The 72,089-nt window shown below is 39.2% G+C and overlaps 2 protein-coding genes across 2 annotated transcripts in view; both read left to right on the forward strand.

Annotated features, from left to right (window-relative positions):
- Positions 1–7,997: 7,997 nt before the first annotated feature.
- LOC100586227 (bromodomain testis-specific protein) lies at positions 7,998–49,133 on the forward strand (the record flags this gene model as incomplete). Its single annotated transcript, XM_030809137.1, has 15 exons — positions 7,998–8,170; positions 8,775–9,125; positions 9,893–10,021; positions 11,276–11,464; positions 12,672–12,844; positions 12,918–13,207; positions 13,297–13,410; positions 13,659–13,790; positions 24,955–25,016; positions 26,032–26,082; positions 28,155–28,326; positions 36,544–36,644; positions 38,889–39,094; positions 39,596–39,776; positions 48,911–49,133. Coding segments are annotated over 15 exons (2,393 nt in total), but the record flags the coding sequence as incomplete, so codon positions are not given.
- A 14,252-nt stretch (positions 49,134–63,385) lies between these two features.
- The window catches only part of LOC115834385 (epoxide hydrolase 4-like), a gene marked incomplete at its 3' end in the record, with an annotated part of 13,209 nt that continues 4,505 nt past the window's right edge, over positions 63,386–72,089 (forward strand). The window contains exons 1-2 of the mRNA XM_030809136.1: positions 63,386–63,616; positions 65,811–65,896. Coding sequence (XP_030664996.1) covers positions 63,386–63,616; positions 65,811–65,896 — 317 coding nt within the window. The remainder of the gene's footprint in view (positions 63,617–65,810; positions 65,897–72,089) is intronic.

Consider the following 72,089-nt stretch of genomic DNA (forward strand, 5'->3'; position numbering starts at 1 on the left):
TTATGGCCTCGGAGCCAGCTTTCTTGTAGCATAATGCCATTCACATAGTAGGGATTCAGAAAATCATAGCTGTTACTGCTGTTTTCACTGGATCTTGTATCTATGCTGTACTGATAAGAATGCCCAAATTGCTAGTGCTGTCTGTATTTAAAAAAAAGTTCCATAGCTGAGAATGAAATGTTAGTATTGGGTTGGAAGATTGTCTTTTTTTTCCTAACTTTTTCTTCACTCACAAACATCTTTAGAGGAAATCATCTTTTGTTTTTTTGAGACGGAGTCTCGCTCTGTCGCCCAGGCTGGAGTGCGAATCTCGGCTCACTGCAAACTCCGCCTCCCGGGTTCACGCCATTCTCCTGCCTCAGCCTCTCTGAGTAGCTGGGACTACAGGCGCCCGCCACGCCCGGCTAATTTTTTTGTATTTTTAGTAGAGACGGGGTTTCATCGTGGTCTCGATCTCCTGACCTCGTGATCTGCCCGCCTCGGACTCCCAAAGTGCTGGGATTACAAGCGTGAGCCACTGCGCCCGGCCGGAAATCATCTTTACAACTAATAATCATATTATTTAAATATGGTGTTTCAAAAATCTTAAATCTTAAGTATTCAAATAGATTTATTGTAGAGGTTAACCAAGAATGTAGTAAATGTTGGTTTATCTTTGGATCACTTAAGCAGTGTAGTCTTTAAGTTCTTAGTCATTCCATGTTAGTTTCCTCATTTATAATATCAGGAAAATATTTATTTATTTATTTATTTATTTGAGATGGAGTCTTCACTCTGTCACCCAGGCTGGAGTGCAGTGGTGCAATCTCGGCTCACTTCAAGCTCTGCCTCCCAGATTCAAGCCATTCTCCTGCTTCAGCCTCCAGAGTAGCTAGGACTACAGGTGCCCACCACCATGCCCCGCTAATTTTTTGTATTTTTTTTTAGTAGAGTCCGGGTTTCACCATGTTAGCCAGAATGGTCTCAATCTCCCTGAGGTCGTGATCCGGCCTGCCTCGGCCTCCCAAAGTGCTGGGATTACAGGCGTGAGCCACCGTTACCTGGCCCTAAAAATATTTATCTTTCGTGATTGTAAATGTTTATAAAGTATATAGTTAAGTGCCTGAGATGTAGGAGGCTTGTAATAGGTTCATGGCAGGGTTGATTTTTTTTTTGAAGGTTTTATTGGTACTAATATATGCTTTTTTTGCTAATAGATCCTTAAGGTGGGTCATAACTTACAGCGCTTTAACCAAATCTATGAGATATTCAGATATTCACTGCATTATTTAAGTCCTTATTCTTATTTTAGAAAGGTTGATCTAATGTGTGACAATGTGAGACCTAGGCTTCTACAAGAAGATTATATAAGCCCTTGTGAGGTAGATAATACATAGATCAATATGGTATTTAAATTCTAAAACCAACGTGCTAATTGTTGCTGATTAAATTATTACCCTTAGCAAGATAAAAATTATTATTTTTTCCATTTAATGTTTGCAAGAAAGTAAAAATTATTGATCTTTTATCTGAGGGAAACATGCTCTTAACAGTTACCTGAGCATCTGAAACAAGTAGCTACAACTTAACTTTCAAGTGTTTAAGTTTTTTTTTGTTTTTTTTTTTTTTGAGACAGAGTTTCACTCTTGTTGCCCAGGCTGGAGTGCAATGGCATGATCTCTGCTCACTGCAACCTCTGCCTTCCAGGTTCAAGTGATTCTCCTGCCTCAGCCTCCTGAGTAGCTGGGATTACAGGCGTGTGCCACCATGCCCAGCTAATTTTTGTATTTTTTAGTGGAGATGGGGTTTCACCATGTTGGTCAGGCTGGTCTCGAACTCCTGACCTCAGGTGATCCACCCGCCTTGGCCTCCCAAAGTGCTGTGATTACAGGCATGAGCCACTGCACCTGGCCTACATTTAAGTTTTTTGTTAGAAATAAAACTTGAAAAAAATTACAAGACAGTGCATTATGGAAAAAAATTAAGACTGCATTATGACATGTGTCAGATGAAATTACAAGTAATATATGCTGTGTTTCAAAGAATGAGAAATTTTATTTCGAGACAGGGTCTCATTCTGTCACCCTGGCTGGAGTGCAGTGGCACTCCACGATCAGTTCACTGCAGCCTCGAGCGCCTGGGTTTAACGGTCCTCCCACTTTAGCCTCCCAAGTAGCCAATATTAAAGACATGTGCCACCACACCCCCCAGCTAATTTTTTTGTTTCTTACAGAGGTGGGGTCTCATTTTGTTGCCCAGGCTCATCTTGAACTCCTGGCTTCAAATGATCCTCATGCCTTGGCCTTCCAAAGTGCTAGGATTACAGGCGTGAGCCACCATGCATGGCCAAGAGTGAGAAATTGATATGTGATGTGTGCTAGTACATTTTGTATCGCTATAAAGAAATACCTGGCTGGGTGTTGTGTCTCATGACTGTAATGCCAGCACATTGGAAAGTCAAGATGGGAGGATTACATAAGCCCAGGAATTCAAGACCAGCCTGAGCAGGATAGGAGGACCCTTTATAGAAAAATTTGAAACTTTGCCAGGTATAGTGGCATGCACCTGTAGTCCCAGCTCCTCAAGAGCCTGAGGTGAGAGGATTGCTTGAGCCCAGTAGGTTGAAGGTGCAGTGAGCCATGATCACACCACTGCAACAGAGTGACAGAGGCAGACCCTTTCTCAAAAAAAAAAAAAAAAAAAAGAAAAGAAATAAATACATGAGGCTGGGTAATTTACAAAGAAAAGAGGTTTATTTGGCTCATGGTTTTGCAGGCTGTAGAAGTATGGCACCAGCATCTGCTTAGCTTCTGGGCCTCAGGAAGCTTTCAATCATGGTCAAAGGCAAAGAGAGAGCTGTTGTATCACATGGCGAGGTGGGGGTAGGGAGGAGGTGCTCTTTTAAGCAACCAGATCTTGTGTGAACTCATAGAGTGAGCACTCCTTCATTATGTCGAGGACAGCACCAAGAGATTTATGAGGGATCCACCCTCATGACCCAAACACCTCCCACACCAAGACCCACCACCAACATTGGAGGTCACATTTCAACATAAGATTTGAAGAGAACAAAACATCCAAACCATATCACGCTGGAAAAGTTGGGAAAGGCTTTAGAGGTGATATAAGTTATGTTTGACCTCAAAGGATAGGTGGGATTTGGCTTCAGAGTGAATGTCTAAGTTTAAAAAACTTTTGACAGAAGCATTCCACTACCAGAGTCATGTCTTTGTTAGTCACAGTGGTAGGAAAATTGTCATATGATGGTAGCTAGTTTAAAATAATGTGGTTACGTACATGTTGATAATTTATGGCAAAGAAAACTTGGTGTTAAACTGATAATGTTGATTGAGCAAATACTTGAGTGCTGATTATGTTCCACAACACTGTTCTGTGCTCTTGAGATATTATCAGTGAATAAAACAAAAACTTTGCCATCTTGGAATTTATATTCTAGTAGGAAGTGAGAGACAAACATGACAGATTCCGTGGAGGCATCATTGAGAAGTGAAGATTTGAAAGAAGAACATTCCAGCTAGAGGAATCAGCTAGAGCAAAGGCCTATAACAGATCCTTTCCTCCTCCATCACTTTGAGCCAGTGCCTTCATTTGTGAACGGATCTTGCCATCTCAACCATTTTATTCCTTTGGTTATCTCCCTTTTTTCTTGGATAATTAATCTCTCCTCCTCTATGGGGTTAGTCTCATTACCCTATAAACTTGCTCTAGTATCTCATCTTTAAAATACTCCTTTATCCATATCCTTCCAGCTATTGTTCCTTTTTTTTTCTTTCTTTCTTCCTATATACTCATGTAGTCTCCTTAGCACAAGTTCTAGCTTTAGTTCACCACCAAAAACGTTTTGTCAGTCAGGGTCACTTGTAGTCTTCATGCTGCAAAATTTAAGTAGTGTTTTTCTATTCTCATTTTATTTGACTTCTGTCAGTATTTACCTTAGGAGACTACTGTGTCTTTCTTAAAATGCTTTTATTTCTTCGTGCACACACTAATCATGTGGACTTACTTCCCATTCTATAGTTCTCTTGACCTGGCTGGCTACTTCTTACCTTTATAGTGACATCTTGATTGTCAGCTTTAGAGAGGGAGGCCTTCCTTGGCTACCCTCTCCATAATAGTTCTCTACCTTAATTTAGTCAGTAACCTGTATATTTCCTTCCTAACACTTAGCATCACTTGTACTCAGTTTGATTACTAATTTTTTGTCTGTTTCTTACACTAGACAGTAAGCTCCAAGAGCAGATACTATGTCTGTCTTGTTTATTTTTGTGCCCTAGCACCGAAAATGGTGCCCAACACATAATAGGCATGCAGTAAATATTTACTGTGTTTCTCTCATGTACCAAGTACCGCATTAGGCACAAGGGATTTAGGCGTGACCAAAACAAAGTCCCCTTACCCTCACAGAGCTTTTTATTCTTGTGAGGGATAGAGACAAAATTAAATAATTGTAACAGTTCCTCACTATGCATATCTAATTAGCTCCTGAGTTCAAAGAGCAACAGTTGGAATATCAAAGGATGTGAGATTATCTGAATGTATTTGATTGCTAAGTTTCAGAGAGTAGTGACAACTCAGATATTGAGGAATATCACCCCTATCTTAAAATACATTCAAATTTACTTAGTTCCTGAGTTTGTTTTGCAAGAATTGAAGAGCCAGAAATAGCTATATGTTGTATATCAAATGTGATAATGGCATGGAAAAAATAAAGCAGAATAAGAGCTAGACAGTTGGTGAGTGGGGATAGGTAGAGCGAAAATGTTATTTTATATACGGTGGTTGAGAAGGTGACATTTGAGTAAATGCCTGAAGAAAATGTTGGAATGAGGTATAAGGATATCTTCTTTTAGGCAAAACAAATAGTCTGCTTCTGCTTACCAAATTTGAGCAACAGTGAGGTAAGGGCAGAGGGAAGTAATAAGAAGTGAGGTTTGAAGTGAGGTAGCATGATGCCTCCAGCTTTGTTCTTTTGGCTTAGGATTGACTTGGCAATGCGGGCTCTTTTTGGTTCCATATGAACTTTAAAGTAGTTTTTTCCAATTCTGTGAAGAAAGTCATTGGTAGCTTGATGGGGATGGCATTGAATCTATAAATTACCTTGGGCAGTATGGCCATTTTCACGATATTGATTCTTCCTATCTATGACCATGGAATGTTCTTCCATTTGTTTGCGTCCTCTTTTATTTCGTTGAGCAGTGGTTTGTAGTTCTCCTTGAAGAGGTCCTTCACATCCCTTGTAAGTTGGATTCCTAGGTATTTTATTCTCTTTGAAACAATTGTGAATGGGAGTTCACTCATGATTTGGCTGTTTGTCTGTTATTGGTGTGTAAGAATGCTTGTGATTTTCGCACATTGATTTTGTATCCTGAGACTTTGCTGAAGTTGCTTATCAGCCTAAGGAGATTTTGGGCTGAGATGATGGGGTTTTCTAGATATACAATCATGTCATCTGCAAACAGGGACAATTTGACTTCCTCTTTTCCTAATTGAATACCCTTTATTTCCTTCTCCTGCCTGATTGCCCTGGCCAGAACTTCCAACACTATATTTAATAGGGGTGGTGAGAGAGGGCATCCCTGTCTTGTGCCAGTTTTCAAAGGGAAAAGTTTTCAAACTATACTACAAGGCTACAGTAACCAAAACAGCATGGTACTGGTACCAAAACAGATATAGACCAGTGGAACAGAACAGAGCCCTCAGAAATAATACTACACATCTACAACTATCTGATCTTTGACAAACCTGACAAAAACAAGAAATGGAGAAAGGATTCCCTATTTAACAAATGGTGCTGGGAAAACTGGCTAGCCATATGTAGAAAGCTGAAATGGATCCCTTCCTTACACCTTATACAAAAATTAATTCAAGATGGATTAAAGACTTAAATATTAGACCTAAAACCATAAAAACCCTAGAAGAACACCTAGGCAATACCATTCAGGACACAGGCATAGGCAAGGACTTCATGTCTAAAACACCAAAAGCAATGGCAACAGAAGCCAAAATTGACAAATGGGATCTAATTACACTAAAGAGCTTCTGCACAGCAATAGAAACTACCATCAAAGTGAACAGGCAACCTACAGAATGGGAGAAAATATTTGCAACCTACTCATCTGACAAAGGGCTAATATCCAGAATCTACAAAGAACTCAAACAGATTTACAAGAAAAAACAAACAACCCCATCAAAAAGTGGGCGAAGGATCTGGAGAGACACTTCTCAAAAGAAGACATTTATGCAGTCAACAGACACATGAAAAAATGCTCATCGTCACTGGCCATCAGAGAAATGCAAATCAAAATCACAATGAGATATCATCTCACACCAGGTAGAATGGCCATCATTAAAAAGTCAGGAAACAACAGGTGCTGGAGAGGATGTGGAGAAATAGGAACACTTTTACACTGTTGGTGGGACTGTAAACTAGTTCAACCATTGTGGAAGTCAGTGTGGCAATTCCTCAGGGGTCTAGAACTAGAAATACCATTTGACCCAGCCATTCCCATTACTGGGTATATACCCAAAGGATTATAAATCATGCTGCTATAAAGACACATGCACACGTATGTTTATTGCGGCACTACTCACGATAGCAAAGACTTGGCACCAATCCAAATGTCCAACAATGATAGACTGGATTAAGAAAATGTGGCACATACACCATGGAATACTATGCAGCCATAAAAAATGATGAGTTCATGTCCTTTGTAGGGACATGGATGAAGCTGGAAACCATCATTCTTAGCAAACTATCCCAAGGACAGAAATCCAAACACTGCATGTTCTCACTCATAGGTGGGAATTGAACAATGAGAACACATGGACACAGGAAGGGGAACATCACACACCGGGGCCTGTCGTGGGGTAGGGGGAGTGGGGAGGGATAGCATTAGGAGATACGCCTAATGTAAATGATGAGTTAATGGGTGCAGCACACCAACATGGCACATGTATACACGTGTAACAAGCCTGCACGTTGTGCACATGTACCCTAGAACTTAAAAGTATAATAAAATTAAAAAAATAAGAAATGACGTTGGAAGGAGGGAAGAAGTACGGAGAAGAGGACAAGCAGATCGTACACATGCTATGAGCAGTTTGGATTTTACTTAGCGAGATTACAAGCCGTCACTGATTTGAGTTTTAAAAGATCACTTTGGTAGCTGTTTTGAGGATAGACTATAGAGTACCAAAGCAGAAGAAAGACCTGCCTGGATGTTATTGCACTAATTGAGTTGTGCACTGATGATGCCTTGGGCCAGAGTGAATGCCACTTGTGAGAAGTGTTTGGAGTCTAGATAGGAAGATAATGCTAACAGGGTTTGCTGGTGGGTTGGATATGGAGTTTGAGAGACAGTGGAGTCAAAGATGACTTCAAGGTTTTTGTTGTGAACAATTAGAAGAATCGAGTTGCCTTGATGGAAGATTGAACTTTTGAAATAACAGATTTCAGAGTGATATGATCCAAATGTCTTACATCATAACATTCTGTGAGAACAGGGCAGAAGAACGTGACAATTGTTTCTTTGGCAGAATTTTCTGAAGAATATATTGATAAGAGAATCATATTTACATCTTTTGTTCTGTGATGGACTGTGTGTAACAATTATGAAGTCCTTGGATATTTATGCAGAGCATTCTGAAGACCTCACATACTATTGTGTGGTTGGTCTCCAGAGTATCTGAAATTTTTGCTCATGGTCATAGCTACCTGAAGCTAACCCCGCAGCTCTATTATTAGTCTTGGTTTAAGCCAGGTACCCTTTTGAATAAAACTGATAAACCTACCATTAATAACAAATGTTGAAGTCTCCATTATTATATCTAAATTGGTCTAACCTGTCTAATCCTGTGTGTGTAGATTTCAAAATGAAATAAGTATCCTTTGCTTATATTGCTAAAAAGCTGAACTAAATGAAATAGAAAATAAGACAGAAAGTGGTATTTTATACTTTATTCATTCATATATGTGATTCTGGCTCATACTTTTCCAGGCACTCAACAGAACATAGCTGTTTCTTCTGCTAAAGAAAAATCATTGCCCAGCACAACAGAAAAAGTATTTAAGCAGCAAGCAATTCCTTCTGTATTTCCTAAGACATCTATTTCTCCCTTGAACGTGGCACAGGGAGCTTCAGTCAACTCCAGTTCACAAACTGCGGCCCAAGTAAGTTTGTTGTAGTTTTTAAATCATTGCTTTTTAACATTGGATTTTTTTTATGTTAATAGGAAAATTAGTCTTCAGCATCTAGCAATTTTTCTTTTTTAATTCATTTAGCATCTAGCAATCTGAAATAATACTGTTTCCGCCTCTCTATGCATTTTATGAATACAGACCTAAGAGGCTAGCCAAATTTTAGATATTTCTTAGGTAGAATTTGTACTGTTTGGGTATCTTGATAGTAATAATATCAGAAGTTGTTCTCTACATAATTTTCTTTTAAAAATCATATATTCTTGCTGATTTTCAGGTATTCAGAAACTTTTTTTGGTATAACTATGACGTTGATTTTTTACTTTTCATTCATCTTAAGGTTTGCACAAGACATTCTTTGGTATGTGGGAAGATAATATTAGAACTATTTAGTTTGCCTACAAAAGGAAATTAACCTTTAGCAATATTTAATGCATGGATTGACAACAATATGTAAATTATCTATATAAAGACTTGGTGCCAATAATCTTTCCCTTTTTTTCTTTTAACTGATAAGGAACTATTGCTCTGAATATCATCTTAAATATGTTTTTGTTGTTGAATTGTTCTGTTTTAGGTTACAAAGGGTGTGAAGAGGAAAGCAGATACAACAACTCCTGCAACTTCAGCAGTTAAAGCAAGTAGTGAATTTTCTCCAATATTCACAGAAAAATCAGTGACATTGCCACCTATAAAAGAAAATATGCCAACAAATGTTTTGCCAGATTCTCAGCAACAATATAATGTTGTGAAGAGTGTTAAAGTAACTGAACAATTAAGGCACTGTAGTGAGATTCTTAAAGAAATGCTTGCAAAGAAACATTTTTCATATGCATGGCCCTTTTATAATCCTGTTGACGTTAATGCTTTGGGACTCCATAACTACTATGACATAGTCAAAAATCCAATGGATCTTGGAACTATTAAGGTAAATGTTGCCTTAAAAGGAAGAACTTCTTTTTCTTGATTATAAAAGTAATTCATCATTGCAAAGAAATCTTAAAATCTAGAAAAAGATGAAGGAAAGTAAGATCATCCGAGTCATACTACCTGGAGTGAGTCTCTGGAAAATTTAAAAATATATCTTTTTGTTTTCCGCCACTTGAATGTGTTCATGGTTCTAGGCCGGGCACAGTGGCTCATGCCTGTAATCTTAGCACTTTGGGAGGCCAAGGTGGGCGGATCACTTGAGGCCAGGAGTTTGAGACCAGCCTGGCCATGGCAAAACCTCATCTCTACTGAAATATAAAAAAGCTGGGAATGGTGGTGCATGCCTATGGTCCCAGCTACTCCAGAGGCTGAGTCACAAGAATCACTTGAACCTGGGAGGAGGAGAGGTTGCAGTAAGCAGAAATCATGCACTGCACTCCAGGCTGGGTGACAGAGGGAAACTGTCTCAAAAAAAAGATTATATGAAAACACTCTGCTTCTCTGCTTTTGTGATTTTGTTTCAGTTCTCTTTACTTGGAATGTCCTCCTTCCTTATCTCTACTTGTCAAAATTCACTGGATTTTTTTTCAAAGTCTAAAAAATATGAAACAAATGTAGCAAAATTTTATCATTTGTCAAATCTGGATGGTGGGTAATTGTTTTCTGTATATTTGAATTATTTTGTAATATGAACATTTAATATAGGTGCTCAAATAATTATTGAATTGAACTATTTGTGAATCCTGTAGTTTTTCTTTAATTTAGGAGAAAATGGATAACCAAGAATATGAGGATGCATACAAATTTGCGGCAGATGTTAGATTAATGTTCATGAATTGCTACAAGTACAATCCTCCAGATCACGAAGTTGTGACAATGGCAAGAATGCTTCAGGTGAGCCGTTACTTGTGCTCTGAAAGTGTTTTTCCTCTGAACATAGGTGAAACGTTTTTTAGAACCATAACTTAAGAGATAAAGAATAATAACTCCTACACCTCTAAGTATTAAATGGCAAAAACCACAATTACTTTTGCACCAACAAAACAGTTTATGAATTATACTTTTAAAACTGAGAGGGTTGTGTGTTCTGTTTTGTTTTTTTTTTTTTTTTTAGTTCTTGCATCCTTTAGTAGCGAATCTTTTAATGAAGCTGCCCTGCATACAAAGGAAACTGGGGAAATATTAGTGAAGAGGGGATGTAGATATATTATATATAGGGTTGACTAGAGCCCATGTCCCACTGAGGGGACAGTCTAAATGGCTGGAGGTATTAGAATGATCTACCAACTACAGGGCCCTTGAAAGAAGATCCCCTGTGCCAGCCGGGCACGGTTGCTCATGCCTGTACTCCCAGCACTTGGGAGACTGAGGGGGTGGATCACGAGGTCAGGAGATCGAGACCATCCTGGCTAACGTGGTGAAACCCCATCTCTACTAAAAAATACAAAAAAATTAGCCAGGCATGGTGGCGCCTGTAGTCCCAGCTGCTGGGGAGACTGAGGCAGGAGAATGGCGTGAACCCGGGAGGCAGAGCTTGCAGTGAGCCAAAATCGCGCCACCGCACTCCAGCCTGGGCGACAGAGCGAGACTCCATCTCAAAAAAAAAAAAAAAGAAAAAGGAACTTCTATGTTACTTGAGAGGTCTATCTCGCCTGAAAAAAATGGAGAAAAGTTGTTAAGTTTGGCAGGCAGAGAAGCATGAGTCTTTTTTTTTTTTTGATATGGAGTTTCGTTCTTGTTGCCCGGGCTGGAGTATAGTGGTGCAATCTTGGCTCACTGCAACCTCCGCCTCCCGGGTTCAAGCGATTCTCCTGCCTCAGCCTCCCAAGTAGCTGGGATTACAGGCATGCGCCACCACACCTGACTAATTTTGTATTTTTAGCAGACACGGAGTTTCTCCATGTTGGTCAGGCTGGTCTTGATCTCCCCATCTCAGGTGATCCACCCCCCTCAGCCTCCCAAAGTGCTAAGATTACAGGCGTGAGCCTTAATACGTTTGAGTCTTAATACGTTTCTTCTGATATATCTTAAAGGAAAAAACAATTCTGGTCAAAATATGACACTGAAATGTACTTTTTATTAAAAGCTATGATTGCTGGATTAAATAAAAAATACAGAAAACCATAACAAACTAATTTTTCATTATAGGATGTTTTCGAAACGCATTTTTCAAAGATCCCAGTTGAACCTGTTGAGAGTACGCCTTTATGTTACATCAAAACAGATATCACAGAAACCACTGGTAGAGAGAACACCAATGAAGCCTCCTCTGAAGGGAACTCTTCTGATGATTCTGAAGATGAACGAGTTAAGCGTCTTACAAAGCTTCAGGAGCAGGTAGTTGATTGTATTGATACAAATTTTGATAATCTATGAGCTACTAATCTATCAGAAAATTTTTTCTGCAGATTTAAAGCTGGTATAGTTAGATCGCTTCATAACTGTGGCTTTATTTACTTATTGGCAAATTTGTAATGTTTAATAGTTTTTCCTAATCAAATATTTATTGTCATGAAAATCTGTTATTTTTAAAAATTATGTTATCTATTCCTAATCATGAGTGGTTGATTCTCATTGAAATGATTTATGAAATAACCAGAGATATTTTATAGATGAAGTCTTATTTAACATTAACTACTTTTTATGATAAAATGTTAAACTGTTCTGGAGCTCAAGTCTGAAAAATCAATGATTAAAAACTTAAGACCAACCAGGCACCGTGGCTCATGCCTGTAACCCCAACACTTTGGGAGGCCAAGGTGGGAGGATTGCTTGAGCCCAGGAGTTCGAGACCAGCTTGGGCAACACAGTGAGACCACGTCTCTACAAAAAAATAAAAAAGGCCGGGCGCGGTGGCTCACGCTTGTAATCCCAGCACTTTGGGAGGCCGAGGCGGGCGGATCACGAGGTCAGGAGATCGAGACCACGGTGAAACCCCGTCTCTACTAAAAATATAAAAAAATCAGCCGGGCGTGGTGGCGGGCGCCTGTAGTCCCAGCTACTCAGAGAGGCTGAGGCAGGAGAATGGCGTGAACCCGGGAGGCGGAGCTTGCAGTGAGCCGAGATCGCGCCACTGCACTCCAGCCTGGGCGGCAGAGCGAGACTCCGCCTCAAAAAAAAAAAAAAATAAATAAATAAATAAATAAATAAATAAATAAAAATAAAAAAAATGAGGCAGGAGGATCACTTGAGCTTAGGAGGTTCAGGCTGCAGTTAGCCAGGATCACACCACTGCAGTCCCACCTGGGTGACAGAGCAAGACCCTGGCTCAAAAAACAAAAAACTTAAGACCACCTGGAAATGTTATTTATTCTTGATCTGTTGGTAGATGAATATTTAAGTTTATGGGTAGAGCACATGATAGTTTTTGTAATTTAATATATGCCTTTTAAAAATTCAGTGCATTTGTGAAATTAAATAAAAACTTGAAGAAAATGTAATAAGAAATGAATTTCACAAAAGACACTCTTGACTTTGGAGTGGCTTGATTTTTTTCTAGTTTATTTAGAGACATGAATGTTTACAGATTTTTTTCTTTTATCAGCTTAAAGCTGTACATCAACAGCTCCAGGTTTTGTCCCAAGTACCCTTCCGTAAGCTAAATAAAAAGAAAGAGAAGTCTGAAAAGGAAAAGAAGAAAGAAAAGGTTAATAACAGCAATGAAAATCCAAGAAAAATGTGTGAGCAAATGAGACTAAAGGAAAAGTCCAAGAGAAAGTAAGTATCTTTTATTATGATAGCTTATTAAGACAATAACGACAAGTTGGACTAAATTTAGTTTTTGTTACAGTCAGCCAAAGAAAAGGAAACGACAGTTCATTGGTCTAAAATCTGAAGATGAAGATAACGCTAAACCTATGAACTATGATGAGAAAAGGCAGTTAAGTTTGAATATAAACAAACTCCCTGGAGATAAACTTGGGCGAGTAGTTCACATAATACAATCAAGAGAGCCTTCTCTGAGCAGTTCCAATCCTGATGAGATAGAGATAGACTTTGAAACACTGAAAGCATCAACACTAAGAGAATTAGAAAAATACGTTTCGGCATGTCTAAGAAAGAGACCATTAAAACCTCCTGGTATGTATTTCTGCATATTAATAGACATCGGTTTTGTATTTATGTTGGTTTTTGGTTATACTCACTTTCTTCCCTCCTAAATCACACAGCTAAGAAAATAATGATGTCCAAAGAAGAACTTCACTCACAGAAAAAACAGCAGTTGGAAAAGCGGTTACTGGATGTTAATAATCAGTTAAATTCTAGGAAATGTCAAACAAAATGTAGGTGGCAGTTTTTGTATGTATGTATGTATGTATGTATGTATGTATGTATGTATGTAGAGACAGGGTCTTGTGATGTTGCCCAGGCTGGCCTTGAACTCCTGGCCTCATGTGATCCTCCACCTTGGCCTCTCAAAGTGCTGAAATTACAGGCATGAGTGACCATGCCCAGCCTAGGTGGCAGTTTTTAAATGTTCCTGCAACTATTTAATTCTTCTGGCATTTTAATATGTTTCTCTGTTTTGTAGCTGATAAAACGCAACCATCCAAAGCTGTTGGAAGTGTTTCCCGACTGAGTGAGAGCAGCAGCAGCAGCTCATCAGAGTCTGAAAGTAGCAGCAGTGACTTAAGCTCTTCAGACAGCAGTGATTCTGAATCAGGTTAGCTGTCCCCTTAAATGTACCTCTGTTGATGGGAGCATTTTTTTTCCTGTAATATTGATTTATATTTTGAAGAAATATTTGCTACTTACCCAGAATCCATGGTTTGTATATCATGCTAATTATTTAATTGCATGTTGACAATCTTAGTATTTTCCCTAAAAGAGATACTGTGTAAGATGAAACTTCGTATTATATGTATATGACATGTAGGTTTGTAATGCTGAAAAAAAGTTTACTCAAGGAGGGATAGTCTCAATAAATAATTTCAAATCTTAATATCAAAATATATCAGATAATAAAATAATGACCTTTACTTGTTTTATAAAATAAAAGATTATTTGAGAGCACCTTTCACTTTACTCTCCATGATCTATCAGATCACTCTAATGTTGCAAGGGTTGCCATGTTGTGGTACTATGTTCTGAATTGAATAATCCTTTTGAGTTAAGAAACCAGTCATCCTAGAAGCTGTAAATCAGATTTTTTTTTTCTACTTCTTTGGTTTCTTCACTGTAGAATATTTTCTTCCATCTATAGAAAAATGTACTTTAAATTCAGATTCTCAGCTATGCTGAAGTGCCATATTATCTTGTATAGTTTAGCAGTTGTATCAAGCTTAGGTCATTTATGGTTTTTTTGTGCTTTTCTATTAATGATTACATAGTTGATAAGTAATCACTACCCCAAGAATACTGACTTGGCAGTGGTGTTCCATCTTTAGTGACCAAAAGGCAAATTCAGAATTTGGACACTGTTATCCCTAAATTTTCTTTATTTTAAATGAGGTGTTTCTTGTGAGATTCAGTTCTCTTTTTAAAGAAACATCTCACACAGAATATTGTGACATCAGGAATTCTTAGCATTATTAAATGCATCCCTCTTTTTTTCAGTGTGGTAGTATGGTCTGCTGACTTGCAATACATTCTATTTAACCCTTAGTTCTGTTTAGTTTGCATTTATATGGTGCTGATTGCTGTATTTTGTTTTTACATTTCTAAAGTATATAGTGATAAACATTTTTTGGAGAATAAACAGAATTTTTACTTTGGGATTTGTCATACTAGAAAATTTTAAAATGTAGGGCTCTGATTATATAGTATTTATTTGACTTCTAAGCATAGAACAATACTGGAAAAACTTAAGTTGCATTTAGTATTTTCAATTGTAATTAGCATTTGTAACTTCATCTAATAAAGCATTTGTGGTCTAATAAGTTAGAGCACTTTGTCTTTTATTTGTAGGATGAAACTCTTACTGTTCCTGTTAGTTTGAATTATCTAATTATAATAAATGCTTCAAGTATTAGAGGTAAAGGACAATATAATACAGAGTTTTCAATAAAGTACCTTAATTTTAATATGAAGATACAGTATTATTATATGTTGCTTGGAGGAAAGAATGTTTATCATTAACTTGTGTTCTTAAAATAGTGCAATATATATTCTCTGTTTTTCTAACATTCTATCAGAATAATTCAGCCTCAGAATTCAAACCTTTTTTTTTTTTTTTTTTTTTTTTGGAGACGGAGTCTCCCTCTGTCGCCCAGGCTGGAGTGCAGTGGCACGATCTCGGCTCACTGCAAGCTCCACCTCCTGGCTTCACGCCATTCTCCTGCCTTAACCTCCCAAGTAGCTCGGACTACAGGCACGCCCAGCTAATTTTTTGTATTTTTAGTAGAGACGGGGTTTCACCATGTTAGCCAGGATGGTCTCGATCTCCTGACCTTGTGATCCACCCACCTCGGCCTCCCAAAGTGCTGGGATTCCAGGCATTAGCCACCGCGCCTGGCCTAGAATTCAAATCTTAAAATATTGCTGTGTTGAATTTTTATTTTATGGCTGACATTTTTGTTTACTGTCATCTTTTTCAATTAAGAGGAGTTTTAAAATATATAATGTTGAAATCAAAGTAGCAAGTTTTTGTTTTTTTGGTTTTTTTTGAGACAGATTCTCACTCTGTCGCCCAGGCTGGAGTGCAGTGATGTGATCATGGCTTACTGCAACCTCTGCCTCCTGGGTTCAAGCGATCCTCCCACTGCAGTCTCCCAAGTAGCTGGGATTACAAGTGTATGCCACCACACCCAGATAATTTTTGTATTTTTAGTAGAGATGGGGTTTCACCATGTTGTCCAGGCTGGTCTTGAACTCCTGACCTCAAGTGATTCTCCCTCCTTGGTCTCCCAAAGTGCTGGAATTACAGGCGTGAGCCACTGTGCCCAGTCTAAAGTACCAAGTTTTTATATTTGAACCTACATTATGGATAGTGTACAATTTGTGACACAAAGTCAATTTGTCTTCTAATCTGATAGAGTGTGAGTTGTTTATTTTTGAAATTTTAATTGTTTTGTGAACAAACTGCTTTACTGGAAAAACACTTTATATATGTTATAAATTGCAAATGCAAAGACAAATGGGAAAAAATTATATCTTTGCTTAATACTAAATGAAGTAATTGGACCTTTTGTCCTAATTTTTTTTGCCTTTCTCCACATCTTCTAATGTTCTAAATATCAATTTCAGTTGCAGCTGTTATTTTAAAGGCTCTTAATTTCTAGCGTATAAACTAAGAACATTTTTTACTTCCCTGGGAACAACAACACACACACAAAAAAAGCCCTGAAAATTGTGAAAAATAAGCAAGTCAAATCATATCATTAGCAATATCTACTATAAAAATAATTAAAGCACCTACTATTCTTAATTATACCAGTAACATTCTCAAGTAACAGATGGCAAATTCTATGTCAAAGTTTCAAGCATGGGCAGAATGAGGCTATTTACTAAGAAAATTTAATTTATGAAAATTAGGCACATCAGCAAAAGCTTTATCTGCTACATCAGTAAAAATTGACTGGAAATATAAATATGAAAAAATACAAATATGAAAAAATAAAAATAAATTTCTTTTTTTTTTTGAGACAGGGTCTGGCTCTGTTGCCCAGGCTACAGTGCAGTAGCATGATCATGGCTCACTCCTCTGCCTCTTGGGCTCAAGCCATCCTCCTGCCTCAGCCTGCCAAGTAGCTGGGCCTACAGGTGTGTGCCACCACGCTGGGCTAATTTTTGTACTTTTTTTTTGACAAAAAGGTATAGGGTTTCAACATGTTTCCGAGGTTGGTCTTGAACTCCTGAGCTCAAGTGATCCACTCACCTCGGCCTCCCAAAGTGCTGGGATTACAGGCGTGAGCCACCGCGCCTGGCCGGCTTTGATTATTTATTGTAGACAAAAGATATGAATGTAATTGTATTTCTTCAAAATTTTAATAGAGGAAACTTTTCTGAAAGCTTCTGTGAAAAATTATCTTCTAATAGATATTAATCTTTAGTAATTTCTTCTTTTTTTTTTTTTTTTTTGAGATGGAGTCTCACTCTTTCACCCGGGCTGGAGTGCAGTGGTGCAGTCTTGGCTCACTGCAACCTCTGCCTCCCAGGTTCAAGCGGTTTTCGTGCGTCAGCCTCCCAAGTAGTGGAAATTACAGGTACCCGCCACCATGCCTAGCTAATTTTTTTTTTTTGGAGACAGTCTTGCTCTTGTACCCAGGCTGGAATGCAGTGGCGCAATCTCGGCTCACTGCAAGCTCTGCCTCCTGGGTTTACGACATTCTCCTGCCTCAGCATCCCGAGTAGCTGGGACTACAGGCGCCTGCCACCATGCCCGGCTAATTTTTTGTATTTTTAGTAGAGACGGGGTTTTACCGTGTTAGTCAGGATGGTCTCGATCTCCTGACCTGGTGATCCGCCCGCCTCGGCCTCCCAAAGTGCTGGGATTACAGGCATGAGCCACTGCGCCTGGCAATTTTTTGTATTTTTAGTAGAAATGGGGTTTCATCATGTTGGCTAGGCTGGTCTCAAACTCCTGACCTCAGGTGATCTGAGCACCTGGCCTCCCAAAGTGCTGGGATTACAGTAGTGAGTCATCGTGCCTGGTCTTTAGTAATTTTTTCTTAATGTAATTTTCATTTAGTATCTGTCTTCCTGGATTTTCTTATAGCAATTTGGCTACATGCAATTTTTCAAAGCAAGTCAGTCTTTTATAATGTTTGTGTCAGAGATAGAGCTTTAATTACTTTTTTTTTTTTTTTTGTCTTTTTGAGAGGGAGTCTGCTCTGTTGCCCAGGCTGGAGTTCAGTGGAGCCCTCTCGGGTCACTGCAAGCTCTGCCTCCTGGGTTCATGCTATTCTCCTGCCTCAGCCTCCCTAGCAGCTGGGACTACAGACGCCTGCCACCACGCCCGGCTAATTTTTTCTATTTTTAGTAGACACAGGGTTTCACCGTGTTAGCCAGGATGGTCTTGATCTCCTGACCTCATGATCCGTGCGCCTCGGCCTCTCAAAGTGCTGGGATTACAGGCATGAGCCACCATGCCTGGCACTTTTTCTAAAGTCTTTTTTTTTTTCTTTTTCTTTTTTTTCTGAGACTGAATCTTGCCTTGTCGCCCAGGCTGGAGTGCAGTGGCGCAAACTCGGCTCACTGCAAGCTCCACCTCCTGAGTTCACGCCATTCTCCTGTCCCAGCCTCCCAAGTAGCTGGGACTACAGGTGCCCGCCACCATGCCCGGCTAATTTTTTGTATTTTTTAGTAGAGACGGGGTTTCACCATGTTAGCCAGGATGGTCTCCATCTCCTGACCTCATGATCCGCCCGCCTCGGCCTCCCAAAGTGCTGGGATTACAGGCATGAGCCACCGTGCCCGGCCTAAAGTTTTAAATATTATTGACTTCTTATAGTTATACTGTGTTATGAGTTGGTCTCTCTTTACTACAATATCGTTATTCTGTTTAGGTGTGGCAAATGTTTTAAGGTTTAATATCTGAAAAATCTTTGAGTGTTGTAAGTAGTATTGAAGCTATTTATTATTCCACATTACTTAAGTGGTTATCTTTCATCATCCCCAAACTTCAGTTTATGCACTTTTAAAAATATAGACTTAGGTCTGCTTTGAGAGCTTGTTTGGAGGGTCTAGCAGGGGAGCACAGCTACTCGTATACCCTTGACCGATGAACAGTCCTCCTCTATCAGAGAAGGTTCTCTTCTACCAAGTGCACAGCTTCGGGAGGGATGTACATGGAGTGGTGAGGGAGAAAAGATCAGCCAAATCAACCCTTTTATCAATGGGGTGACAGGTGTTGCAGCCAGGTCACCCTCACTTCCTTAATTCTGCTTTGTTAAGTAGGATTGATCACATGGGTGGAACATTAATTTCCAAGGAAAGTTTTATTTAAAAATCTAGCAAATTCACTTAATTCTCATTTTAAACAAGATATTAAATCAGTTTCAAGATAGTTGTAATGAAATCCCAAATCCTTTTTTCTTTTTTTTTTGAGACAGAGTCTCACTCTGTTGCCCAGGCTGGAGTGCAGTGGCGCGATCTCGGCTTACTGCAAGCTCCGCCTCCCGGGTTCACGCCGTTTTCCTGCCTCAGCCTCCCGAGTAGCTGGGACTACAGGTGCCCGCCACCACGCCCCTCTAATTTTTTGTATTTTTAGTAGAGATGGGGTTTCACCATGTTAGCCAGGATGATCTTGATCTCCTGATCTCTTGATCCACCCACCTTGGCCTCCCAAAGTGCTGGGATTACAGGCGTGAGCCACCGCGCCCATCCCAAATCCTTGAAAAATGAAAATGAGAGCTCTATGGACTGGAAGCAGCATGTCATTGCAAATTTTAATGTGATTTGATTTTATTTATCTTTTTGACTGGTGTCAGCATATGCAGATAAGTCAAGAACATTTATTAAACATCAGTATAAATATAAAATATTTTAAAATGATTTTTCATAACTAAAATCATTAAATGTCAGATCAAAGATGTAGCCAAGCCTTGAAAATGAAATCAATTCTAATGCATGTATCTTATGTTGACTAGGCTGTGCTAGTATGCACACATAAGCTATTGAGAGTTTTCTAATGCTCAACAACCTTGGGGTTACCTTGAGTGATTTATAGGGAGGAATATAACTAATAGCTTTAATCCTGTGACTAATAATGATACTGAGAAAAAAAATCAAAAGGAACAGCTTATCAATAGGAGTGCTTTTAATTAAAACCTTATAGGAAATAACTCCAGGAACTGTCTAAATATAAGCTCAGATACTTGATTAGTGTGAAATAGAATTTTTTCAATGTACTTAATTTCAATTTTTACAGAGTTAAACACAAAGAAACTAAATGGTTATGACATCAATTCACTGTTTTTCTTTAGCTGTTTAAGACTTAAAGTGAATTTGTCACTTCATCCTTTGGACTTTTTGCATTTTATCTGATTTAGTGTAATGTTCAGAGAATGAAATTTATAAGTTCTTTAAATAACATTTGTTTCTTTTTTTAAAAAGCTTTCTTAGTTATGGGTGACATCAAACAGGAATAAATAAATTTGTAATTTTAGTACTACCACCTAGGTCTTCTATAGACATGACAAGGATAGGATTTTTTTCATGCAAGGTTTGGAAACCGACAAACTTTGTTCAAGCCTAGATTTTAACTTTTTAGAGGAGGATGATTTAGTAAGTGCAGGAGGTATACAAGGAAAGTCTCTAAATAATCTTTGCCATTCAAACTAGAAAGCTAAAGGTAAATGACTAGAGTTTATTAAATTATTTTAGACTTTCATAAATTTCTCTCATTTTTTTTTTTTTTTTGGAGACAGAGTCTCACTGTTGCCAAGGCTGGAGGGCAGTGGCTCGATCTCAGCTAACTGCAACCTCTGCCTCCTAGGTTCAAGCCTTCCAAGTAGCTGGGCAACAGACATGCACCACCAAGCCTGGCTAATTTTTGTATTTTTAGTAGAGACTGGGTTTCACCATGTTGGCCAGGCTGGTCTTGAACTCCTGGCTTCAAGCGATCTGCCTGCCTCGGCCTCCCAAAGTGCTGGGATTACAGGCATGAGCCACCACACCTGGCCTACCAATCACTTTTCTATAATCTGTCCTCTATAACAAAAGTGTGATTTCTTTTTCTAATTTAAAAGTGTTTGGTAATTATTTCTGCTATATACATTCTGTTTTGTTTTTTTTTTTTTTTTGAGATGGAATCTCACTTAGTTGCCCAGGCTGGAGTGCAGTGGTGCGATCTCGGCTCACTGCAACCTACGCTTCCTGGGTTCAAGCAATTCTCCTGCCTCAGCCTCCTGAGTAGCTGGAGCTACAGGTGCACACCACCATCCCCGGCTAATTTTTTTGATATTTTCTAGTAGAGATGGGGTTTCACCATATTGGCCAGGCTGGTCTCAAACACCTGACCTCATGGTCTGCCCGCCTCAGCCTGCCTCAGCCTCCCAAAGTGCTGGGATTACAGGCGTGAGCCACTGCGCCTGGCCTTGTTTTTTTTTTTTTTTTTTTTTTTTTTAATCAGACTATGTTCCTATTCTACTCTTCAAGTTTTTTAGTTCAAATTGGCTTGCTGATAATATTTAGTATCTCTGGAACATTATCTCAGTGCTTTGATTGGTGATAGGTATTAAGTAAACTCTATAATCAAATCTCTATGATTACAGATCTTTTTTTAGTTCTATAGTTTTTTTTTTTTTTTTGAGACTGAGTCTCGCTCTTTCACCCAGGCTGGAGTGCAATGGCACAATCTCCACTCACTGCAGCCTCTGCCTCCCGGCTTCAAGCAGTTCTTCTGCCTCAGCCTCCCGAGTAGCTGGGATTACAGGCACCTGCCACCACGCCCAGCTAATTTTTGTGTTTTTAGTAGAGATGAAGTTTCACAATGTTGACAGGCTGGTCTGCAATTCCTGACCTGGTGATCCTCCTGCCTCAGCCTCCCAAAGTGCTGGAATCACAGGTGTGAGCCACTGTGCCCGGCCTATGGTTAACTTTTTTTGACAGTTTAAAATGAAAACTTTGGTAATAAAGTTTTATATTGAGTTTTTAGGGGAGATGTGAAATTAAAACATTTATAATTAGAATATATGCCACAGTATGCATTTGTTTAATAGTACATATATTATCCACTTTGATCCTCTTAAGGTAGGTGTATACATGCTGTCATACTTCCCTAGAGAAATTAGTTGGCAATGTGTAAGTTGTCATTATTGTTATCGATTTTATTTATTTATTTTTATTTATTTATTTATTTATTTTGAGACAGCATCTTGCTCTGTCGTCCAGGCTGGAGTGCTGTGGCACCATCTCGGTTCACTGAAACCACTGCCTCCCAGGTTCAAGCGATTTTTGTGCCTCAGCCTCCCAAGTAGCTGGGATTACAGGTTTGCACCACCACGCCCAGCTAATTTTTGTATTTTTGGTAGGGGGGTGGTTTTCACCAGGCTGGCCAGGGTGGTCTCAAACTCCTGCCCTCAGGTGATCAGCCTGCCTTGGCTTCCCAAAGTGCTGGGATTACAGGTGTGAGCTACCACTCCCGGCCTTGTTATCGATTTTAATTGATGTTTGCTAGCACTGATAGAGCTTCTTCACTAATTGAAATATGGTTGTAAGTTTGGTAGTGAAAATATGTATGTTTGTCTTTTAATTTCAAAGGCCAGGAACTTATGAATAAGCATATATGTGTAGTTTTAGTTTATTATGCTCTTAAAAAATCAGTTATATAAGATTAGAATGAGAAGCAAAATGCTGAGAATTTTATGAGGCATATAGTAGGTGTTTTTATTTTTTAATTAAAATTCCTTGATGCCTTTTGCTAATATCTTTAGATTTTGAGGTGCTAAGTTTTTGGGACTTCTAACTCCTGACCTCAAGTGATCCACCGGCCTCAGCCTCTCAAAGTGCTGGGATTACAGGCGTGAGCCACCGCACCGGCCTTGAGGTGCTAAGTTTTATAATAATTTTGAGCTTAGTTTTATATATTAGAAAACTAAAGTGATGCCCTTGAATTTTTTTTTTAGTAGAACCCAATCTGGTATATTTGTGCTAAAGAGTTTATATTGTAGGATAATGTAGTTTTAGGTGCATAGTTGAATAATTTAGATGTATAGATATACATATATGATCATATTAATGAAGTCTTTTTGGTTTTTGTAGTTTTTTTGTTCAAAGCTGAAACCATAATTTCTCCTTTATGATTACGATTATTTTTAGAAAGGGTTTGGCTCTGTCACCCAGGCTGGAGTGCAGTGGTGCAATCTCGGCTCACTGCAACCTCTGCCTTTTGGGTTCAAGCGATTCTCTGCCTCAGCCTCCCAAATAGCTGGGACTACAGGTGCACACCACCACACCTGGCTAATTTTTGTATTTTTTTTTTTTTTTTTTTTTTTTTTTTTTTTGAGATGGAGTCTTGCTCTTTCACCCAGGCTGGAGTGCAGTGGCGTGATCTCGGCTTACTGCAGGCTCCGCCCCCCGGGGTTCACACCATTCTCCTGCCTCAGCCTCCCGAGTAGCTGGGACTACAGGCGCCTGCCACCTCACCCGGCTAATTTTTTGTATTTTTAGTAGAGACGGGGTTTCACCGTGTTAGCCAGGATGGTCTCAATCTCCTGACCTCGTGATCCGCCCGCCTCGGCCTCCCAAAGTGCTGGGATTACAGGCGTGAGCCACCGCGCCTGGCCATAATTTTTGTATTTTTACTAGAGATGGGGTTTCAACTTGTTGGCCAGGCTGGTCTTGAACTCCTGACCTCAAGTGATCTAACTGCCTCAGCCTCCCAAAGTGCTGGGATTACAGGCATGAGCCACCATGCCCTGCCTAATATGTCCTTTAAATGCGAAAGCTACCTGGATGTATATTCTCAATCTTCTCAGTCTGTCTCCTTCTCTTCCCCCTATGCCTAGCCTGCAACACTTAAGTAATACTTAGCTGAGTGACATTAAGAAGGTTTATGTCATTTTAAATACTTGAATTATTTAAATTAAAGGATGTCATTGAGTGGCATTTAGCCATTTTAACAATGTCCAGCATCAAACATTTTAGGAAAGGAAAGAACAGTAACACATCCAGTGGAAACTGATGGCTTTTCAGAAGGCAGAAGGTAATTATTAAAATTAGAATGTTTTAAGTTTGAATAATGTTTGGTGTTGACCATCCGTGGTGTCCTGGAGCATGAAACAAATAACACTCCAGGTGGTCATGAAAGCTGGCTTGTAGAGACTGATCAAGGCAGTTACTACCAGTTTGGTGCTTTACCTTACTGACCCAGGATTGTGACTGGGGAGGATAGCATCAGAAACAATTGTAGGATAAAGAAAGAGAAACCCACTAGCACCCTGTTGGAGAGATCTCTTTTTATGTCTGCTTCTACTGCCAGTGTCAGCTCTACAGTATTTCTAAAGGCAGAGGAGATACTATGAAACCCATTTCTTGCTGTATAGCTGAGGCTGCCAAATAGCTTAGAAGTATTTAATCAGATAGAATCTTTATTATAGAGTTTAGCAAGCACAGCAGACCTTTCCACAGAACTAAAATAGCTTTACTTTTAATAAAAGACTGTATCCTCTCAGATAAATGACATCCCCTTCTCTTATAGTAAATTATTTTTTAAAATTAAGCCTCTTAGGGCTATATTTATGGCTACTTGATAAAAGGTGATTTTAGCATAATGGGTGCTGCTTGTTTGAAACCTTATCTCTGTTGCAACATATTCCTTTTTAAACTGTCAATTATTCAAGCTCTTTACTGTGATGTAACATACTGCACTTTTTGGCCTAAACAATGTAAATTAAAATTTGTGAGTGGATATTTACTCCACTATAGGAAGATAAAGTAATCTTGAAAGCAGGTATCCCTTTAGAAATTTTAGCTGATTCAAAGAGGGTGAAAACCTGTGACTCTAAGGATTTCTTGATATGAGAGGTTGGTAATAAAGGCATTTTTTTGAAATCACCCGTGTATTTCTTTCTTTTTTTGAGACGGAGTCTCGCTCTCTTGCCCAGCCTGGAGTGCAGTGGCGTGATCTTGGCTCACTGCAACCTCCGCTTCCCAGGTTCAAGTGATTCTCCTGCCTCAGCCTCCCGAGTAGCTGGGACTAAAGGCATGTGCCACCACACCCTGCTAATTTTTTGTATTTTTAGTAGCGATGGGGTTTCACTGTGTTAGCCCAGATGGTCTCCATCTCCTGACCTCGTGATCCACCGCCTCAGCCTCCCAAAGTGCTGGGATTACAGGTGTGAGCCACTGCGCCCAGCCCCCACTGTTTTCTAATATGGAAAAATTATAACTTGGTATTTTTTAAGCTAATAAATATTAAAATATTTATGTGTATATATTTGCAGAAATGTTCCCTAAGTTTATAGAAGTAAAACCAAATGATTCTCCTTCTAAAGAGAATGTAAAGGTAAGTGAATTCTTTATTTGTATCTCTGAATTTGAAAAGTATGTATAACTCATGGGTGTAGTAGTAGCTTTCTTTAAAATTGTTTTTAATTTTATTTACACGAAGAAAGTTGTCACTGTTTTTAGCTTATCAACTAAATGTTCAGTGATTTCTTCCTGAAGAAGACCGAATAGGGAAGCTATTTGGCTTCATTTTTCAATAGGATATAACTGTTATATAAGCCAAATGGATAAGCAGAACAAATTCTAGAAGCTTCAGCTTATCCCTGAGAGTCTGAATACAGAGGGATGGCCTTGGTATCCTGAATGAGTGTACAGAACTGTGCGTACAGTGAAGTGAAATTTCTCAAAAGATGGTAGGAGAATGGTAGTTAAGGTTTCTACAGATAAAGCTTATAATTGCCAGCTAACCATTTTGGCACATCTATGTTTGACTAGTAGTTGATGTGCTTTGAAAAGAACAGAAGTGGCCGGGCATGGTGGCTCACACCTGTAATCCCAGCACTTTGGGAGGCCGAAGCGGGCAGATCACCAGGTCAGGAGATCGAGACCATCCTGGCTAACACGGTGAAACCCTGTCTCTACTAAAAATACAAAAAATTAGCCGGGCGTGGCGGCATGCGCCTGTAATCCCAGCTACTTAGGAGGCTGAGGCAGGAGGATGGGGTGAACCCGGGAGGCAGAGCTTACAGTGAGCCGAGATCGTGCCACTGCACTCCAGCCTGGGCGACAGAGCAAGACTCTGTCTCAAAAAAAAAAAAAAAAAAAAGAAAAAAAAAAAAAAAGAACAGAAGTGATTTTTTTACTAGCTCAAGTTGTCATCCTCATATACATTTTTTTTCCCTTCGTACCCCTTCCAAACATAGAATTATTTATGTAACAACATCTACCTAGGTTAGGGAAACACAATAACAAATAATACTGTCTTAAAAGAGCTCTAATTTGTGAAAAAGGAATATAATCACATGATTAAGAGGTAATATGATTAATGCTATAATCTATATAATTATTTTTAGAAAATGAAGAATGAATGTATACTGCCTGAAGGAAGAACAGGCGTCACACAGGTAATGCTTAAAATGGGTTTTAAAGAACAGGGGAAGAAATGGTTTACTTATAGATTAGGGGCTTATTTTTTAAAATAAGTAATAGCATGAAGAGAGGCAAAAAAAAAAAAAAAAACCACAGCAAGTATATTCAAAGAAATATGGAAGCTGAGGGTATTTATTAGATGGTTTGGAGTATATAATGGGGCTTTGGACACGTAAGTGAAATTATATATATATTTATTTATTTTTTATTTATTTATTTTTTTTTTGAGACAGAGTCTTGCTCTATCACCCAGGCTGGAGTGCAGTGGCGCAATCTCGGCTCACTGCAGGCTCCGCCCCCTGGGGTTCACGCTATTCTCCTGCCTCAGCCTCCCGCTTAGCTGGGACTACAGGCGCCCGCCACCTCGCCCGGCTAATTTTTTGTATTTTTAGTAAAGACGGGGTTTCACCGTGTTAGCCAAGATGGTCTCGATCTCCTGACCTCGTGATCCACCCGCCTCGGCCTCCCAAAGTGCTGGGATTACAGGCGTGAGCCACTGCCTCCGGCCTATTTATTTATTTTGTTGTTGTTGTTGAGACAGAGTCTCGCTCCATCACCCAGGCTGGAGTGCAGTGGCAAAATCTTCCCTCACTACAACCTCCGCCTTTCGGGTTCAAGCTATTCTCATGCCTCAGTCTCTGGAGTAGCTGTGACCACAGGCACATACCACCACGCCCAGCTAATTTTTGTATTTTTAGTAGAAACGGGGTTTCACCATGTTAGCCAAGCTGGTCTCGAACTCCAGACTTCAGGTGACCCACTCACCTCAGCCTCCCAAAGTGCTGGGATTACAGGCGTGAGCCACCATGCCTGGCCTTCCCGTTCCTTTTGAATAGGAAGAAGTTATAGATGGTCTGTCTTGCCAAAGGTGTATTAGTGGAATAAAAAATAAATGTCAAGTTATGAAGGAACTTTGGAAGCATTTTTATCTCGATACGTAGCATGTAGAATGCCACCTTTTTAATGGTCTATTTTTGGTCAAAATTTTTTCACTTTCACTCGCTGAGGAAAAAAATGCCTATTTATGGCAAAAGGTAGTATATATTAATCCATAGGTTCATGTATGGATGTATATATTTGTGTAGTTCAGAAAGTGAATTTTTTCTTTGGCTGATTTAAACCTGAGCATTAGGCTTTGAGCTTTGGCCTGCGTCTATATTGTTGTAATAAACATTCCTATGGCATTTGTTTTATTCATATTTGCATAGGTGTTACTTGTACACTTGCCTACCTACTCACTCACCCCAATGCCTTGTTAGACAAAGGAGAAAGACTGTCTTATTTATCTCTGTACCATCTACAACTCAGAGCTTAGTTAGATAAGGCTACTGGGCTTTGCTACTGTAACTTTGCTTGCCACAGAATAGGTGTGAGATTTTAGGTAAGCTGCTTCTATTATTTCTAGAAAATGTAAGTAGAGATAAAAATTATACCTAACTCATAGGACTATTGTGAGAATTAAAGAAAAACCATATAAAGGACTTACCCTGGTACCTCACACATAGTAAACATTAAATAAATGTTAGCTATTATTACACTACAGCTTTTACTTAATAGTTACCTGAATATTGAATTAGAATTTATTGATAGTCTTGTGGGTTGACCATAATGTAATTTTAAATTTCTCCCCATATGTCTATAATACAGTAAGTGAATTGGTCTCTAGATTTGCTATAAAAGCTTAGGGGTTTGTTTTGTTTTGTTTTTTAGTAATTACAGGAAAGCTTTAAATGAATAGCATTGTTTAATAATATACATGTATACTCATGTAAAATATACATGCATACTGATAACTAAGATCATAGGCTTTGACTTACTCTACCTCTTATAAGCCATATAATGGCCAAGTTATTTAATGCTTTTAAACCCCAGTTTCCTCATTTGCAAGATAGGGATAACTATACATTGTAGATTTGTGTGACTTAAATGATAAGGTATTTTAAAAAGGTAGCATTAAATTATATTCTTGCCTCTTGTGTTTCTGTTCTCTTTGGTATACTTCTTGTATGGTTAAAATTAAGTGATATCTTTGATTTTGTTTTAACAGATAGAATATTCTGTGCAACACACAACCTCTGCCAATACTACCCTTGTTCATCAGACCACACCTTCACATGTAATGCCACCAAATCACCACCAATTAGCATTTAATTATCAAGAATTAGAACATTTACAGACCATGAAAAACATTTCACCTTTACAAATTCTGCCTCCCTCAGGTAAGAAATTAACAAGTAAACAACTGTTACTGAGAAATTGACTTCTAAACCTATACATATATGAAAATGTTATGGTCATCTTAAATGTTAAATATCTGGGAAATACCAACAATCATAACTAGTAAATTCCAGGTTACAAATAATCACTGAAGCACATCATTAGAAATTATCTGCTTTATACCTGTAGGCATTCATTATATTTAAAAGAAAGAAAATTATGTATACAGTTCACACCCAATTTACTTTCATGTAAATTATATACATTGGTATGATATATATATACACATGCACTACATATATAAATATATATATAAATTATATACACATTTATGTGTATAATATACATACATTTTACATAGACAGACACACACACACACCTGTTACTGCTGGAGCCCATACTACCAAGTTCTGAGCAGATCTGGGAAATGCTGCTTTAACTTCCATGACAACTATCTGGGTTAGAAAAGTAGGAAAGAATAAGGGAAAGATACTTAGAGATTCTATAGGTAAAGAAATGAAGTTACAGATATATAAAATAGTTTACAGTTAAGGAAACTTGGGCTAGAAATACTTGCCTAAGGGTAGTTCCTATTTGTCTAAAACTGGTTAAATTTTTATATTTTTAGATTCATTTGATTTAATATCTTATCAGAAGGGAAAGTTTTGCCTGTCTCAACTTGGTTCTGGTGGGTCAAGGGGATGTGTGACACGAAGGGTACTTCTGATAAGAGTTTAGCCTAGAGCATGACTAAACCTTGAGACACTAATGTGTTTAGGCCTAAGTTAAGGGCAGATATGAATATTCCTTGTCTATTCTTCTTCCCTCTAGAATGTGCCCTGGTTTCCACTTGGCCACCCAAGGGCGGAGGTATCTCCCTAGCAGAATAAATTTCCAAGCTGTTTTACTGCAACACAGATTAGGAGGAAGAGGGAGACGTTTTGATCCCTCTTCACAGCTTTCAGTTTAAAAGCTCCCTACTATTTGTGTGTGTGTGTGTGTGTGTGTGTGTGTGTGTGTGTGTGTGTGTGTGTGTGTTGTTTAAATTTTTTTTTTGAGATGGAGTCTCGCTCTGTCTTGCAGGTGGGAGTGCAGTGGCAAAATCTTGGCTCATTGCAACCTCTGCTTCCCAGGTTCAAGCGATTCTCCTGCCTCAGCCTCCTGAGTAGCTGGGATTACAGGCGTGCGCCACCATGCCCAGCTAATTTTTTGTAGTTTTTTGTTTTTTTTTTTGAGACAGAGTTTCGTTCTTGTTGCCCAGGTGGGTGCAGTGGTGCAATCTTGACTCACTGCAACCTCCGTCTCCCAGGTTCAAGTGATTCTCCTGTCTCAGCCTCCTGAGTAGCTGTGATTACAGGCATGTACCACCACGCCCAGCTAATTTTTTGTCTTTTTAGTAGAGACAGGGTTTCATCATGTTAGTCAGGCTGGTCTCGAACTCTTGACCTCAGATGATCTGCTTGCCTCAGCCTCCCTATTCTGTGTTTGAATATTCCATTTTGTCTTTAATTAAAGTTGTGTCTCTTCATTGTGGGAAAGGGAATGGAGATCAATGGGGAAAATATCTAAGGCCACACTGAAGGGCATTCCAGGAAGAAGAATAAACAAATATCCAAAGTATGAAATATTTATGTCTACTCTTTTTCGGAAATACATTTTCAAGTTACTTGGAGAATAACAGAAGATACGATAGCTATAGGTCATGAGTTACCTAGAATACCAGTGCTATTAATTTGTATACAACAAATTGTATACAAATTTGTATACTTTTATTTGTGTACAACAAGGAGCTTCATATAGGAAGCATAATCAGATTTTATTCAATTTTACTTTATTTATTTATTTTTTGACACAGAGTCTCGCCCTGTTGCCCAGGCTGGAGTGTAGTAGCACAACCTCTGCTCACCACAACCTCTGCCTCCCGGGTTCAAGCAATTCTCATGCCTCAGCCACCCAAGTAGTTGGGACTACAGGCATGCACCACCATATGCGGCTAATTTTTGTACTTTTTGTAGAGACAGGGTTTTGCCATGTTGGCCAGGCTGGTCTTGAACTCCTGGCCTCAGGTGATCCACTCACCTTGGCCTCCCAAAGTTCTGAGATTACAGGTGTGAGCCACCACACCCAGCCCCAGGTTTTATAATAGGGAAAAAATTGCTGCTTACCGTGTAGAGGATGGATTAAGATGATGCTCTGATGTAGTTAGGATCAAGTAAGGACACTGAATGCTGTAGTCTAGGAAATAAATTATTAGGACCAAAACTAACATAGCAACTATAGAAAGGATGTGAATATATAAGGCATTTTTGTGGCAGAATTGATATACTTTGTTAGGATGAATGAGTTACTGGGAGATTATCTAATAGTTGGATTGAAAACAGGAGACAGAACTCATTTGGCACATGTTTGAGATGTTACAGAATATCTAAGTGGAAATATAAAGGTAGAAATAGGTTCCTAGAACTAACAGAGTGTAACAGGAATTACAAATTAGGAATTAACAATATGTAGAAGCTACTTGAAGCCATAAGAATGCATGAAAACACCAGGAAAATCTGCAGAGCAGGAAGAGAAAAGCTTAAGGACAAAATTCTAAGAAACAAAACGTCCTCAGTAAAAGTAGAAAAAAATAGTTAAAAGAAGAGGTAATCAATGGTAGAGAAAAAGGAAAAATAGTGTAATAAAAGCCCAGGAAGATAGATTTTTTTTAGAAGGAAATCAAAAGTATCACATACTGCAGAGCATTTAAGTAGGATGAGGAATGTAGAGAGAGCATTACATTGGGAATGTGAGAATTTTTACTTTTGTGGAAGCTTTTTAGTACCCATTGTGATGGGGCAGAAACCAGATTGTTGTAAATTGAGAAGTAATGGAATTTGAGTGTAGTGAATGTAAAGCATTCTTTGAAGAACTTTGTTGGTAAAGAGATGTGGCTTTAACAGGAAAATAGATTTTTTGGAGGAGTGGGCAAGATTGTTTTGAGTTTTTTAATTGGAGAGATTTGAACATTTGAAGGCTCATTATAAACAGCTAAAGTAGGGAAAAGTTACTCTTTTAACTAGAGTATGTTTTAGAAGAATGCTAGGGTAGCCTTGCCCTTGAAAAGGAATAGATTATGAAAAACAAAAGTGAGAATATAGTCAAGGTGTTCTCTTATTCCTAATTTAAGAAAACACCCTGTCTATGAAAAGTCAGGCTTTTAATACCTACAACTTCAGTAAGGATCAGTTTATTATATTACTTGAAATTCTGTTTATATGATGCCTATTAGTAAGCTAATATATAAAGGAAAGTTTGGATGATGCCAGAGTAGCTGTTCTTTTGCAGTTAGCAAGATTCTCAGAAACAACATGGTTTACATTTGCCAACTGTAGGTGGCACTGTGCCCAAGGGAAATTGCAAATGTATATGAGCCATAAAATTTATAGAGACATTTTCTTTTTCTGGAGTTAAATCTCAATAGAAATAATTTTTTTGTTAAACCTTACAATTAAATGATAAAAGCAATATGTTGAAGTTTTCTTATTGGAAAAATAGTTTGACAAAATGTTAGAGTGCATAAAAGATTAAAAAGTGAATTTTTAAGTGTTACTGGTTTTCATCACACCTGCCCACGTATGATCTCCACATGAAATGGACAATGTTGAATTTTTTTTCCTTATAAGTTGAAGCTTTTAGCCATACCCTTATCCTTATAGTTTACCCTTTCCCCGTCTCATAAAAACTTCACTAAATTGCCGCCATAAAAAGGGATGAATTCATGTCCTTTGCAGGGACATGGATGAAGCTGGAAACCATCATCCTCAGCAAACTAACACAAGAACAGAAAACCAAACACTGCATGTTCTCACTCATAAGTGGGGGTTGAACACTGAGATCACATGGACACAGGGAGGGGAACATCACACACTGGGGCCTGTTGGGGGATGGGGTCTAGCAGACGGGTAGCATTAGGAGAAATACCTAATTAGATGACGGGTTGATGGGTACAGCAAACCACTATGGCACATGTATACCTAGGTAACAAACCTGCATGTTCTGCACATGTATCCCAGAACTTAAAGTATAATAAAAAAAAATTTTTTTAAACTTCACCAAATTATATTGAGTTTTTAAAATATTTAGGCTGTTATATAAACATGAATTCATAATTGCAAATGAAAAAGTAAATCCAGGAGTTTGCTATCTCATAGGAGAAATAAACAACTGGTATATAAAGTAAAAATAATGTGCCCTGAAAGAAGCTAAAGTGAACTTTAAGGAGGTGAAGAAGGCAGAATCACCTCATCTGTTTGGCAGATACGTATTTTACAGAATGAGTATCATTTGAGCTGGATATTGAGCTGGAGACAGCCCAGCTGGTCTCCTCCCTTCTCTGGTCTCTATATTCTCCTTTCCTTCAACTCACCTAAATAATATTGGCAAATTAATCACCCAGAGGCACACCTTCACTCAAAAAACCTTCATTGCCTCCCCAGTGACTACGGTATTATAATTAAGTCCAAAGTATCTAGGCTTAAAGGGTTAAATGATCTAAACCTGGTCTACCTTTATAATTTTCCACATTCCTGTTTAATCCAACCAAATCTTTAATCACACGGAATTATGTGTGTGAAAAAAAATAAGGCTTACCTATATTTATTTAGTATGGAAAGGCATTTGGATGGAGGAAGCAACATGAATGTGAAGGTATTTAGGCAACTCATAATTCCGTGTGATTAAAGATTTGGTTGGATTAAACAGGAATGTGGAAAATTATAAAGGTAGACCAGGTTTAGATCATTTAACCCTTTAAGCCTAGATACTTTGGACTTAATTATAATACCGTAGTCACTGGGGAGGCAATGAAGGTTTTTTGAGTGAAGGTGTGCCTCTGGGTGATTAATTTGCCAATATTATTTAGGTGAGTTGAAGGAAAGGAGAATATAGAGACCAGAGAAGGGAGGAGACCAGCTGGGCTGTTGCAGTAGTAGGGAAAAAATGACATAAAGTGATAGAAGGAAAGAGAAGGGGAAAGTTAAAAGAAATTACAAGAGTTGAATGGGCAGGTCTGCAAAATATGAAAACATGTTGGGTTAATAACCCAGGGATATAAGCTTTGGTGGCTCACAGTATACTGGCTGGATACTGTCCAGGTTGACAGACCTGGGACACAGATGAAGAATAGGCTTCTGAGGAAAGATGAGTTTTGTAGTATTTTGAGGTATCACAGGGTCATTCATGTAAAAATATTTTTCAGAGAGTTGGACCCTTGGCATACTTCCTAGGCTTTTATGACACCTCTCTTAACCATCCCATCTCTCTGTTCCTTACAGATATCTCTTTATCTGCCTCCCTTTAGATGTTGATAATTCTCTGAATTGCATTGTTAAGCCCTCTATGTTTTTTTCATCTACTCCAGAATTTCCCAACCATGTTTCAAAGCACAGTCTTCCTGAGTGAATGTCCCCTCAGCTCTTATAGCAATGAGCTGGGAGCAGCCTTCCCATTTATGCAGGTGGCCATACTTTGATCATTTTCTATATATCATGACATGGAAAAGGTTGGAAGCAGTGCTTTATACTTGGGTGATCTTTGGCATCCATGACGTCTAGTCTCATTTTTACAATTCAAATGTATCCAGGCCCCAGGCATGTTTATACAACTCTACTAAATGTCTTTACTTAAACATCACATAGGCATTCCAAACACAGCCATGTAAAAACTTTTAGTCCCCAGATTTTATTTATTTTTTTGAGACAGTCTTCCTGTGTTGCTCAGGCTGGAGTACAGTGACGCAAACATGGCTCACTGCAGCCTCAACCTCCTGGGCTCAAGTCATCCTCCTACCTCAGCCTCTCAAGTAGCTTGGACCACAAATGTGTGCCACCATGCCCAGCTAAGTTTTTATTTGTTTGTTTTGTTTTGTTTGGTAGAGATGGGATCTCACCATGGCTGGTCTCAAACATCTGGGCTTAAGGAATCCTCCCGCCTTGGCCTCCCAAAGTGCTGGGATTGCAGGCCTGAGCCAGTGCACCCAGCCTGGTCCCCAGATTTTAATCCTTCCTCTTTAATTGTCAATAATGGCACTATCACCACTTACCAACTTAGAGTCAGCAAATTAGGGTCACTTTAGAATTTCACTTACCATACATACTTTTTCTCCTTCCTAAATAATCACTGACAGGAAGCAGAGAAGGGAAGGTAGTCCTGTACTTACAGCTTTTCTCACTATTTTTTTCCTTTCCTTGTTGAAGTGAGGAAACATGGCTACATTGGGGCTGTGTACGGACATACAAATTAAAAATTTGAGCTTTTGTTCTGCATTCTTTGACAGTGTTTTGTCTTGCCCTCCTGTGCTCACTGCTATTCATTGATGTTCCTTGCTCTCTTCTTCTAACCTCAACTTCAGAGTATGATTTAGCCAGAGAATCAGTCAAGGGATTGATGGGTGGTAGAAGCTTAAATGTAAGTCCCTATAATATGTAAGTGCCAGGATTTTGTTAGTTTGGGTTAGTTAACAAAGACAACAGCTCAGTTTTGCTTTGTCCCTCTTGTTCTTCAGCCACTAATTAGAACCTGTAGACTATGACTAGAGAGAATTGAATCAAGTGGTCAATTAAGTTTCATGCATGAGGATGTTCCATGTTGCAGATGACAGAAAACTCAGCCCAAACTGATTTAATAAAGGAATTTTGTTGGCATATGTAAGCAATAGTCCAAAGATAGGTCAATCTTTTATTCATGGCTTGATCAGGGCTCACACTCTGTAGTTAATCTTCACCAATAATAATAAATGAAATATTTGCATGAAAACTTAAGAATTAATGAGATCGCATAGTTTGTTCTCCTCACCTCAGAGTCAGACTTACTGCATTTCTCATCCCTGTTCCCTTGGTAGCTATTTTGAGTGTCTGGTATCTTAGTTCCCCTCTCTGTGTTTTTTTGTCTCAAATTGGCCACCCAGGCAGCATCTTTCCCTTGGAAGCCCTGCACTGGCTTAGGTCTGCTCTTCCTAAATGAGTTACTGATGGTGAGATAGAATTACCAGGATTGGCTTGGCCTAATTAAAACCCACCTCTAGGCTGGGCGCGTAATACCTGAGGATAGTTATTACGTTTTAGTCATCCTTATGTTCCCAGGGCTTAGTACATAGTATGTGCTCAGTAAATGTTTAGTGATAACTGGGTTTTATCAGCAGTCTAAATTGCTTTAGATAAGTTATGCTATGGTTTTGAATGTTTGCCCTTTCCAAAACTCACGTTGAAATTTACAGGCCTGGCCAGCCACAATGGCTCATGCCTGTAATCCCAGCACTTTGGGAGGCTGAGGTGGGCGGATCACTGAAGGTCAGGAGTTCAAGTCCAGCCTGGCCAACATGGTAAAACCCCATCTCTACTAAAAACACAAAAATTAGCCAGGCATGGTTGTGGGCGCCTGTAATCCCAGCTACTCAGGAGGCTAAAGCAGGGGAATTGCTTGAACCCTGGAGGTGGAGGTTGCAGTGAGCCAAGATTGCACCACTGTACTCCAGCCTGGAGCATCAAAGCAATACCCTCTCCCCTCCGCCAAAAAAAAAAAAAAAAAAAAAAAAACACCTCTAGAGCTGAGGTCAGTCTAAACTGGAGAGCTGCTATAGCATGGGGTCAGATAAAAAGGTTTTGGTGGGTGAGTATGATGTCAGCTATACTTCATGCTGACCAGAACAAGCAAAAATAACAAAAAAAGAGCAAAGTGGTACCTTTCAAATGAGAAATATTTTACAGTATAACAAGTCCCTAATTAAGAATATTCCAGCCTGGGTGTGGTGGCTCACGCCTGTAATCCCAGCACTTTGGGAGGCCGAGGCGGGCGGATCACGAGGTCAGGAAATCGAGACCATCCTGGCTAACAGGGTGAAACCCTGTCTCTACTACAAAATACAAAAAAAAAAATTAGCCAGGTGTGGTGGCGGGCACCTGTAGTCCCAGCTACTTGGGAGGCTGAGGCAGGAGAATGGCATGAACCCGGGAGGTGGAGCTTGCAGTGAGCCATGATCGCGCCACTGCACTCCAGCCAGGGCGACAGAGCGAGACTCCGTCTCAAAAAAAAAAAAAGAATATTCCAAAGTTAAATGACGCATCAAAAAATTAGTCTCTTTGTTTTCATAGTGTCTAACCTGGAAGGAAAAATAAAATCAAATTCTGGGTAAGTAGGATGAAATACATTAATTATACTATTCTAAAAATGTGTGCATCCAGGTGATTCTGAACAGCTCTCAAATGGCATAACTGTGATGCATCCATCTGGTGATAATGACACAACGATGTTAGAATCTGAATGTCAAGCTCCTGTGCAGAAGGTAAAAGTAATGTTGTTTTTTTTTTCTAACAAATCTTGAAGGGATTTGAAATTGGGTTTGGAAGTGGTACAAGAGGTATTTAAAAGCCCTGACTTAAATGAAATATTGGATCTCTAAGCCTAATTTTTGCCTATGTAATTTTTAAAAAAAGTACTTCTGAGCAACATCCTTCCCCTACCCACCTACCTACCTATCATTGGTCCTCTTGTTTGTGTTTTTTTGTTGTTTTTTTTGAGACGGAGTCTCACTCTGTCGCCTAGGCTGGAGTGCAGTGGCACGATCTCGGCTCACTGCAACCTCTGCCTCCCAGATTCAAGCGATTCTTATGCCTCAGCCTCCCAAGTAGCTGGGATTACAGGTGTGTACCACATGCCCAGCTAATTTTTTGTATTTTTATTGGAGGAGACAGTGTTTCGCCATGTTGGCCAGGTTGGTCTCAAACTCCTGATCTTAGATGATCCACCCACCTGGCCTCTCAAAGTGTTGGGATTACAGGCATGAGCCACCACGCTTGGCCCTCTTGTTTGTGTTTAATTGAAAGTTCTAGAATGTTGATATTTGCCAGTGATCTCAATTTTAAAGCATGTCATAAAACCATCTTTTAGAATCTATTCTAGGGATATCTAAGAAATCCAAGGGATTTCCTAATGGAGTCTTATGTCTGCTTAATCTTCAAATTATCTACTGATATAATTCTTTCAACAAATATTCTAGATGATTGGGCTACATTAAGATACATAAGGTACTGTTCAAGGTGTTTTCAGAAACTATGAAAGGAATATTTTATATATTCTCTCTCTATCCCCCTCCCTCCCTCTGTTCCATTACCCTCTACTTCTTACCTTTTCCTTACAAGTACTTTAGAGGACAAATCTAAAGGTGAGAAGGTGGAAGGTGAGATGCTTTAGTTGAGTGAGTTATAGAACTAGTAATTAGCCCATTCCATAGGTAGAGACAAAAACAAGTTTTATTGACAACTTACAGGAAAGCACAACTGGCTGATCATTGGTGATTGGTAAAGGTCCTTGTGTTGGGGCAGGGAGGGATGTTTTGACTCCTTTTATTACTTCAGGACAGAAATAAAAGGCCTATAAATATATCTAGTCATACATTTTCTTTTGCCTTATATGGGGCCCTAGACAAGTTTTCTTCTCATATTTCATGGAAATATATCAAAAGTGCAATCAAGCATAATTATTAAGGAGATAATTATTTTTAGAAATTCAGCAGAGGATGTTTAGTATTACACAGCCCTCTTTCCTTATTATAGATGGACAGGTTTAACTGTAGAAAGGGCCATCTAGACTTGTGCTTATCTAATATGGTAGCCTGTGGTCACGTGGCTAATTGAGCCCTTGACATGTAGCTAAAGGAACTAAGTTTTAAAATTTGTCTTTTAATTAAAATTTAAAACAGACATAATTCAGTTTCGGAAGACTTAGATGTGTTTGGAACAGTTTGACTATACATAACTAGTTTTTCAACTGTGAATTTTATGAAATCTAATTACAGATCAATTGTTTCTAGTAGGAATTTAGTATTTGAAATTGAAATGTCCTACAAATGTAAATAATTGGGATGACTTAGTATGAAAAAATATCTTATGTCTTTTATATTGATTACCTGTTGAAATAATGCTTTGGGTATATTTGGTTAAATAAATATATTAAATTTACTTAAATTTTTAAAACGTGGCCATTAGAAAACATTAAATTACATATATTTCTGGTGGGCAGCACTAATCTCAACCATGGTGTATCTTGTTTAAGAAGAGCAGTCACATCACTTAAGTTTTTTCTTCTTAACCACCAAAAGGAAAAATATATCCATGTCAGAGGACTCTCAATAAACTCCATGACATTTTTAGGGTACGATCTTACTTTGCCTCTTATTAATCCTTTGACCATTTGCTTTATTTTCCCTATAGGATAATAAGTTATCTTGATTACACTGAGGGATTTATTTATTTTTTATGCTTTCTGCAAATTATGCAGTTAATATATATGTCTTAAAATAATTGGCAAGTGTGCTACTTTAATTTGGTCTCAGATTAATAATTGAGTTTAGATGATCTATTATGTTTTTGTATTTTTTTTCTGACTTTAGTAAACTTTAACTTTATTAAAAGTACATGAAGGCCTTTAGAATCTTAATTAGATCTATTGCTGTATCAAAAAATGTTTTCTTCCTTCCAAAATTTGGTTAACATCTGTAGACATAGACTGAACCAAATATTTGTTTTAGGATATAAAGATTAAGAATGCAGATTCATGGAAAAGTTTAGGCAAACCAGTGAAACCATCAGGTGTAATGAAATCCTCAGATGAGCTCTTCAACCAATTTAGAAAAGCAGCTATAGAAAAGGAAGTAAAAGCTCGGACACAGGAACTCATACGGAAGCATTTGGAACAAAATACAAAGGAACCAAAAGTATCTCAAGAAAATCAGAGGTCTGTAATTTACTGGATTAAAGGAGGCTTTGGGAGATGTAGAATGTATTTTAAATACATTAAATTTCTTATTTGTTAAGTGACTATGATTCAACTATTTAGTAGAACACAGCAAATTGTAATTGCAAAAAGTACATTTGTATTGATACTTTTTCTAAGTGGTGATATCTCTTTTGAAGACAAATAATCAAGGGATTAAGCTACTAAAGATACTAATTACTAAATTATATAGTCATTATTTTACAGAAATGTCTTAAAGTTTTTCTGGTCTGTGTGTTAGAAGATAGTGGTTCATCTTGGTCACAGTTTTCTAAAACCATTTATTTGTTAATATAGATTAACTTATGTATAATTTGATGCATCAAAAATAAAGCTTAAAATAATGTTATAACATGAACATGGTTGTCTAATATATGGCTTTATATTTGTCATTTAATAACATTTTTGTAATACTTTTAAGGAACTTGAAACCTACTTTGAGCTATACTTTTTTTCTTTAAGGGATCTTGGGAATGGATTGACTGTAGAATCTTTTTCAAATAAAATACAAAACAAGTGCTCTGGAGAACAGCAGAAAGAACATCAGCAGTCATCGGAAGCTCAAGATAAATCCAAACTCTGGCTTCTCAAAGACCGTAATTTAGCAAGGGAGAAAGAACAAGAGAGGAGGAGGAGAGAAGCAGTAAGTGAATTTTAGTTTACTAAATCTAATTTAACAAGGGAAAAATTTAACAGAGCACTGTCTTTTGTATGTTCAAGGATGCATTCGGGGTAATTTTTCAGTGACAGCAGACTTACCTCTTTAGTGAGGATCAGGTCCTAAAATTAAAGCTTAAAATAAAAAAATTCATAGCCAAAAGAGGCAGTGCAATAATAGAGTATTGATCCTGGAAGTACTAGACTACCTGAGTTAAAATGACGGTTTGGAGGCGGGAGGATCTTTTGAGGCCAGGAGTTAGAGGCTGCAGGGAGCTATGATCATGCCACTACACTCCAGTGTGGGTGACAGAGCAACATGGTGCTCTCAAACAAACAAAAAAAAGATGGTCTGCCTATTTACTAGACTCTTAGACCTTGGCAATTATCTAACTCCCTAAAGTGGGAATAATAATACCTATTGTGAAGGTGAAATGAATGAGCATGTATTAAGCACATAGGAAAATGCCTAGCACTAGGTGAAGTGATTTATCACTTACTATTATTACTGTTTAAAAATCTGTAAACCACCTATGAATTGTGGCCAGAAGATGTGCCATCTGTTCCTGGTCAGCATTTCTTCGGTTGACTGCTAGATTAAGAAGCTGATTTCACTTAGGAGTCCTAATATGCAGAAAATAATTTTTAAAAGCTACAGTTGATTCCTTCTTTTATTCATGGATTATTTCAGAAGTGTTTAGTTTCCAGATATTTGGGAATTTTCTGATTCTAGTGGTTTCTGTTAGTGATTTCTAATTTAATTCCATTGTGGTCGTACCCATATCTGATTGAATTGTTTGAAATTTATTAAGACTTATTTTATGGCCTGGCTTATGGTCTACTTTGGTAAATATTCTGTGTGCACATGAAGAATGTGTATTTTATTGCTGTTGGATAGGGTGTTAATCAGGCCAAGTTGGTTTGTCTTCTTTTTCATTATGAAATGATCTTTACTTCTGGTAATAATTACTCTGAAAATTACACTGAAATTTAAAATAGGCACTTCACCTTTTTATGACTAGCGTTGGCATAGTAAAATTCTTTCCATCGTTTTACTTTTAACCTATCTTGTGTTTTTTTTTAATTATTTAAAGTGAGTTTCTTGTAGGCAACATGTAATGGGAGCTTGCTTTTGTTTGTTTGTTTGTTTTTATTGAAACGAAGTTTCGCTTTTGTTGCCCAAGCTGGAGTGCAGTGGTGTGATCTCAGCTCACTGCAACCTCCACCTCCTGGGTTCAAGCGATTCTTCTGCCTTAGCGTCCCCAGTAGCTGGGATTACAGGCTCACGCCACCATGCCTGGCTAATGTTTTGTATTTTTAATAGAAATGGGGTTTCACCATGTTAGGCAGGCTGGTCTCAAACACCTGACCTCAGGCGATCGCCTTCCTCGGCCTCCCAAAGTACTGGGATTACAGATGTGAGCCACCATGCCTGGCCTGTTTTTTATTTTTATCTTTATTTTATTTTATTTTTTTGAGACAGAATTTCGCTATTGTTGCCCAGGCTGGAGTGCAGTAGCACAATCTTGGCTCACTGCAACCTCTGCCTCCTGGGTTCAAGCGATTCTCATGCCTCAGCCTCCCGAGTAGCTGGGATTACAGGCCCATGCCACCACACCCAGCTAATTTTTTGTATTTTTAGTAGAGACAGGGTTTCGCCATGTTGCCAAGGCTGGTCTCGAGCTCCTGAGCTCAGGCAATCCACCCACCTTGGCCTCCCAAAGGGTTAGGATTACAGGCATTAGCCAAAGATCTCTGCCTTTTAATCACATGTTTAGACTAGTTATATTCAGTATAATCATTGACATTGTTAAGTTTGAGTTCATCATCTTGATAATTGTGTTCTGTTCCTGTCCTTCTTCTTTCTCCCTTTTTTTTCTGCCCGTTTTTGTATTAAGCTTTTTTGTTGTTAACTTTTGTTTTAGGTTCCGGGGTACATGTGAAGGTTTGTTACATAGGTAAACTGGTGTAACGGGGGTTTGTTGTACAGATTATTTCTTCACCCAGGTATTAAGCCCAGTACCCATTAGTTATCTTTTCTGCTCTTCTCCGTCCTCCCAACCTCCACCCTCAAGTAGACCCCAGTGTCTGCTGTTTCCTTCTTTGTGTTCCTATGTTCATATCATTCAGCTCCCACTTATAGGTGAGAACATGCAGTATTTGATTTTCTGTTCCTGCATTAGTTTGCTGAGGATAATAGCCCCCAGCTCCATCCATGTTCCTGCAAAAGACATGATCTCGTTCTTTATGTCTACAGAGCATTTTTTTAGTCCACTTCATCTCCTTCATTGACATAATCAGTAACTCTTTGTTTTCCTATTTTACTGATTGCTTACGGTTTACAATATACAGCTTTAACTTAATCGCAGTCTGCTTTCAATTTATGTTATACCACCTCATGTTTAGTGTAAGAGCTTTACAATAATTGCTTCCATTCCTCCCCATCAGCCTTATGCTATTGCTTAAATACTGATAATATCTCTTAAATTGTTTTAAATAAGGAAAGAATCTTATATTTATATATGCAGTTACCACTTCCTGTGCTTTTCATTCCTTTGTTTATTTTATTTATTTATTCATTAATTCATTTATTTTTGAGATGGAGTTTCACTCTTGTCACCCAGCCTGGAATGTAATGGTGCAATCTCGGCTCACTGCAACCTCCACCTCCCTGGTTCAAGCGATTCTCCTGCCTCAGCCTCCCAAGTAGCTGGGATTCCAGGCATCCACCACCATGCCTGGCAAATTTTTGTATTTTTAGTAGAGCCAAGGTTTCGCCATGTTGGCCAGGCTAGTCTCGAACTCCTGACCTCAGGTGATCCACCCACCTCGGCCTCCCAAAGTGCTGGGATTATAGGCATGAGCCACCGTGTCCGGCCCATTCCTTTGTTTAGATCCAGATATCCAAATAGTGTAATTTTCCTTTTGCATAAAGGACTTCCTTTGAACATTTCTCATAGTGTGAGTCTGCTGGCAATAGTTCTTTCCACTTTTGTGCATCTGAAAATGCCTTTATTTGGCCTTTTTTTTCCATTCATAGACTTTATTTTTTAGAACAGTCTTACATTCGTAGCAAAACCGAGCTGAAAATGCAGAGTTCCTACGTGCCATACCCCTCTATATATATGCCCTCCCCAACCATCAATGTCAACACATCATTGTCAGCCTTAGTATAATCAAGTAAAGTCTATAGTTTACACTAGGATTCATTCTTCGTGTTGTAGTTTTTATGGATTTTGACAAATGTATAATGATATACATCAGCCATTATAGTTCCTTACAGAATAGTTTTCTTGCCCTGAAAGTTTCCTATGGCCCACCTATTCATCCCTCCTCACAATCCTGGCAACCACTGATCTTTTTACTGTCTCCACAGGTTTGTCTTGTCCAGAATGTCATATAGTTGGGATCATGCCCTATGCAGCCTTTTCAGATTGTTGTCTTTCACTTAGCAATGTGCATTTAAGGTTCCTCTCTTTCTATGGCTTGATAGCTGAATTTTAAAAAATTAATTATCTTAATTGACAGACAAATTATATATATTTATGGTATACAATTATGTTTTGAAATATGTGTACATTGTGGAATGGCTACATCAAACTAACATGTATCACCTCACCTTTTGTGGTGAGAACACTTGAAATCTATTCTTTAGTAATTTTTTAGTATATAATACATTGTTTTTAACTATAGTCTCCATGTTGTACGTTAAATCTCTTGGAATTCCTACCGTCTAACTGAAAGTTTGTATTCCTTGAATAATATTTCCTATCTCTATCCCCAACCTCTCCCCATATCCTAATAAACTACCATTTCATTCTCTGCTTCTATGGGTTCAACTTTTTACAATCCCACAGATAAGTGAGATAATGCGGTATTTGTCTTTCTGTGCCTGGCTTATTTCACTTAATATAATGCCCTCTGGGTTCATCTATGTTGTTGCAAATGCTGGGGTTTTCTTTTTAAAGACTGAATAGTATTCCTTTATATATATATAACATTTCCTCTATTCAGCCATTGATGGACATTTAGGTTGATTTCATGTCTTGGCTATCACAATAGGTCATTTCTTTTTAGCACATTATATGAATATACCACAGTTTAGTTATTACTTACCTATTAAAGGACATCTTGGTTGCCTCCAACTTATGGCAATTAAGAATAAAGCTGCCATAAACATTTATTTGCAGGTTTTTCAACTTGCCACTTTTTTTTTTTTCTTTTTTTCTTTTTTTTGACACAGTCTCACCCTGTTGCCCAGGCTGGAGTGCAGCGGCATGATCATGGCTCACTGCACGCTTGACCTCCCAGGCTCAAGCGATCCTCCTACCCCAACCCCCCAGTAGCTGGGACCACAGGCATGCGCCACCACACCCGGCTAATTTTTTTATTTTATTTTTTTTTTATTTTTATTTTTTGTAGAGACAAAGTCTCACTGTGTGGCCCAGGGTAGTCTCGAACTCCTGAGCTGAAGCAGTCTGCCTGCCTCTGCCTCCCAGAGTGCTAGAATTACAAGTGTGAGCCACTGCGCCTGGCCCTGCCTTCAATTTTGAAAGATACTTTTGCTGAATTTAGAACTCTAGAGCTTTAATGTTTTTTCTTTTAGCACTTTAAAGGTACTTGTTCACTGTCTCATTGATTCCATTGTTTCCACTGAGAAATCCAATACTACTATCTTTGGTCTTCTGTATATAGTATGTTTTTCCTTTACTTGCCTTTAACATTTGTATTGATCACTGGGTTTCAGCAATTGTTTTCTTCATGTTTCTTGTGATTTGTTCAGCTTATTCGAGATGCGTGTTTTCATCAAGCTTGGGAAAATTTTGGCCATTATTTATTCAAATAATATCCCCTCTCACTCCCTTGTGAGGACTCCAATTATTTATGTATTAGACCATTTAAAGTTGCCCCATAGCTCACTAATGCTCTTTTAATTTTAATTTCTTTCTTTTTTTGAGACTGAATCTCACTCTATGGCTCAGGCTGCAGTGCAGTGGTGTGATCTTGGCTCACTGCAACCTCTGCCTCCTCCCAGGTTCAAGTGATTCTCATGGTGCAGCCTCTTGAGTAGCTGGGACTACAGGCACATGCTACCATGCCTAGCTAATTTTGTTTTTGTTTTTATTTTTTTAGTAGAGACAGGGTTTCACCATGTTGGCCAGGGCTAGTCTCAAACTCCTGTCCTTAAGGGATCTGCCTGCCTCTGCCTCCCCAAGTGTTAGGATTACAGGCGTGAGCCACCTGCACCTGGGCTGCTCTTTTAATTTTTTAAAATTCTTTTTTCCTTTTGAATTTCATTTTGGATAAATTCACCAGTCTTTTCTTCAGTGTCTAATCTTCTGTTAATCCCCAGTGTATTAATTTTCATCCCAGACATTGTAGATGTGAGATTTGGGTTTATTAAAAATGTGTGTGGTTTTTTTTTATCTCTATTAAACTTTTGAAAAAGTGGAATACAGTTAAAATAACTGTTTTAATGTGCTTCTCTGCTAATTCCAATATGTATGTCAGTTCTGGGTCAGTTTCAATTGATTGGTTAGTCTCTTCTTTGTGAATAGTGTTTTTCTGCTTCTTTGCATAACTAATAATCACAAATACCAGGTGTCGTGAATGTTACCTTGTTGGGTGCTAGATTTTTTTTTTCCCAGCAATCTCAGTCACATAAAACTAGATATTTTTGTAATCCTAGGAAAAACATGTAAATTCATAGGACATATAAGAACGTTAGTTTGAGAAGAGAAGAGCCATTGGCTTTAGCTATAGTATTGGTTAAAGTACAAATTAATTTTCTAGGGAATAACAAAAGTTTTGTCAGCCACATATTTTATAATACTAAGGTAGAAACAAATTGCATTTAATAGTGCTGTACATTTAACATACGGTGAAGTTTACTTTAGAGCAGTGTGATCTTAATGGAACTTTCTACAATGATAGAAATATGCTTTATCCATTCAAACATACTAGCAAATAGCCACATAGGGCTGTTGAGCACGGGAAATGTAGCTAATGCAACTAAGGAACTGAATTTTAAACTTTAATTTTAATGAACTCAATTTTAAATAGAAACTTTTTGGTATTGTCTTTTTGGAGGTTTTTAGGAACTCATTATTAAATTTCATTAGTAGTTGACCTAAAGTCTTTTTTTTGAGACAGAGTCTCGCTCTGTCGCCCAGGCTGGAGTGCAGTGGCGTGATCTCAGTTCACTGCAAACTCCGCCTCCTGGGTTCATGCCATTCTCCTGCCTCAGCCTCCCGAGTAGCTGGGACTACAGGCGCCCGCCACCGCGCCCGGCTAATTTTTTCTATTTTTAGTAGAGACGAGGTTTCACCGTGTTAGCCAGGATAGTCTTGATCTCCTGACCTCATGGTCTGCCCACCTCGGCCTCCCAAAGTGCTGGGATTACAGGCGTGAGCCACCACGCTCATCCGACCTAAAGTCTTTCTGTAGTGATGTAAAAATGTTTCCTGTTGGCACTCACACGGGCCTGACTTAAGTCACCCCCAAGTGATTTCACTGCACCCTAGTTGCGGCCCAACAACACAACTAGGTAACCTGATACATTTCCCAATATCCTAAGCACTTTTCTGGACCATGACTAGACTAGGAACCCACTGAAAGTTGACTAATGATGTTACGTCTAGCAGCTTGATAACTAACAACCTGACCTTGCATCTATTTGCTATCATTTTTGACAGCCCAGCCTCTTGCTGCCAGTCGAGAGAACCATACTCTATAAAGCAATAATAACTTGACACTTAGCAGAGTTCCCAAAAGTTCACCTCATGCCAGTTCCCTTGACCAAACTTTTGATCTTAAATTTGAATAGTTGAAGAGTGTATTTAGGACCACACAGTAAGGAATAGCCAGCTTACGGTGTCAGCTATGGGGAGCATTAGTATTAAAAATCATGGTATTGGCCGGGTGCAGTGGCTCACGCCTATAATCTTAACACTTTGGGAGGCCAAGGCAGGCAGATCACTGGAAGTTAGGAGGTCGAGACCAGCCTGGCCAACATGGTGAAACCCCATCTCTACTAAAAATACAAAAATTAGCCAGCCATGGTGGCGCACCTGTAATCCCAGCTACTTAGGAGGCTGAGGCAGAAGAATCATTTGAATCAGGAGGTAGAGGTTACAGTGAGCTGAGATCATGCCACTGCACTCCAGCCTGGGCAACAAGAGCGAAACTCCATCTAAAAAAAAAAAAAATCATGGTATCTAAGGTTAATTGGTACAGAGAATACTAGTTCTCTATCAATAATTGTTCCACATGCACAGATTTTAGTCAAGAAGTAAGAAAATCTAAAATAAGCCAATACACACAAACTTTAAATAAAAACAGGTTTCATTACATATTCTACAAATTTTGCAGTATGTCTGGATACTTATAGCAGTATCACATGATATTTAAACTAGGATAATGTATCCAATGCCTATATTGGAGGCTTAGAATAGAACTTAAAGGAACAATCTGTGCTAGACATTTGGCATCCTAGAAACTGGGTGTTAAGAATGTAGTCTGGGGCCGGGTGCGGTGGCTCATGCCTGTAATCCCAACACTTTGGGAGGCCAAGGCAGGTGGATCACTTGAGGTCAGGAGTTCGATAGCAGCCTGGCCAAAATAGTTAAACCCTGTCTCTACTAAAACTACAAGAATTTGTTGGGCTTGGTGGTACGCATCTGTAGCCCAGCTACTTGGGAGGCTAAGACATGAGAATCATCTGAACCTGTGAGGCAGAGGTTGCAGTGAGCTGAGGTCATGCCACTGCACTCCAGCCTGGGCAACAGATTGAGACTCTGTCACAAGAAAAAAAAAAGAATGTAGTTTATGCCAGTTGCAGCAGCTTGCGCCTTGTAATCCCAGCACTTTGGGAGGCTGAGGCAGGTGGATCACTTGAGGTCAGGAGTTCGATGCCAGCCTGGCCAATGTGGCAAAATTCTGTCTCTACTAAAAATGCAAAAATAACCTGGGCATAGCGGTGCACATCTGTAATCCCAGCTCCTCAGGAGGCTGAGGAAAGAGAATCACTTGAACCCAGGAGGCGGAGGTTGCAGTGAGCTGAGATCACGCCACTGCACTCCGCCTGGGTGACAAAACAACACAATGTTTCCAAAAAAAAAAAAAAAAGATAAAGAGAAAAAATTTTAAAAAAGTCTGAATTCAGATTTAAGAAGTATTCTTTTGTCTGTAAGGCAGATTTAAAGAAATTTATGTGGTTTGTAAGAGTCAGACATACCTTTCAAATACTTTCAGTAGGTAAATCACAATTCCAAATCTTTTCCCACATATATTCTAATGAGAATGCTAATTCTCATTCAAGAAGCCAACCAACTGATTGCAAATTGGTGCTTTTACCTACCACTCTGGTCTGTTGCTGTTTATTGACTTATTTTTTAAAAATAATTTTGTGAACTTTAATATTTGGTGTCATCTCAGATGCTAAAGAATATCTATCTATAAGGGCAGTTAGAAAAGTCTTCAGAATATAATTGACATTTGTTTCCTTTGTCTTAATTAGCTTTTTCTCTACTTTGGCTAATTTTTTAAACAGCTTTTTAGTGATTAATATGGCATTTTGCTGAATGTTACATGTAATCTGATTCTTCATAAATGCCTATACGTAGAATAGACTTACTAGGTTCCACAGTTAGTAAGTGGCAGAATCAAAGAAAGCCCATAGTTTTAGCATTACATATTATAGTTATCTCACATAACGAAGATATTGGTTCATTCAGAAAGTAATTTTGTGTGTCTGGCATTATGTTGGGTTTAGAAGTAAGACAGTGGGCCCTCAGCGTTCATGTTCTTATTCATACCCACTCTGTCAACATTGAACTTTCTCTTTTACTTGTAGGGAGGGGTCAAACTTATTCTTAGTGTTCTTGTAGGTTTTGTTTTTTATTTATTACATGAAGAATATATTAACAAATCAGGTAGTATTTGAACAGAAATAATTATGTACAAATTTATTGTTCAACCTGAGAAAATAAAAATTAAAAAATTATTGAATAGTTTTCTTTTGTATGATCTGTTGCCAAATGTTGCATAATCATTATTGTATAGTTGTAGTAAAGACATACATTTTTAAAGTAATATTAAAATTTTCTGCTTTTTCTACAGATGGCGGGTACCATTGATATGACCCTTCAAAGTGACATTATGGCAATGTTCGAAAACAACTTTGATTAAAACTCAGTTTTTAAATTAACCATCAACTTAAAATGAATGGTAAAAGATCAAAATGCATATGGTAAAATGATTGCTTTCAGATAACAAGATACCAATCTTATATTGTATTTTGTCTGCTCTAAAATGATTAAACAGTTTTCACTTACATTTTTAATAGCTATATGCTTATTTTTTAAATGACATAGTTGAAAGGAAATTTAATAATTTTGGATCCCTAAAAATTGGACAAATTCCCAGATATTCATTCATTCTATAAATAATTGTCTATATATTATAGGCCCTGTGCTAAGCAATGAAAATCCAAGAGATAGTTCCTGCTTGTTTAAAAATGAAGAGTATGACTTTTCTAATTCAACAAGTGAAAAATAATGAAGAATATATGAAAGTGTATAAAAAACATAGTTCCTGTTGAGTTTTTAACTTTTAAAACAAATATTTGTCTGCCCTCAAAAATATTTAGATTCTAACAAATAATACTTGGTTTCACTGAATGTCAGATTTCATAAGATTCTCAGCTGGTTCTATATTAAAAATTTATATTGAAATGTAGTTTTAAAGAAATATGGCTGGAACTGCCAGTTGTGGTGGCTCACACCTATAATCCCAGCACTTTGGGAGACCAAGGTGAGCAGATTTCTTGAGCTCAGGAGTTTGGGCCTGGGAAACATGGTGAAACCTTGTCTCTACCAAAAATACAAAAACTCAGCTGTGTGTGGTGGTGCGCACTCGTGGTCCCAGCTACTTGGTAAGCTGAGGTGGGAAGATCACTTGAGCCCAGGAGGCAGAGGTTGCAGTGAGCTGAAATCGCACCACTGCACTTCAGCCTGGGTGATAGAGTGAGACCCCTGCCTCTACCAAAAAAAAAAAAATTAGGCATGGTGGCGCACGCCAATAGTCCCAGCTACATGGAGGGCTGAAGCAGGAGGATCATTTGAGCCCAAGAGGTGAAGGCTACAGTGAGCTGTGTTTGTGTCACTTCACTTCAGCCTGAGGAACAGAGTGAGACCTTGTCTCAAAAAAAGAAAAAAAAAAAAATAAGAAATATTGCCGATGGTTTGAAGGATGTTGAATTTGAGTCAAAATAACTAAAATATTTATTTGTAATATTTAATAGTGAATATTATGTATGTAAGTTTCTATATAAACTTATGAGACATTTCTTAATATGCATATGTGATAGCAATGAATGTTTAAAATATTTTAACTACAATAAGACTTATTTAAATATTCTGTAAAATATTTCTCTTTTGTTATTTTCAAGTTGCAATTATGTGTAAATCATGTGTATCAGCTTAATGTATTTTAAAATTTTGAACTCTGGAAGTGTAACATGATTCAGGCAGTGTTCTGATACCATCTAAAGCAAAAATTCAAAGTGTATGTTTATTATAGAGAAAGAGAAAAAGTTATCCTGACTTCGCTTATTTTTATAATTAATATGATAAATTTTTGACATATCTTTAAATTATCAGGCATTTAAAAAACATGATTAAGTAGTAACTAAATGGTGATGTGACCTTCATGACACAGCCAGAATTAATGTGACAGTTAGGGTGGCTCACGCCTGTAATCCCAGCACTTTGGGAGACTGAGACAGGCAGATTGCTTGAGCTCAGGAATTCAAGACCAGCCTGGGCAACATGTTGAGACTCTGTCTCTACAAAAATAATACAAAAATTAGCGGGGCATGGTGGCACACACCTGTAGTCCCAGCTACTGGCAGTTGGTGGGCGGAGGGGGGTGGGTCTTTTGAGCCTGGGAGGTCAAGACTGCAGTGAGCCAAGATCATGCCACTGCACTCCAGCCTGGGCAATGAGAATGAGACCCTGTCTAAATATATAAATAAATAAAGTGATAGTGTATTCTTATCCAACTATACCTATTTTAATTAAGAAATCAGTTTGTGCTAAACAGTACAGATTGTCCTATGATTTTTTATATATATATATATAATTTTATTTACGTAATATAAAAGATTATAGAGAGCTATGTTTGGTTATTCTGTTTAACTGACTTGGCACTTAACCTCTTCTTAGGCTATAAGGGGCCTGGCACATTGCAGATACTCAACAAACTTTTAGTGGGTTAAAGTCAGTTTAGCAAATAAAAGTCAATACTATTGGTTTATAACCAATGCTTCCTATATTATACATTATTTTTAGTAAAAGATTGGCTTCTCTTAACATCATGCATATAACTGTCTTCAACTAAAGCCTGATTTTGTGAAGACTCCGTTTCTGGCCCCATCTCATACCTGCTCCAACTCCTAGAACCTTTTTTTATTGTGTTTTCTAGAATCCGTGATAAGTCATCAATGATGTTCTCTACATAGTCAATCCTTTTGCTTTTTTCTTTCTTTTGTTCTGAATGTGTAGTCCCTGGACCACACAGCAATGCTTGGGAACTTTTTAGAAATGCAAATTCTCAGACTTAAGACTTATTAAATCAGAAACTCTGTGTGTGGGGTCCAGCAATCTATAGTTGAACTAACCCTCTAGGTCATTTTCATACACACTGAAGCTTGAGATCCCCCTGCTCTCACAGAACTCTGGCTGTCTCCTGCAGCCTCTCATTTGGTGCTTGTTTTCTTGTGGTTTTTCTTATCTTTGTAGTGCTGCTTGTAGACCATTCTCTTTCTCACCTCCCTCCTCCCTAAAAACTTCCGTCTTAAAATTTTTCATGATCATCAGACTATACCACCCATTGTCATTTACCATTCCTGGTTCACTCTTTCTTGTTCTCAGAGATTTTAGTCTCTACCTCACAGTCACTCTCCAAATGATACTTCTCAGTCGTTTGACCTCTCTGCTAATGATCTTGAGTAGCAAGATCAGCCTCAGCCACTCACTCCTTTGTCATTACCGATAACAAAAACCCTTAGTCTCAGTTTCAAGCATCCTGTTCTCTCACTACTTCCTCCTATCTTTTTTCTAGCATACTCCTTATAGGCCCTTGACGCCAACAATCCTTAGACCTCATGAAGACCTGCAATCCATTAATCCTAGTGTTTTCGCAGCACCTCTCCTTTCGTGCCCTCACTTCTGTGCTTATCCCGAGTTTTTAGGACATTATTTATCTTTTTATTTATTTGAGACAGCATCTCACTCTTGCACAGGCTGCAGTGCAATGGCACGATGTCGGCTCACTGCAACCTCCACCTCCTGGGCTCAAGCAATCCTCTTGCCTCAGCCTCTTGAGTAGTAGCTGGGATTATAGGCACGTGCCACCACGCCCAGCTAATTTTTTTGCATTTTTAGTAGAAACGGGGTTTCACCATGTTGGCCAGGTTTGTCTCGAACTTCTGACCTCAAGTGATTTGCCCTCCTTACCCTCCTAAAGTGCTGGGATTACAGGCATGAGCCACTGTACCTAGCCTGTAGTACGTTATTAATAATCACTCCTTTGCATGCCCTGTCAACTCCATTGTTCCTTTCTTTGTTGTATTCGCTTGGCAAAGCTCAAATCCTTATTAAATATGAACACCTACTTTGCACTCAGGAAGCTGAGTGTGGTTAGAGAAAGATATGTGACCATGATAACCAGTCTCACTTTAAATTTGTGAGCATAAATTCAAATTAACTTTAATGCTGCCCAGAAGTCTTACTGTTTCCATGGTTCATTTACTCTCCCTAGGGAGTCAACTATTTTATATCTCCATTCTACTCAGACCACTAATCAACACTACCCCACTATCAGTCTATGCTACCTATTTCTTGCTTCTCTTGGACTGAGAACAGAAGCAATCTGAGAGACCTTCCACAGACTTCCAAAACCACATCTACAAGCATCACTATTCAGACGCTCTGCTATCTCCTCTGTTACAAAGGATGAATTGTCTGTGCTCTCGTTTAAGGAGAATCTCTTACTTTTTACCTTCCTAAGGGCATTCTACCAATTTTGGTTTCTACCATCAGTGTTTCCTCCTATAAATAATTATTAGCTTATACACTGATTTTTCTGTAAGTACAATTCAATTAGAAGAAAACCTGGGTTTTCTTCTCTAAGTTGGCTCCTCACATCCTTGGCCCATTCTTTTTTTGTTTATAGTAATTTAATTTTTTTTTCTTTTCTTTTTTTTTTTTTTTTTGAGGTGGAGTCTCACTCTGTCACCGTCACCCAGGCTGGAGTGCAGTGGCAGGATCTCGGCTCACTGCAAGCTCCACCTCCTGGGTTCACACCATTCTCCTGCCTCAGCCTCCCGAGTAGCTGGGACTACAGGCGCCGGCCGCCACGCCTGGCTAATTTCTTTTTGTGTTTTTAGTAGAGATGGGGTTTCACCGTGTTAGCCAGGATCATCTCAATCTCCTGACATCGTGATCCACCCGCCTTGGCCTCCCAAAGTGCTGGGATTACACGTGTGAGCCACCACGCCTGACCTCTTTATAGTAATTTTTAAAAAATTACTAAAATAAAACCCTTTAAAGTGTGAAATTCAGTGGTTTTTAGTATAGTTACTCTATATGGGAATTCTTGTTTCTTTATAATTCTTTGTATATTCTGGATGTTAATACTTTATGTAGAAATACTATCTATATATATCATTCATTAATTTATTAATTTGTACACAATTAAGTAGAAGCCAATAGTCAAAACCAGTTTGCCAGTCCAAAAATTGTTATAAGTCATTTATACATGAATACTATATCAATTATGAATTTTATAATTTTTAAATTATAAAGCTTTTAGATATGATTCAAAGATAAAATTTAGAGGTATTAAAGTTTCTCCACTCAGATACTGAGAGGTGAAATCTTTTTTTTTTTTGAGACAGAGTCTTGCTCTGTCGTCAGGCTGGAGTGCAGTGGTGTAATCTCGGCTCACTGCAACTTCCACCTCCCAGGTTCAAGCAATTCTCCTGCCTCAGCCTCGCAAGTAACTGGGATTACAGGCGCATGCCACTACGCCCAGCTAATTTTTGTATTTTTAGTAGAGACAGGGTTTCACCATGTTGGCCAGGATGGTTTCGATCTCTTGACCTCATGATCTACCCGCCTCAGTCTCCCAAAGGAGAGGTGAAATCTTATATATTATTCTGTCTTATTTATGCCCATTCAAATATGAACATATAGAAGGTTTGAGGGACTTGTTTTTACAAAATTATGATCATCTATATATGTTACTTGGCAACTGATTTAATGCATCTTGAGCATTAAGTCATCAGGATATACACTAATTCATTTTTAAAGGCTGTACAGCATTCATTAGTATAGCTATATTATAATTTAAATAAGTCCCTGTTCATTCAGTTGATTACAGCCTTTTCCCACCATGAGCAATCACATAATTTATATAATTATACTTCTATTTCCAAAGGGTGGAGCTCCTAAAATGGGATTGCTGGGTCAGAAGGTAATAGTCAAAGGGAGTAGTTTTAATATTAATAGATTTTGAATCCAATAAGTGTTAGAGCAATTCACACCCTTGTAAGTTTGAAAATACCACTTTCCCATTATCTTCACCAGCATTGGATATTATTGTCTTTTTTTTTGTTTTTGTGTTTTTGTCTTTTTTGAGACAGGGTCTTTCTCTGTTGCTCAGGCTTCAGTGCAGTCACACGATCATAGCTCACTACCATCTCAAACTCCTGGGCTCAAGTGATCCTCCTACCTCAGGCTCCTGAGTAGCTGGGACTACAGGTGTGTGCCACTGCACCCAGCTAATTGTTTGTTTGTTTGTTGTAGAGATGGAGTCCCACTATGTTGGCCAGGCTGGTCTCAAACTCCTGGCCTCAAGTGATCCCCCTGCCTTGGCCTCCCAGAGTGTTGGGATTACAGGTGTGAGCCATTATGCCTGTATTTTTTGTTAATCTGAATGAACAGGTTTCTTTAATTTGCATTTCCCAGACTACAGGTGGAGTTGATCGTCTTATATTTGTTTGCCATGTGACTTGCCTACTCATTCTTTTGGGATATCTTTTTCTTACCAATTTGTACTCTGGTTTTTAATCTGTTGTTTGTCCCTCAAAGCTTGTCTTTTTTTTTTTTTTCATCAAAATTTTAAGTTTTGTACAGTCAAACTTTTCCTTTATTGTGTCTGATATATTATGCCTCGCTTAGGAATGTATTCTCACATCAAGATGCTAAATAAAACATTCTTATATCTTTTGCACTTAAAATCCAGGTATAATTAATTTTTACACTAAAAGTTCAGATGTATTAAAGATATTTTTACATATGGTATGAGGTAGAGAGCCAGCTTTCTTTTTTCCCCCAAATGAATTGTCAGTTATGCTACCTCTGAATTGCTTAACCATGGCCATTTACTACTGAACCTCTGAATTGCTTCCCTGTCACTCTATGAGAAATTTATAATCACTCTAAGTTGCAAAAATTGAGTGAACTAAAATTAGAATTTTGATTGAGATTAGTTAGAATTAAACTTAGAAACCTATCAACTTTATTTCCAGTTTTACAAATATATCCTGCATGGTTATATTTTTCTGAGGCACAACCCGTCTCAGAAAAGGTGAGGGGGTTCCCAGGTTTTTCACCCTCAAATTAGCCGGGAGCAGAGCAGTCAGCAGCTGGGATGGTGGGATTTGCTTTAGGTCAGATGCTTGGAGTCATGTTAACATGCTAATTGTGCCATGGGCTAATGGTGAGGTGGGAAAGTTGAATGAAGGTCTTCAGGAAGCTAAAGGTCCCCAACTGGCTATTGGCAGAAGCAGGATCAAGATGAAGAAATTAGCTCATGATCAAAGGTGAATTACATTATAAAGCAAGCTACAATAAGTAGAAGCAGAAATAATGAACAATAAATATAGACCCACTAACTTGCACCCCATTCTCCCTAGGACTTCAGTAGAACAGCTGTTTGTAAAATCTTTAAGACTTTTGGCCAGGTACAGTGTCTCACTCCTGTAACCCCAGCACTTTGGGAGGCCAAGGCAGGCAGATCACTTGAGATCAGGAGTTTGAGACCAGCCTGGCTAGCAGGGTGAAACCTCTTCTCTACTAAAAATACAAAAATTAGCTGGATGTGGTGGCACCCGCCTGTAATCCCAGCTACTCAGGAGGCTGAGGCAGGAGAATCACTTGAACCCGGGAGATGGAGGTTATGGTGAGCCAAGATCGTGCCACTGCACTCCAGCCTGGGTGACAGAGCAAGACTCCATAAAAAAAAAAAAAAGATTTTGGGAGGAGAATAGGCAGATTTAAAAAAAATGAAACTGCTAGGTAAGAAAATTTTGACATAGACTCAGTTTTTAAAAATCTCAATGGATAGGTTAAAACAATTAGACACAGGGGAAGAGAAAATTAATGGGTTAGAAGCTATATCCAAATAAAGATACCAGGATACATCACAGAGAGACAAGAAGAAGCAAAATAAAAAAAAACCCTCAAAGGCAAAATATTTAGTATCTGACCTCTTATTGAAAAAATGTCAGAAAGTTTGCCAACCCCTGATCTACAGGATAGAATGGAAAGACCTAACATATATCTAAATTAGAGTCTTTGGAATCAACTACAAGAATAAGGAGGGTCATTATTTGAGGAGACAATAATTGTGATTTTCTTAAAATTTAAAAAAGTCATTCTATCCTGTAAGTATAACATTCCAAACAAGATAATTAAAAAGGAATTCATACCTAAAACATTTTTCAGTGGCCTACACAACACCATAAGCAAAATTTTGCAAGCAGCAAGGGAAAAGCAGCTTATTTTCATTTTACCAAATATAAATGAGTTATCAGTAACAATGAATACCAGAAACAGTAGAATTAAATCCTCAAAGTTTTGAGAGAAAAATAACTGTCAACTTGAAATATGGAGAAACTTTGGAGGGCTGTGATTTTTTTCCAGTATTAAACATGCATGTATTAATCTTATAGTTTATTTTCTTGTTGTATATCTATATATAGGTTTTCTCTGCAGCAAAGTTTCTCTTGATAGTGTCCCTTAGGGCACAACTAGTTATCAGTGACTAAATGTATCTCAGTCATACTTGTTTCTGTTTTTTTTTTTTATTAACAAAGTTTATATATATGTTAGCATATTTTTTGTACCCTGTTTGTGTCTGAACTATGTCACAGCGAAGTGTGTGCTGATAGGATTCTAAATTTGTATGGTTTAAAAACTTTTTTGCCAAGCGTGGTGGCTCATCCTAGCACTTCGGGAGGCCAAGGTGGGCAGATCACTTGAGGTCAGGAGTCCAAGACTAGCCTGGCCAACGTGGTGAAACCCCACCTCTACCAAAACAAAAACAAACCAAAAATTAGCCAGACATAGTGGTGCATGCCTGTAGTCCCAGCTACTCGGGAGGCTGAGGCATGAGAATCACTTGAACCCAGGAGGCAAGGATAAGATCACACCACTGCACTCCAGCCTGGGTGACAGAGTGAGACCCTGCTTCAAATAAAATAATGTTTTTTAAGCAAAGTAAGGAAAAGCTGTATGTGTGTCATTGTGGACTGCAGATTCCTTTTAGATTAAAGGTCTGTGTATACAATATGAAGGATTGTGTGTATACAACATGAAGAATTATCTGAATTGTGCTGTAATTATGTTTGTCTGCCAATATTTGATTAAATAAGAAGGAAAACTGGGGTGGGGGAGGCAGCTTGGGATTCTTAACTTGGCAAAACTATCAAAAGGAGGATGATAAAAAAAGTTTACCACAAAATGCTCTACTCTATAAGAAATGTAGAAATAATATTCCATTTTCATAGACATTGAAGCAGTTTGAGCGGCTCTACTCCATCACATAGTTATGCCACCTGGAAAACATGTCTAAAATTAATACAGCACAGGAATATAGGGTCAGAAGATTACACAGAATTTTTTTGTTTTTTATGGTTTTTTTTTTTTTTTTTTTTTTTTGAGACAGGGTCTCACTCCTGTCACCTAGGCTGGAGTGCAGTGGTGCAATCACAGCTCACTGCAGCCTCAACTTCCTGGGCTCAGTTGATCCTCTCACCTCAGCCTCCCAAGTAGCTGGGACTACAGGCACACACCACCATGCCCAGCTAATTTTTTGTATTTTTTAGTAGAGACAGGGTTTTGTCATGCTGCCCAGGCTGATCTCGAATTCCTGGGCTCAAGTGATCTATCTGCCCGCCTCAGCCTTCCAAAGTGCTGGGATTACAGGCATGAGCTACCACACCAGTCTACAGTGTTTTTAATGCCCAGACTTGGGAGAAACTTAAACCTCTTGCACTCATATCCCTCTGGCCAGAACCCAATCACTTGGCCACACCTGACTGAGCATGAGACATTTGGAGCAACATGTGGATATTGTTCATTTCTGCCACACACAGGCATTTCACTTCAGAAGAAACATAGGTTAAAAAGATGAAAAGATGCTCAGATTATTTAATACTGAGAAATGAAAATTGAGACCATAGGAGATACCACTTTTTATCCATCCATCACATTAGCTAAAATAATTTAGCATTATCAAATGTTGGGAGAGGATCAGTAAGAACTCACACACTGGTGGTCAGGAGTATAAATATAACAACATTGACTGAGTGCAGTGGCTCACGCCTGTAATCCCAATACTTTGGGAGGCCAGGGCAGGAGGATCACTTGAGGCCAAGAGTTCAAGGTGGCAGTTGAGCCATGATCATGCCATTGCACTCTAGCCTAGAAGACAGAGAAAGGTTAAAAGAAAAATTTTTTTTGAAAACAGTTTAACATTTTATAAAATTGAATAGTGCTATGGTTTGGATATGTGTCCCCACCTAAATCTCATGGTGAAATGTAATTTCCAATGCTGGAGGTGGGGCCTGGTAGAAGGTGATTGGATCATGGTGTTGGAGTCTTGATGAATGGTTTAGCATCATCCCCTCTTAGTACTGTATAGTGAGAGTTCTCACAGATTTTTGTTGTTTAAAAATGTGTGGCACCTCCCCCTTCTCTCTCTTGCTCCTGCTTCTGCCACCTTGCCCCCCGCCCTTTGCCTTCTGCCATGATTGGAAGCTCTCTGGGGACTCCCCAAAAGCAGGAGCTACTATACTTTCTATACAACCTGCAGGACCATGAGCCAATTAAATCTCTTTATAAGTTACACAGTCTTAGGTTTTCTTTATAGCAATGAGCAAATAGACTAATACAAATAGTTCTGTAGTCATAACTCTGCAATTCGCTCAAAGTATATAACCTAGAAAAGCTATTACAAAACAGACTGAGGAGACATGTACAAGAATATACAAAACATGCAAGGATCATAATAGGGAAGGAGGGAGAAGAGAGGGAGGAGGGAAGGAAAGACAGGACCAGCCCAAATGCTGTTAATAGAAGAATGAATAAACTGTCATGATCTCACAGTGGAATATTATCAAAAATTAATTATATGCAATAATACGGGGGAATGATACAATGTTGAGCTCTCGCAATCTGGTGAATGCAGTTTCAATTTCTAATTGGTTAATGCTAGGATATGGAAAAACTATTGCCTTTGTATACTTACCTTGTATCTAGACACCTTACCAAATTTTATTCTATTAATTTTTTTAAGGTTTTAAGAAATATCTGCAAATAGCTATATTTTTGCCTTTTTTCCAATTTTTATGTAATTTAAAAAATTTATTTGGTTCTTTGTGGGTTATTTCCTTAGCTTGAATTTCCAAAAATAATGTTAAATAATAGAGCTAATAGCAATCATTCTTTCTTATTCCCAACTCTTAAAATAGAGGATTTCACTATAGGTTACTGTTTTCTGGTAATTGTAATGTTTAAGCAGTGTCTTGCTACCTGGGTTAATTTAGCTTTTAAGGAATAGCTGCTGAATTTTGCCACATGCCTTTATTGGCATTTGTTGATATGTGGTTTTTCTACAAATGTCAATATAGTAGGTTTATAGATTTCTTGATGTCGGACCATTCTTTCCTGAAATTAAACTTCCATAGTTGTATTATTCATATTATATACTGGTAGATTCAATTTCTAATATAATTATTGAAACTATTTTCATTCAAGAAGTTGTCTATATTGCTTTTTAATCTTCATCAGATTTTGGTATTGTGATCTATAAATTGAGGAACTTATTTGATGTGAATGAATTTAACAGGAAGTCTCTCATTTAAAAGTTGATATAAGCTGGGTGTGGTGGAATGCATCTGTAATCCCAGCTACTTGGGAGGCTGAGGAAGGATGGTCACTTAAGCCCAGGAGTCCGAGGCTGCAGTGTGCTTAATGACTGAATAGCATTAAGCTATTAGCAGTGTGCTTAATGACTGACTCCATCCTGGGTAACACAGCGAGACCCTGTCTCTTGAAAAAGAAAAAAAAAAAAAAAAGGTAGGACACAAGCAGCCAACATGATCTAGCAGGCAAGTGTAGAACACTCTATCCACACGTTTTTTTTTTTTTTTTTTTTTTTTTTTTTTTTTGAGATGGAGTCTTTCTCTGTCCCCAGGCTGGAGTGCAGTGGCGCGATCTTGGCTCACTGCAAGCTCTGCCTCCCGGGTTCACGCCATTCTCCTGCCTCAGCCTCCTGAGTAGCTGGGACTACAGGCGCCCGCCAACATGCCCGGCTAATTTTTTGTATTTTTAGTAGAGACAGGGTTTCACCGTGTTAGCCAGGATGGTCTCGATCTCCTGACCTCGTGATCCGCCCGCCTTGGCCTCCCAAAGTGCTGGGATTACAGGCTTGAGCCACCGCGCCCGGCCCACACGTTTTTTTTTTAAACAACCATGGAACATTCACCAAGATAGACCATATCCCAGATCATAAAACAAATTTAGAAGAATAGAGGTCATGTGGAGTATGTTCTTGGGCCATAATAGAATCAGATACAAGTCAATAATAGACTGCCAGGCACAGTACCTCATGCTTGTAGTCTCAGCACTTTGGGAGGCTAAAGTGAGAGGATTGCTTGAGGCCAGGAGTTCAAGGCCAGCCTGATCAATATAGCAAGATCTCTATCTTAAAAATTTAATGTGTTATGAGTTAAAAGTTTGGAGGACTGAAAATAATAATAGAAAAATTGCTAAACACATTAAAAACACACAATGGGGCAAGGAGGAAGACAGGAATCTTTGTTTTTGTTTATTTATTAATTTTTTGAGACAGTCTCCCTTTGACACCCAGGCTGAAGTGCAGTGGTGCAATCTCAGCTCCCTGCAATCTCTGCCTCCCAGGTTCAAGCAATTCTCATGCCTCAGCTTCCCAAGTAGCTTGGACTACAGGTGTGCACTACTATGCCTGGCTAATTTTTTTGTATTTTTAGTAGAGATGGGGTTTCAACATGTTGGCCAGGCTGGTCCAAAACTCCTGACCTCAGGTGATCTGCCCACCTTAGCCTCCCAAAGTGCTGGGATTACAGATGTGAGCCACCACCCCTGGCCTTGTTTTTTGTTTTGTTTTGTTTTGTTTTGTTTTGTTGTTTTTTGAAACATAATCTCACTCTTTAACCCAGGCTAGAGTGCAGTGGCATGATTTTGGCTCACTGCAGCCTCAACCTTCCAGGGCTAAGGCGATCCTCCCACCTCAGCCTCCCAAGTAGCTGGGACTACAGGCGTGCACCACCACACCTGGCTAATTTCTCTATTTTTTGTAGAGATAGGGTTTTGCCATGTTGCCCACGCTGGTCTTGAATTGCTGAGCTCAGGCGATCCTCCTGCCTCAGCCTCCCAAAGTGCTGGGATTATAGGTGTAAGCTGCAGCACCCAACCTAAAACAGGACATTTTAAAAAATAGATAACAAATGGCAAAATACAACATATCAACACATATGTAATGCGATTAGAGTACTGAGGGAGGCCAAGCGCGGTGGCTCACACCTGTAATCCCAGCACTTTGGGAGGTCGAGGCGGGAGGATTACGAGCTAACCTGGCTAACACGGTGAAACCCTGTCTCTACCAAAAATACAAAAAACTTAGCCGGGCATGGTGGCGGGCGCCTGTAGTCCCAGCTACTCAGGAGGCTGAGGCAGGAAAATGGCGTGAACCTGGGAGGCGGAGCTTGCAGTGAGCTGAGATGGAGATCGCGCCATTGCACTCCAGCCTAGGCGACAGAGCGAGACTCCGTCTCAAAAAAAAAAAAAAAAAAGTACTGAGAGACATTTATAGGTGCTAAATGATTGCATTAGAAATAGCAAAGGTCTCAATAAGTTCCTAACTCAAGACCCTAGAAAAAGAAGAGCAAAATACAGTTAACCCTCGAACAACATGTGTTTGAACTGTGTAGGTCCACTTACACATGGATTTTCTTCCACCTCTTCCCTCCGCCTCGCCCCAAGACAGGAAGATCAACCTCTCCTCTTCTTTCTCCTCCTCAGCTTACCTAACCTGATGATGACAAGGATGAACACTCTTAAAATAATCCACTTCCACTTAATTAATAGTAAATGTATTTTCTCTTATGATTTTAACATTTTTCTTTATTATAAAGATACAGTATGTAATACATAAACATATATGTTAATTGTTTTGGTCAGTAGTAGGCTATTAGTACTTAAGTTTGGGGGGACTCAAAAGTTATACATGGATTTTCAGATGTGAAAGGGGTCAGCAACCCTAACCCCCAGCATTGTTCAAAGGTCAATTGTATAACTCACACATGCTGAAGTAAATTCAAAATTGTACAGCCACTTTGGAAACCAGTTTGACAGTTTCTCATAAAAATGAACACTTAACACCTGACCCGGTGATCGGGAAAAGGCTTAATGAAATTCTAACAGTGAACTGGACGATAGAAGAGGTCAGGACAAGAGTGGCCACGTCGGTGCTGAGGCTGAGATACCTACCGAGGACTGTCACTCTCACGGCTTCCAGCCCTTCGACGAACTCTCAGGTGTGTGGCCTTCTGGCCAGGCTTCTGCAGCGTCACGTTGTTGGAGCATTCGTTGTATCCCTGGGGTTGCAGCTCTCTGTAAGTTTGCTGTGGCTGAACCAGGCAAGGCATAGGCGGATTTCTACATAAATTATGATTCCACGAAAGATTTTGAGAAGAGGAAGGCTGGTATCTTTCAGAGTGCAGAGTGATTTTGCACTATAAAGAATCTCTTTGGGTGTAATAGCATGGAAGTTTGTGGCTGACCTGTGTCCCTGAACTATGACACACGAATATGTGGGCTTAGAAATAGTTTTGCTTGATACATTGAGAACAACAAAGAAGAACGAGTGGCGCTTCCTTCTTTGGTGCCCAGGATGGTTTGGGAAAGTCTCGCCTTCATCCTCCCCCACAGTTTTGCGATTTTGAAACGGGATCTCGCTCTCCGCGGAAGACAGCCAAGCTCTGCACCCCGGCCTGGCCCGCTGCACCCCGCAGGCCCGGCTCTCCCCTGCGCGCTCCGGGCTGGGTGCGGCGCGTGTGCGGAGCCGCCGCGGTGACACGGAACGCCGGCCGCTCCGGGCCGGGGGAGGCGCGCGTCGAGCGGCGACGGCGGGCTGGCCTGGAGCGCCGCGGCGCTCGCTCACCGGCTCCTGAGGAAGGGCAGTGGGCCCCGCCGCCGCCTCCGGATGGCGAGGCTGCGGGATTGCCTACCCCGCCTGATGCTCACGCTCCGGTCCCTGCTCTTCTGGTCCCTGGTCTACTGCTACTGCGGGCTCTGCGCCGCCATCCACCTGCTCAAACTTTTGTGGAGCCTCGGGAAGGGGCCGGCGCAGACCTTCCGGCGGCCAGCCCGGGAGCACCCTCCCGCGTGCCTGAGCGACCCCTCCTTGGGCACCCACTGCTACGTGCGGATCAAGGTGAAGGGCGGCGCGGGCCTGGCGGGAGCGGGAGGGAGCGTGACCGCCGTGAGGGTGGGGGGCTCCGGGCTGCTCCTTCCGAGACGCCGGCTCAGCGTCCCCTAGTGTCCTGGCAGGAGGGGAGGAGGGGTCGGGTCCCTGTGTGTCTCGTGTGTGTGTGTGTGTGTGTGTGTGTGTGTGTGTGTGTGTGTGAGAGAGAGAGAGAGAGAAAGAGAGAGGGAGAGAGAGAGATACAGATAAACAGCACTCGGTCTTTGCAGGCACCTTGATTGGTTTCTGAATGTAGAACTTCTGTAATCAGGGTCCTCTTATATTACTGCCCCCCGGCGCCACGACAACCCAGAATAAACCTGCTCTTTTTCCTACTGCAAGGGGAAGCTGTCTCCTGTCACCCTTTTGCCCTTTAGAGCTCAGATCAGCTGTAGAGTCTCAGGAGGCTGTTCTTGCCCAATTTTAGATATAATAAGAGTAAACAGTAAGTCTTGGGGAGTCATGAGTTCATTATGATCACAGACGACTTAGGTAGCATGAAACAATAAGTAAATTGTGTGTGTTTGTGGGGAGGAATGCAGACTTATGAAGTCAGGGACCAAAGAAAGGAATGGAAGGTAAATCCAGCCGTGCCTGCAGACTCTAATTGTTTAAGCTTCCTCACAGCCCACAAATATTCTGTTTCCTGAGGCTCCAGGTGGTGAAGGGAAATAGTTCCCGTGATACACCCTGCAGTCTGACTCACAGGCCTGTCAAACCCAGCCTCATAAGAGGTGATGTTTATGTCACCAAGTCCTTATGTCCTGATAGGAGCTAAATTGCCCCCCAGCTGCAGTTCAGAAGGGCAAGAGAACTTCTTTCTTGCCTGGGGTCGACATGAGAATTAAATAGGTTAATATTTATAAAACAAACACGAAAAACTTAGAACAATGCCTGATGCATAGTCAGTGCAATAAAGTATCTGTTAATTAAATCCAATCCAGTGCCCATAACATTTAATCCTCCAAGACTCACCACCAATAAAAGAAGTTATTGAACCTCTAGGAAGCCATCGTGCAGCTGAGGGTAAAGTCGGATTTGTTATCTCTGTTCAACCTGAGGAGTAAAAGTAGTATAAGAATCATCTGGAATTCCATAAAACGCTTTTCCCCTCGCTCTGGCCGCCTAAAGAGCTTCCCCAGAGACAGAGAACGGAGTGGAAAGAACATTGTCCTGGGAGTTAGGACAAGATGGAGATTCTGGTCACAGGCCTGCTCTCAACCATTTTATGACTCATGTTACCATCTTTGGGCCTCATCTTCTGAAACTGCAAAATGATTCTTTCACATCTGAAAACTCAGTTGCTTGAGTTGCCTGATATAAAAACCCAATGTCTGTGTTCAGCTTTTGGTTCTTTTTGTTTCCTAGCTTGCTTGCTTTCAGAGTTTTTTATTTTCCTGCTGTTCCCTCTACTTTCCTCCATTCAGCTTGCTTAGTATTTGCTTGAATTCCTGTCTCATTCCCATGTTTTTTTAATTTTCCTTGGGTTTTCTTGTCTCCCACATGCAGAGTGAAGTCTTGAGCACTCAGGGCATTCTGTTATTAGAAACGCACACTGACATGAGATGAGCAGGCAGCAAGGGGAACAGAACATGCAACACTCAAAATAATAATGTGGGAAGGAGAGACCTAAAAATAAGAGAAGGAGGTGTGAATTATATAACTGATTGCACAGCTCTTGACGGGCAAGCTGAGAAAAGTAGATGACTAGGATGTAAACATGGCAGAAATATAAATTCAGATTAGAATTATTTACATATCCTGCAGCATTTGAGGGAGATGAAATGTGACACATCAGTAAGATGAAAGTTACAAATGGTAAGATGAAAGTTACAAATTGTGACATTGCTTCAGAAGCTCATAATATATAAATTGACTGTACTAGAACAAGAAGAGAAGATACTGTCAAGGGAATGTTGACAAAGTGAATCTGTCAATTTACCCTATTAATAAGTCATGTGGTTTGCTTTTCTTTTTGAAAATTAATAAAAGTAAATTTATTTCCTGATGTTAAAAGTAAGGCAACTGAGTGTCATGAAGATATTGTAAATACACAAATTTTTTAAAATAAGGCAATTTTTTTTTTAATGAAATGGAAATGCTAAATATATTTCTTTGTCAATCAACACAAACATCACTAAAATTCCGTGCCCTCTACTTTCAGGATTCAGGATTAAGATTTCACTATGTTGCTGCTGGAGAAAGAGGCAAACCACTTATGCTGCTGCTTCATGGATTTCCAGAATTCTGGTAAACTTACCAACTAACATTTATTGTTACATTAAAACTTGGCTGATTTTCTCAGTTCATTTTGTGCTGCTGTAACAGAATATCACAGTCTGGGTAACTTAAAATGAACATAAATGTATTTTCTCAGAGTCCTAGAGGCTGGGAAGTTCAGGATCAAGGTGCCAACATCTGACAAGGGCCTTCTTGCTGCAACATCACATGGCAGAGGAGAAAGGGCAAAGAGGCAGAAGGGGGCTGAAATTGCACTTTCATGGTGACATTATTTCCATCCATGAGGGCAGAGCCTGCATGACCTAATCACCTCTTAAAGGTCCCACCTCTTAATACTGTTACAATGGCAATTTTTGAGACAGGGTCTTACTCTGTCACCCAGGCTGGGGCACAGTGGCATGATCACAGCTCACTGCAGCTTCGACCTGCTGGATTTAAGCAGTCTTCCCACCTCAGCCTACCAAGTAGCTGGGACTACAGGCATCTACTGCCACACCTAGCTTTTTTTTTTTTTTGGAGATGGGATCTTGCTATGTTGCCCAGGCTGGTCTTGAAAGCCTGAGATCAAGCAATCCTCCCACCTTGGCCTCCTAAACTGCTGGGATTACAGATGTAAGCCACCACACCAAGCCTCTTGTAATGACTTTTAACAGACCCTACTTTTTGATCATGTGCCCAGAGTTAATATTCCTAAATGTTCCTGAATCACAGGTCTTTTTCCTCCTAAAAAGACCTACCTGCTACCAATTTAAATTTATATATTTTTTGAGGATTAAAAGAAGTATCTTTTAATGTTTCAAATTTCTGAAATAGTAACAAAACAGTTTGTATAGAGTATCTACTGTAGACAAAATACAACACTGGGTAGGGAAAGGAGATTTTAAACAAACCAAAGACATGGAGTGATTGTTATCAGGAAGATTTTGGTGAGGCTGGGGTGAGGAGAAGGCAGAGAGTAGACCACTTACAGAAACTGAAAATGAACTATTTCCTATGCACAGAGCGATAGGCTTATATGAATGCAGGATAATTTAAGTACCTAAATATTTCACATTAGGAAGAAAATCTAGAGGCCCAAATATGTAATTATTAGTTACTATCTTCGTTCATTTTTGTTGCTAACAAAATACCTGAGACTGGGTAATTTATAAAGAACAGAAATTTATTTCTCACCGTTCTGGAGACTGGGAAGTCCAAGATCAAGGCACCAGCAGGTTCAGAGTCCGGTGACATCCATGTCTGTGTGTGTCCAAGATGGTGCCTTGTTGATGTGTCTTCTGGAGGCAAATAAAACTTCATCATATGAATTTTGGGAGAACATATTCAGACCATAGCAGTTACCTATAGGGGAAGGGTTCTATTCTCTATTGACCCCACTGGGCCAAATAAGTACAGATGAAAGCAACACATGTTTAAACTTTTTTTTTTTTTTTTTTTTTTTTAATGAACATCTTTAAAAGAGGTGGTACATATCAGGAGGCCGAGGCGGGCGGATCACGAGGTCAGGAGATTGAAACCATCCTGGCTAACACAGTGAAACCCCATCTCTACTAAAAATACAAAAATAAAAAAAAAATTAGCTGGGTTTGGTGGCAGGTGCCTGTAGTCCCAGCTACTCAGGAGGCTGAGGCAGGAGAATGGTGTGAACCTGGGAGGCGGAGCTTGCAGTGAGCCGAGCTCATGCCACTGCACTCCAGCCTGGGCAACGGAGGGAGATTCTGTCTCAAAAAAAAAAAAAAAAAAAAAAGGTGGTACATATCATGGCAGTAAAAGAAAACCAGTTTTTGGCCGGGTGCGGTGGCTCACGCTTGTAATCCCAGCACTTTGGGAGGCCGAGGCGGGCAGATCACGAGGTCAGGAGATCGAGACCACGGTGAAACCCCGTCTCTACTAAAAATACAAAAAATTAGCCGGGCGTGGTGGCGGGCGCCTGTAGTCCCAGCTACTCGGAGAGGCTGAGGCAGGAGAATGGCATGAACCCAGGAGGCGGAGCTTGCAGTGAGCCGAGATTGCGCCACTGCACTCCAGCCTGGGCGACAGAGCGAGACTCCGTCTCAAAAAAAAAAAAATAAATAAACCAGTTTTTGATAGCACAGGGTTATAAGAAATAGTTCATAAACTAAATAGGTCAAGAAATTGATGTTTTTAAAAGCCCAGTTCCCTTAGTTGACTCAAAGGTGGAATATCTGGTATATTTTGAAAGGTCTAGGACAATCTCCTGTCCCCAAATTCTCCCTTACTATCTTATAATTCCTAGAATTCCAGCATTACAGATTTCTTACCTCCTTTAGAGTCTTAAAGATTTTATGTCACCTGATTTAAAATGCATCTAGCGCTGAAAGGATTACTACCTTAAGACACTTCTTTTTTTTTTTTTAGACAGTCTTGCTCTGTTGCCCAGGCTAGAGTGCAGTGGTGCAATCTCAGCTCATTGCAACCTCCGTCTCCTGGTTTCAAGTGATTCTCCTGCCTCAGCCTCCTGAGTAGCTGGGATTACAAGTGCACACCACACCCAGCTAATTTTTGAAGTTTTAGTAGAGACAAAGTTTTACCATGTTAAACAGGCCAGGCTGGTCTCGAACTCCTGACCTCAAGTGATCTGCCCACTTCAGCCTCTCAAAATGTTGGGATTACAGGTGTGAGCCACTGCACCCCGACCCACTTTAGTTAATACTTTGTGAGTGAAAGGGACTTTATGAATAAATGTATTGAGGATGTTAGTGTACTAGGAGGTATTAGGCATAGAAAGAAAAGAGTGGAGGATGGCAAAGACACCTATACCTAATAATTTTTCCAGAGTGAGAAGTCTTCCTTAGAAGATTTTCCCCTGCGTGAAGATTTTTTTCCCCCTTCTGGATTTATGTGCATAAATAAGCATAAGTCATTTCATGTTATGCTTTGATCTGTTCTTTCATTTGGAGACAGCTTAATGAGGTGGTAGATTAGCTGCCCAGTGCAATTTGAGCATGTGCATATGGTCTCACCTTATGGAGTGCATGGCATAATAGTTCACAATAAAATGTTACTCTGAAACATTGATCAAATCTGCCTAACATAGCATGGGCAGTACATTCTGGCTCAGCCATCTAGTTTGCTGCAGAACCCTCAACAGTCATCTACAATGATGTTGCAGAGTTGGGTGAGGATGAAGACAGTCAAAATGTAAAAAATCTTTCACGTGGCCCCAGTGAATACTCAGTAAGTGTTCATTTTCTTCCTTCATTCCCCATTCATTCGGTGTGGAGATCCATGTGTCAAATAATAATTTCCTAACTCTGGTGATGATAGTTAACATTTCTGAGCATTTACTATGAGCCAGGCACTCTCTTTTTTATTTTTAAGTTCTGGAATACATGTGCAGGACATGCAGGTTTGTTACGTGGTAAACGTGTGCCATGGTGGTTTGCTGCACGTATCAACCCGTCACCTAGGTATTAAGTCCAGCATTCGTTAGCTATTTATCCTTGATGCTTTCCCTCTCCCCACCCCCCACAGGCTCCAGTGTGTGTTGTTCCCCTCCTGAGCCAGGTACTTTTGTAAGTGTCTTATATATACCATCTCATTTAAGCCCCATAGCTACCCTTCTGAAGCTGGCAGTGCCAGAAAGTCAGGTGTCCCTTGTTTTTGAAAGTCAGGGCCTGACCTCTGCAGCTTGTTCTCATTCTATAGGAGTTATAGTAATCCTGATCTGATAACATGCATGGATTTTTACCTTTCAAATGTCACACCTTATACAAACATTCAAGATGGTATTAAAAAATCAAGCCAACAATAAAAAATACCTTAATTTAACATTTTAAATCATCATCCTAAATAAAATTCATGCATCGGGGAGATGATACTTAACTTTTTAGAAAGAAAACATTTGTAAGCTATTTTTTTCTCTACCTCACACCAACCCCAGTACTTGGCCATCCTTATTCCTCTGGAACTTCACCTTTTTACATGCAGAACAATATACACAAAGATAAAAACGAACCTACAACTACTTTCATACAGGACAGTAGATTCTCTCTGTCATATTCTAAGAGATTTTGTGCATGTTTTTCAGTCATGTCTCATTATTTACTCCTCATGAGAGCCTTTTGCAAAATAGAAATGGCTGGTGATGCTTGTCCTAGAATCTTCAGGGGATGAAACAGCCTAGGAGGGTCCAGCACTGGTCCCTGGACATCATTGCCATTTGCCCCCGCAAAGTCAAGTCTTGGATATATCCAAAAGGGATTTGGTCATTGTGAGGAATAGTTTAGTTTTTGGGAAGCTCCTAGAGATATTTTCACTCTGAAAAGCCATAGATTAAGAAATAATGTGAAGATCATAGATAGGCATGAGTCCCTTCTATTCACTAAATCTGTCATTTGTTACTCCAGCAAGAACATTGGTAGAATTTAAAACAGCAACAACTACTAACGCAGATAGCTCAGCTACTCAGATAGATCATATTGAATTCATTGAACTTTGCTGATCATTAATCTGAAAGCTACCTGGTTGTTTAGGGAGCATCTGAAAATACTACATGGAGATTGTTGGTAATCAGGTATCTCTGGAGTCATACTCTAAACCAAGATCTCTGTTGATGCTCACTCTGTCTTTCCTTTCAATCAATCAAATTGCCACCGTTACCCATTATGAGGTCTAGTCAATCTCATTGAGGTGGCTAGTGAAACAAACAATAGGAAAAAAAAAAGGTCTTAGAATTTAGGACAAAAGTCTAGGGTTTAAGTTTAGACAAAACTCTTTTTTATTTTTTTCATTTTAAAGGCCAAAAAAACTTCATGCGTGGCATTTCAAACCAATTTCAATTTACATTACAAATGTAAATGTTATTCCTCTAGCAATTAAGTTTTGCCTAAATACACATGAAAGTGTATGCTTGATTGTAGATTAAGTAGGTAATAAATATTGATACAGTGAAAACAAAAAAAAACATGAATTGATATGTGTGTGCAAGTGCTTTGTAAACAGAAAAGCACCATGCAAATGTAACATATTATCTGCATTTATCATCGTTTGCCTGAGAATAGCTGTTGAGAAATGGTGATATTTCATGTATACAATTAGCTGTTACACAGCAACAATAAAATCCTGGGTCTTCTTAAAATCTAAAGGAAATACTAAACAAGATACACATCTACAGGACCTTTGACTGAATTAACCCCAAGTAAGGCTGTTTGTCAAAGGATGATCTTTCTCCCACTCTCTCTCTCCACTTCAATTTGCATCTCCTTTAAAAATATTTTGAGCTGAGGCGGGCAAATTTCTTTGAGTCGTCTTCGTCTCCAGCTGTATGGGAATACATGCGTCATCACTCAAGTGCTAAGGCTAGTGAGGGGCCTTCATCACACAGCTGAGCACAGAAAGCTGACAACTGTGGCATTTCTCTGTGGTAAAGAGGAGGAGGATAATCTACATCTGAAAGTGTAAGCTGGTAAAACCAGGAGCCCTCCTAGGTAAAGAGCAATCACGGGGAAAGAGATCGGTTATTTTTCCTGAGTGTCCTCTGCTATTACCTAAAGCTACCAGAAGAAAGGCAATGTGGATGAAAATAGTTTTGCTTATTTATAATCTTTCTAGGGTTACTGCTTTGTAATGTGTTTCATTCCTGTATCAAGGAGATTGTTTTCGCTTTAATTCATGTAAATGAATATGTCCATCAGTCTAATACTGGGTGACTTCTTTTTTCAGTTTAGGACTAATTGTGTACATCAAATGTGTTTTATTTATGAACTTCAGGAAGTTGACCAGTTAAAAATTTTTCCTTAGTAATTTATTAAAAATATGCAGTTGCCCTATTTCTTAGAATTGTTAGGATATTGTTTGGCTTCACTCATTGTTAAAAAGCAGTAGCTGGATTTATTTTTAAGGCAATTTAAATTATTTCTAATATGACATGGAAGCATCATGTTTGCATAATCTCTAATCCAATTCTAAATGTAAAATGTTGCCAGGATTATATAAAGTCAAATTTCTACCTTGAAATCTGTAATTAAATCCTAAATGAAGACATGGATCCTTAAGGTATTGAAACAATGTGCAGTTCAACAGAAATTGAATACAAATTCCCCAATAGGAATTTGGGACCATTAGTTGTCATTGTCTCAAGGTTTGAACTGGAACAAAAGTCCTACCTGCACAACTGGTACTTCTACGCACTATCATTATTCAGTGTTTTTATTCGTTTGTTGTTTCACTTATTTGACAT

Source organism: Nomascus leucogenys, unplaced genomic scaffold, assembly GCF_006542625.1.
Source record: "Nomascus leucogenys isolate Asia unplaced genomic scaffold, Asia_NLE_v1 000856F_79385_qpd_obj, whole genome shotgun sequence".
In the NCBI taxonomy this organism is placed as follows: domain Eukaryota; kingdom Metazoa; phylum Chordata; class Mammalia; order Primates; family Hylobatidae; genus Nomascus; species Nomascus leucogenys.